General features: G+C 37.4%; 1 protein-coding gene across 1 annotated transcript; it reads left to right on the top strand.

The window, feature by feature from the left end:
* Positions 1–13687: 13687 nt before the first annotated feature.
* Positions 13688–46262, top strand: YIPF7 (Yip1 domain family member 7). Its single transcript, XM_059162373.1, has 6 exons — positions 13688–13799; positions 15270–15386; positions 25713–25871; positions 34425–34572; positions 39198–39379; positions 42362–46262. Exons 2-6 carry the CDS (start codon positions 15271–15273, stop codon positions 42522–42524), a joined length of 768 nt encoding a protein of 255 aa, XP_059018356.1. The 5' UTR covers positions 13688–13799; position 15270; the 3' UTR covers positions 42525–46262.
* Positions 46263–66770: the final 20508 nt, after the last annotated feature.

The raw sequence follows: 66770 nt of genomic DNA on the forward strand, positions 1-66770 counted from the left end.
GACAACAGTTTCCAGGATGCATCAAACCATAATTAGGAAGAACTTCCACACCCCCATCACACTGTGGCAACTCCCCTTCATATTTCCCAGCTCCAGCCCTCCTTCTTGCCAGAAGTGGTCTTCTCTAAAAACATGTCAGCATAGGGGCAGATGGCAGGTTTTCTACTGGCATTTTATTAATTTTATTGAGCTTCTATTCATTCATTTGAGAGAGAGAAAAAGAGGGAAAGTAAGAAGCAGACTTCCTGCTGAGCAAGCAGCCTGATGCAAGACTCAAACCCAGGACCCTGAGACCACAATATAACCTGAAGGCCATTGCTCAACCATGAACCACCCAGGTGCCCCTCTACAGGCACTTAATTTTTTAATTTATTATTTTTATTAACATATAATGTATTATTTGCCTGTAGGGTATAGGTCTGTGAATCCTCAGGCTTATACATCTCACAACATTCACAATATCAAACACCCTCCCCAATGTCCACAACTCAATAACCCTCTCCATAACCCCCCTTCCCCCAGCAACCCTCAGTTTGTTTTGTGAGATTAAGAGTGTTTTATGGTTTGTCTCCTTCCCAATCCCATCTTGTTTCATTTTTTTCCTTCCCTACCCCCTAAACCCCCCAGCCCAACTCTCAGATTCCTCATATCAGGGAGATAATATGATAATTGTCTTCCTCTGACTGACTTATTTCACTCAGGATAATACCCTCTAGTTCCATCCATGTTGTCACAAATGGCAAGATTTCTTTTGATGGCTGCACAGTATTTCATTGTGTGTGTGTGTGTGTGTGTGTGTGTGTGTGTGTTTATATATACAACATCTTCTTTATCCATTCATCTGTTGATGGACATCTAGGTTCTTTCCATAGTTTGCTCTTGTGGAAATTGTTGCTATAAACATTCAGGTGCATGTGCCCCTTCAGATCACTATGTTTGTATCTTTAGGGTAAATACCCAGTGGTGCAATTGCTGGGTCATAAGGTAGCTCTATTTTCAACTTTTTGAGGAGCCTCCATGCTGTTTTCCAGAGTGGCTACACCAGCTTGCATTGCCACCAACAGTGTAGGAGGGTTCCCCTTTCTCCACATCCTTGCTAGCATCTGTAATTTCCTGACTTGTTAATTTTAGCCATCCTGCTTGGTGTGAGGGGGTCTCTCATTGTGGTTTTGATTTGCATTTCCCTGATGCCTAGTGATGTTGAGCACTTTTTCATGCGTCTGTTGGCCATCTGGATAACTTCTTTGCAGAAGTATCTGTTCATGTTTTCTGCCCATTTTTTGATTGGATTATTTGTTCTTTGGGTATTGAGTTTGATAAGTTCTTTATAGATTTTGGATACTAGCCCTTTATCTGATATGTCATTTGAGAATATCTTCTCCCATTCTGTCAGTTGTCTTTTGGTTTTGTTAACTGTTTCCTTTGCTGCGCAGAAGCTTTTGATCTTGATGAAGTCCCAATAGTTCATTTTTCCCCTTGCTTCCCTTGCCTTTGGTGATGTTCCTGGGAAGAACTTGCTGCGGCTGAGGTTGAAGAGGTTGTTGCCTGTGTTCTCCTCAAGGATTTTGATGGATTCCTGCTCACATTGAGGTCCTTCATCCATTTTGAGTCTATTTTTGTGTGTGGTGTAAGGAAATGGTCCAGCTTCATTTTTCTGCATGTGGCTGTCCAATTTCCCCAACACAATTTGTTGAAGAGACCGTCTTTTTTCCATTGGTTATTCTTTACTGCTTTGTCAAAGATTAGTTGACTATAGAGTTGAGGGTCTATTTCTGGGCTCTGTATTCTGTTCCATTGATCTATGTGTCTGTTTTTGTGCCAGTACCTTACTGTCTTGATGATGACAGCATTGTAAGAGAGCTTGAAGTTTGGAATTTTGATATTACCAGCTTTGATTTTCTTTTTCCACGTTCCACTGGCTATTCAGGGTCTTTTCTGGTTCCATACAAATTTTAGGATTATTTGTTCCATTCCTTTGAAAAAATTGATGGTATTTTGATAGGGATCGCATTAAACATATAGATTGCTTTAGGTAGCATAGACATTTTCACAATATTTTTTCTTCTAATCCATGAGCATGGAATATTTTTCCATTTATTTATGTCTTCCTCAATGTCTTTCATGAGTACTTTATAGTTTTCTGAGTACGGATTCTTTGCCTCTTTGGTTAGGCTTATTCCTAGGTATCTTATGGTTTTGGATGCAATTGTAAATGGGATTGACTTCCTAATTTCTCTTTCTTCTGTCTTGCTGTTGGTGTATAGAAATGTAACTGATTTCTGTGTTTTGATTTTATATCCTGACACTTTACTGAATTCCTGTATGAGATTTAGCAGATTTGGAGTGGAGTCTCTTGGGTTTTTCACGTAAAGTATCATATCATCTGCAGAGAATGAGTTTGACTTCTTCTTTTCCAATTCAAATGACTTTTATTTCTTTTTGTTGTCTGATAGCTGAGGCTAGGACTTCTAGTAGTATTTTGAATAGTAGTGGTGATAGTGGACATCCCTGCCATGTTTCTGACCTTAGGGGAAAGCTCTCAGTTTTCCCCCATTGAAAATGATAATCACTGTGGGTTTTTCATAGATGGCTTTAATGATATTGAGGTATGTACCCTCTATCCCTACACTTTGAAGAGTTTTGATCAAGAAAGGATGCTGCACTTTGTCAAATGTTTTTTCTTCAACTGTTGAGAGGATCATAGGGTTCTTGCTCTTTCTGTTATTTATGTATTTTATCACACTGATTGATATGCAGATGGTGAACTAACCTTGCAGCCCAGGAACAAATCCCACTTAGTCATGGTGAATAATCCTTTTAATGTACTGTTGGATCCTACTGGCTAGTATTTTGGTGAGAATTTTTGTATCTGTGTTCATCAAGGATATTGGTCTGTAATTCTCCCTTTTGATGGGGTCTTTGTATGGTTTTGGGATCAAGATAATACTGGCCTCATAAAATGAGTTAGGAAGTTTTCCTTCCATTTTTATTTTTTGGAACAGTTTCAGGAGAATAGGTATTAATTCTTCATTAAATGTTTGGTAGAATTCCCCTTGGAAGCTGTCTGGCCCTGGGCTTTCGTTTTTTGGGAGATTTTTGATGACTGCTTCAATCTCCTTACTGTTTATGGGTCTGTTCAGGTTTTCTATTTCTTCCTGGTTCAGTTTTGACAGTTTATATGTCTCTAGGAATGCGCCCATTTCTTCCAGATTGTCAAATTTGCTGGCATATAAGTTGCTCATAATATGTTCTTATAATTGTATTTCTTTGGTGTAGGTTGTGATCTCTCCTCTTTCATTCATGATTTTATGTATTTGGGTACTTTCTCTTTCCTTTTTGATAAGTCTGCCCAGGGATTTATCAATCTTATCAATCCTTTCAAAGAACCAGCTCCTAGTTTCATTGATTTGCTCAACTATTCTTTTGGTTTCTATTTCATTGATTTTAGCTCTTATCTTTATTATTTTTCTTCTCCTCTGGATTTAGGCTTTCTTTGCTGTTCTTTTCCAGCTCCTTTAGGTATGGAGTTAGGTTGTGTACTTGAGACCTTTCTTGTCTCTTGAGAAAGGATTGTACCGCTATATACCCTCCTCTCAGGACTGCCTTTGCTGCGTCCCACAGATTTTGAAGAGTCTTGTTTTCATTTTCATTTGTTTCCATGAATTTTTTCAATTCTTCTTTAATTTCCTGGTTGACCCATTCATTCTTTAGTAGGATGCTCTTTAGCCTCCATGTATTTGAGTTCTTTCCAACTTTCCTCTTGTGATTGAGTTCTAGCTTTAGAGCATTGTGGTTTGAAAATATGTAGGGAACGATCCCAATCTTTTGGTACCATTTGAGACGTGATTTGTGACCTAGGATGTGATCTATTCTGGAGAATATTCCATGTACACTAGAGAAGAATGTGTATTCTGTTGCTTTGGGATGGAATGCTCTGAATATATCTGTGATGTCTATCTGGTCCAGTGTGTCATTTAAAGCCTTTATTTCCTTTTTGATCTTTTGCTTGGATGATCTGTCCATTTCAGTGAGGGGGGTGTTAAAATCCCCTACTATTATTGTATTATTGTTGATGTGTTTCTTGATTTTGTTATTATTTGGTTTATATAGTTGGCTGCTCCCATGTTAGGGGCATAAATATTTTAAATAGTTAAATCTTCTTTTTGGACAGATCCTTTAAGTATGGTATAATGTCCTTCCATATTTCTTACTATAGTCTTTGGCTTAAAATCTAATTTATCTGATATAAGGATTTCTACCTCAGCTTTGTTTTGTCCATTAGAATGGTAAATTGTTTTCCACCCCCTCACTTTAAATCTGGAGGTGTCTTTGGGTCTAAAATGAGTTTCTTATAGACAGCATATTGATGGGTCTTGTTTTTTTAATCCATTCTGATATACTGTGACATTTTTTTAATTTTCAATTTTTTAATAACATATAATGTATTATTAGCCTCAGGGGTACAGGTCTGTGAATTGCCAGGTTTACACACTTCACAGCACACACCATAGCACATACCCTTCCCAATATCCATAACCCAACCACCCCCCACTCCCCTCCCCCAAGCAATCCTCAGTTTGTTTTATGCAATTAAGAGTCTCTTATGGTTATCTCCCTCCCGATCCCACCTTGTTTCATTTTTTTCTTCCCTAGTCCCCAAACCCCCCACATTGCCTCTCAAATTCCTCACATCACCCTGTATCTTTGATTGGGGCATTTACCCCATTTACATTCGGGGTAACTTTTGAAAGTTGTGAATTTAGTGCCATTGTATTGCCTGTAAGGTGACTGTTACTGTGTATTGTCTCTGTTCTTTTCTGGTGTACTACTTTTAGGCTCTCTCTTTGCTTAGAGGACCCCTTTCAATATTTCCTGTAGGGCTGGTTTGGTGTTTGTAAATTCGTTTAATTTTTGTTTGTCCTGGAAACTTTTTATCCCTCTCTCTATTTTCAATGATAGCCTATCTGAATATAGTATTCTTTGCTGAATATTTTTTTTATTTAGTGCTCTGAATATATCATGCCAGTTATTTCTGGCTTGCCAGATCTCTGTGGATAAGTCTGTTGCCAATTTAATTTTTCTACCATTGTATGTTTTAGACTTCTTATCCTGAGCTGCTTTCAGGATTTTCTCTTTGTCACTAAGAATTGTAAGTTTTCCTATTAGATGATGGGGTGTGGACCTATATTTATTGATTTTGAAGGGGGTTCTCTGTGCCTCCTGGATTTTTGATACTTGTTCCTTTTGCCATATTAGGGAAATTCTCTACTATAATTGGCTCCAATATACCTTCTGACCCTCTCTCTCTTTCTTCTTTTTCTGGAGTCCCAATTATTCTAATATTGTTTCATCTTATGGTATCACTTATCTCTTGAATTCTCCCCTCATGGTCCAGTAGTTGTTTGTCTCTATTTTGCTCAGCTTCTTTATTCTCAGTCATTTGGTTTTCTATATCACCAATTCTCTCTTCTGCCTCATTTATCCTAGCAGTAAGAGCCTCCATTATTTATTGCACCTCATTAATAGCTTTTTTTATTTCAACTTGGTTAGATTTTAGTTCTTTTATTTCTCCAGAAAGGGATTTTGTTTCTCAAGAAAGGGATTCTCTAATATCTTCCATATCTTTTTCAAGCCCTTGAGAATCATCATTCTGAACTCTAGTTCTGACATATTACCAATGTCCATATTGATTAGGTCCCTAGTCATTGGTACTGCCTCTTGTTCTTTTTTTTTTTTTTTTGTGGTGAGTTTTTCCATCTTGTCATTTTATCCAGATAAAAATATATGAATGAGAGAATAAAATACTAGTTGGCAAAGACCACAGAAAAAATGTATGCTAACCAAATCAGAAAAGACCCAAAACTGGGGGGAGAAAAAAGGAGTAAAAAAGATATTAAAATAAAAAATAAAAATAAAAATAAATAAATAAATAAACAAAAATATTTATTTGTTTGTGTGTGTATGTATATATATATACATACACACACTAGACTGGTGAATAGAACAGAGCCACCCACTTGATTTGGGGTGTATTCTGGTCTCTTAGAAGAAACTACCTCCCAAAATTTTAAAGAAAGAAAAACTTACATATATACAAAAATAAGGGTAAACATGATGAAGGAATGGAATATGACTATAAAGATGAAACTTAAAAAAAATCTAGAAAAGGAATTGATAAAATAAGTTGGTTGGAAGAAGAAAAAAGAAGAGGAGAGAATGTGTTCAGGTTGGATACTAGAACAAAGCCATGTGCTAGATTTAGGGTATAATTTGATCTATTAAAAGAAATTAAATCCCAAAATTTTAAAGAACAACAAAAAATCTATATGTATACAAAAAATAAGGTTAAATATAATGAAGGGATAAAATATGACTGTAACAATGAAAGTTTAAAAAAGTTTCTTTTTTTAAAGAAAGGTATTGTTAAGATAAATTTGTTTTAAAATGTTAAAAGAAGAAAGAGGAAAAGTTAAAAAAAAAGAAAAAATTAAAAAAATTTAACTTTTTAAAAAAGATTTTAAAAAAATTTTTATTTTTTTTAAAGATTTTATTTATTTATTTGACAGAGATCACAAGCTGGCAGAGAGGCAGGCGGGGGGCGGGGAGATACAGGCTCCCCGCTGAGCAGAGAGCCTGATGTGGGGCTCAATCCCAGGACCCTGGGATCATGACCAGAGATGAAGGCAGAGGCTTAACCCACTGAGCCACCCAGGCACCCCTAACTTTGCAAGACGAAAGGATCATGGGGAGACTGCCATGAATTCTGTGTTGCTTTCCCCTAGCTCTGGAGTTCTGCAGTTTTGATTGATTAATGAACTTGGTCTTAGCAGGATGTTCTTGCTGATCATCTGGGGGAGGGGCCTGTTGTAGTGAGTATCAAATGTCTTTTCCAAAGGCAGAATTGTAGTGCCCTTGCCAGGGGCCAAGCTAAGTAATCTGCTCAGGTTTGCTCTTGGTAGCTTTTGTTCCCTGAACGCTTTCCATAGATCTCTGGAGGATGGAATGAAAATGGTGGCCTCCCAATCTCCAGCCTGGAGGAGTCAAGAGCTTGGGGCCCCACTCCTCAGTGTACCCCAGAGAAAAGCAGTCAATCACTCTTCTCTCCCTTTTCTCCAGCTGCACTCTGTGCTCACCTGGCCTGTGACCGAGCATTTCTATCTCTGGTCCACAGCCCCATTTGGAGTCTCCAAAGCCAGCAGATTCCTGCCATGTGTTCCTGCACTGCTCCTCCTAGAAGAGGAAGGAGGGGGTCTCTCCAGATCTGCCACTTGTGATGTCCCTACTTAAAGAGCAGTGGCCCCACTATGCCTTGGATCACAGTTTAAGGTAACCCTGATTTGAAACACTCCTCGGCTCTGTCTCTGAAGTTGGCTTCCCTGTTCTGATACCTGGGAGCTCTGACACACTCAGACACCCCCGGCCTTTCTGTTATCCCACAGGACCTGAGACCACATTGTCTCTGTGAGGGCTCCACCCCCACTTACCCTCTGGAGCAATGTCCTTCAGTGGAGCAGACTTCCAAAAGTTCTGATTTTGTGCCCTGCTGCTCCACTGCTTGCTGGGAGCCAGCCCCCACCGGTCTATCTTCCCATTATTTTGGATTCACTTCTCCACACATTCTATGGTTCAGAAAATGGTCAATTTTCTATTTCTAGAATTGCTGCTCTTCTTCTCTTCGATCTCCTGTTGAGTTTGTAGGTGTTCAGAATCGTTTGATAACTATCTAGCTGAAGTACTGGGACCTGAGGTCATCTCAGTCTGCTACTCCTCCGCCATCTTGGCCCCAGCCTCTATGGGCACTTTAAAAAGCTTCATACTTACAGTAACGGCACAGCTCCTTTTCCCTTTTATTTAGTTATAAAACCTAAGACTGCAAGGATCTCAGGAACCTACCTATTTCTTTTTGTATCAATGACTGTTCTTCGGTATGAAAGAAGGAATGTGATAGTCAAAAGTCATTTTTCTCACTGCAGACTCTTTAACTTTATCATAGAAATTCTGCCTAGATTCTGGCAGTAATCTGATTCCAAACATCAGTTTTTGAAATTGTGGAGTATTTCTCTTTTCCTAAACACCTGTGAGTATCCATCTGGGAATCGTGAGGCAACTTTCTAGCCTAGTGCCATTTTAAACCATTTATAAGTGCCCAAAACATCTTATAAACAGAAATGAGATTGTATTCAAAATATTGATTTGTTACTCTGTACACTACACTCCTACTTCATCTTTGTGAATAAAAATATAAATTCTTCATTGTGAAAAAGATGCCTCTATGTCAAGGCAATATTTGAATAAATGTCTGTTAAGTTAAAATTTTAAGCTGTAAGTAGTGAAGTCCTAGTGCCAAAAGGTGGAGATACTGTTTTCTGAAATAAAAGTTCTATGTTAACAATTATATTTAAATATATACATATATAATATCCAATCACTTTTTTTCCAAACTGCTGCAACTACTTTTACCTGCTCAATATAATAAAATATTCAAATTAAACTTGGAATATATTGAAAAATCCAATGCTATAATTGCAAAGGTTTAATTATAGTAGAACATGGGAAAGATTTTGTCTTTCATTGCTGAAAGAAATATAAACAACATATGTTTACATCATTTCTGCTTGGCATCTAAGAGAGTTTAATCAAAATAATGAGTGGTGTACTTATAAGAAAGTCCATTCTTAGCCTTTCCATATTTAAAATTTTTATTTTTTAAAAAATAAGAGATAAATGTTGAAGTAATGTTTTATGTCTAATCACTATGTATACATAACAGATACCCATCACCTTCTTTTGGTGAAATGGATTTGTTCATGTAGATTTATGTAATAGCAATATAGACTTCACTAAGAAATATTTATGTGGTGAGTGACTATAAATAGTGGACACAGAGTGAATGGAGACACCTGCTATTCTCCAAATTTATTTCCACCTGGAAGCATAATCATAACAGATTACATTTACTGAGAATATACTATTTGCTCTGTACTGTGTTAATTATTCCTGTTTTAAAAACCTGTTTAATCCTCCTATTTTACACACAAATTTACTTATACTTATATATTTACTTAAATTATTTATTAATTAATAATTTAGATATATTATAAAACATGGAAAAATTGGGAAAAACATGGAAAAAAATTAAGTTGATGACCTAAATGTAAAATAAATAGTCCCTAAAAGGTAGGTATACATTTTCTTCTTATTCTACAGATGAGAGAACTGAGGATCCATGTGGTTACAGAACTTATGGAGCGATTTATGTAATTCTTAGGAAAGATTTCCTATAAAAATTCTGTTAGTCTACTAAATGTATATAACTTGGACTTCGGTATTACATTTTCTAAAATGATTTTATAATAGTATGGTTACTAAGGATGTATAACTCAGCTACTACTCATATCAACTTTCATAATTTCAGATTCAAATTGTTTTTGCTAATGTTATTACCAAACCAAAAACTTCATGTGTTCCATAATAGTTCTGTTAGGTTCCATTTTTTCTCAGACAAAAGTGGAAGCTAACAAGAATTAGCTAAATTGGAACTCAATGATAAATTATGACAACATTAATGAGGGAAAACCCTGTAATTCTTGCCATTGAACACATTAAGCTCCTTAAAATTCATGTATTGAAACATAATTTTATGTCCATTTTCATGTGACTATGAAATACTCAGGGCTGAGGTTCAAGACTTATAAAATGGAAGCAGCATGGTCTTTAAAGGGCAGATGGTCAGGAACAGATCTTGCACTATATTAACAAGAGAAGCATGTATATAATACTGACCAAAATGTGCTTTTTAAAAAAGTAATAGAGGGGTGCCTTCAGCTCAGGTCATGATCCCAGGGTCCTGGGATGGAGCCCCACATCAGGCTTACTGCTCATTGGGGAGCCTGCTTCCCTCTCTCTCTCTGCCTGCCTCTCTGCCTACTTGTGATATCTCTCTCTGTCAAATAAATAAATAAAATCTTTAAAAAATGATAATAAAATTTAAAAAAGTAATAGAACACAGATTGTATTGTATTCTTTCTGCTGTAATAAGAGTAGCATTTTTTTCTATTTTTTAAAAAGGTTTATTTATTTGTTTGTTTGCTTATTTATTCAGAGACAGAGAGAAAGAGCACACAAGTAGGGGGAGCATCAGGCAAAGGGATAAGCAGGCTCCCCACTGAGCAGGGAGTCCCATGCAGGACTCTGTCCCATGCCTCTGTGGTCATGGCCTGAGCCAAAGGCAGCTGCTTAACCAACTGAGCCAATCAGGAGTCCCTTCAACACTATTTCTTGTAATGAACAACAGAGTATTGTATTGGGTAGTGTCGAGATTTTTACAAACCAGTTTGGATAAAATCAGTTATAGTTAGTAAGTTCAAAATGTCTGTGAAATATCAGATAGCCTGGAGCTGTGAAGAAAAGTGAATTCAGGAACTGTCTGTACATAGATGGTGTATAGAGCCAGGGGAATAGAGGAGGTCACCTAAGGAGAGAGTTTAGAGAGACAGAACAGAAGAAAGGGAGTAAAGGTGGGACATAGTACTCTTTGCATCAGGTGAGAATCCTTATTCATATCATCCAGTCCTTCTGATCATTCAGAACCCAGAAATAATTATTAAAGTAGTTGAACTAAAATAATCAATTGATGAAACTGTGACCTTTTATAATATTGATTTAACTTTCTATATTGGAGGAGCATCGAGTGGTTAAGCCTATCTTCTTTCTTTCTATATTGGAGGAGCAGCCTTAGTTGGTTAAGCCTATCTTCACCTCAGGTCATGATCCTGTGGTCCTGGGACAGAGCCCCCACATCTGGCTCTGTGCTCTGCAGGGAGCCTGCTTCTCCCTCTCCCTCTGCCTGCTGCTCCACTTGCTTGTGTCTCCATGCTGTCTCTCTCTGTCAAATAAGTAACTAAAATCTTTTTAAAAAATAAAATAAGCTTTCTGTATTGGAGATAAATATATATAATATATATCTTCACTATGTACAAACACTATGGATATATTAGATGATTCGTTAGTGGAAAAAATTTAAATGTATATTTTATTCACATACCATGTTACTTTTATAAAAGGAGCTTCAAAGAATTCTGATGTATGTATTAATGGTTTATTAATGCCCTTATCAACAGAATGAAGTCATTTGGTTTTCAATGTTTCATGGTTTATAGTTCCCTTGAGGCTTAGATTAATTTCATTTTTATATGCCATTTTCAATCCATGTATTTCTGCAGTTCATTTAATCAAGCTGGTTTTTCATGAAGGAAAATTAAGTTGAAAAGCACAAAATCACAAAATAAGTTTAAAATTTAAATGGACTAAACTTGAACATATTATCTTTGGTAAACTTTTCAGCGCATTTGTATATCAGAAAAAAGTGCACTCTGAGTCTTTGCTGTTAGAGGAAGAAACTTAAGTCTCACACAAAGGAATCTGAAAGAAGGAGTAGAAAGGAAATTTAAATGTACTTTCTAATTTTAATTTAAATTTACGATCTAGGGGTGCCTGGGTGTTTCCTTCCTATTCAGTAGAAGTTGAATCCAATCAATATTTTTTTCCATGTAGCTTTTTACCTGTTCAGTCCCGGCTCCATGGGACCTTACCCACTTAGAACAGCTTACTGTCCTTTCCCAAGAATGAACTTCTTGCTTAGACAACTGCCCCAGTCTTGACCCCTCCAATTCAACCTTCCCTCAGCTGCTAAGATCCTTCTACCAGTTCTCCCATTTCAACTGCTGTCTTCCTCTAAGCCACCTGTGTCTCGTGCCTGTGTACAGCTATGACATCCTACAAACCAATTGCTGCAAAAACTGGCCATATTGGCCCATTGCTCAAAATCCTGCAGAGGCATCTCATTTCAAGTATAATAAAATCTAGACTCCTTACCATGTCCTTTATGATGTGGCTTCTGCCTATGCCACTGATTTCCATCTCCTTCAACTTTTCCCTGATTCAAAATCACTACTGCATGATTTCTTTCTAAACCATAGCCTGCAAAATTCCTTGCCGTCTCAGAAAATTTGCTTTAAATCCTCTTTACATAGTCTTTCAAGTGGCTTCTTTCTCAAAAGTCAAGTCCCAAACCAAATGACCTTCTTTTTTCTTATAAATATTTTTTTAAAATTTTTATTTATTTGACAGACAGAGATCACAAGCAGGCAGAGAGAAAGGGGGAAGCAGGCTCCCTGCTGAGCAGAAAGCCTGATGTGGATCTCTATCCAGGACCCTGAGATGACCTGAGCCAAAGGCAGAGGCTTTAACCCAGTGAGCCACCCACACACTCCTCCAAATGACCTTCTTAAGAGATCTTCATTGAATACCTGATCTCCCTCCCCTTTGAGCTCTCCATTTAAATAGCATACGCTAACTTCTTGATAGATTTCAGTTGATTCCTGAAATTATCTGGGGTACTAATGTGGGCTCTGGACTTCTCCTACCAGGTTTCAAACACTGGCTCTTCCACCTACTACTAGCTTCTACCTGGGAAAGTTTCTAAATTTCTATTTCTTTCCCTCTAAAATGGGGTAATAATACTTCATAAGGTTGTTGCAAAAGTTAAAGGATTTAAACCTAAACTTCATAGTACAATGCCTTGTTAGTCATTATCATTTGCTGTAGATATAGAAGAATCAATAGTAAAATATAGCTCTTTATAAGTTTGTCCACTTCTGTAACTATGACATCTAGAACACAATCTGGCACTCCATAATAGATCCTCAATAAAAGCATAAGCCACTGTCACCTGACTGGTGACCTGGTGAAGGACAGCTCTGATCAGAGAAATACTGATGTGTTTTAAAGTAATGTGGGAAAGTTTATGTAATTTACCATTCTTGTCTTTGGCTCTAGTTGAAAATTTCTAACAGCCAAATATATTCACCCTTCAACAGCAAATTTCAGTTAATGAAGATCTGGATACATGGGAAATCACCATCTTACAAAGTTATCTGCATGAAGCAGATCACAAAGAAAATTGACTTTCAGCTATGAGGCTGATATTAGAAACAAACCCACCAGATCTGGATGGGACTGGGGAGTATTAGCCAGTTTCCCTGGATCAGAACTAGGGAGAAGACACCTGGAAATGACCCACAGATATAGAGGGAACGAACTTAGTGGGGCAAATAGGTCTTACGCTTCCAATGGTCAGGACTGGCTCAAAAATGGAACAGAACATGCCCTATAAATAAGCTCTATTAGATCACATTAGCATATCCATCTTGGGCTCTTCTGGAGAAGTAAGAAAGGAAAAGAAACCAGATACAGATTATAGGTAACTTTTCTAAATGTTGTTTATGTAAGTTGGTTCACATTTGGATAAAATTGACAACACCCTATTTTCAGACTGTTGATAAAATCGTTATGTTAAGGTCATGTATCATATATTGATTTTTACTGCGTATTATTAGGAAATCCTGTCTAGGTTGGATATATTCTTATAGGTTATGAAGCAAAAGGAATATTAAAGCCTCTTGCTTTCCTCAGATTGTCTCAGATGAATGATCTTAGTTTAATGGGACACACACACAGGAAAACTGAAATCTGCCGTTTCACCTTATCAAATTGTGTATCTCTGGACCATTCACTGTGTTTGTAACTTTAACAGGTCCTATTAGATACTGGATATTCTGTTTGGCTTTTTTTTTTTTTTTTTTTTTTTTTGGCTGTAGCATCTGTTCCGAGTGTCAGAGTACAAATTTAGAAACTTTTATGGAGAGCTAGCAGGTCATCATTTCACGAACCGATCTGTTATAAATTTCTCAAGTAAAGCTCCATTGCTTGGAAGATCTTTTGGCATAAAAAATACAAAGGTATGTATCTAATCCTTCTAATAAACTTGGCATTTAAACAAAACATGAAACTGAGTTATGTAAGGACTCTCTTACCCATAGTCGTGTTACATAAAGTATTGAATGTTATGAAACCTTACTGTATTATGTGACATTACTCTTCATGCTTTATAATAACATGTTTTCATGGACTGAGAAAGTTATGCTATTAAATTTTAAATTCTTTAAATTATAACTTATTAAAAGACTTAACACTCTCCAGGTCTTGATTTTAGTTTACATGATTCATCATAATTCATAGCTACTTTCACACATATTACTAATGAAAAATCCTGATTTATGAAGTCAAATAAATGAACTGCTGCATCTAATTTTAGAAAAGCTTTCTGTATTTCCACAGAACTGTAGAAATATGAAGTATTTGACAGTTGCTCAAATATTTCTGATTAATGAAGCTCTTAGAGCTAAGGCTGTTTATGCAATTTCATTTGAAACTTATTATCAGTATTCCATAAATTATTAGATTATGTGGATTGCTCCTCATCATTTTTAAATTCACTCCTTTGAAATAGAATCCTTTTTAAAAAAAATAAAGATTAACATGTTGAGTTGAATAACCATATTTCTGCACTTGAAAAGATTCTCCATTCTGTAATTTTCATCCAAAAAGCCACTATACCTTTACTTTCTTCCCCACATTTTTCTCCTCTCAAGTCCTTTTTCCTTCTTCTGGTATTTCTGGGCACTAGGTGTAAATCCAGATCACACACTCTTCTTTGCTCCCTGAGTGAGTACAAACTAGGTAGAGAGTGTGTATAGAAAGATAAGGCTCCCTTAGCAGAACTGAGCCTTCCTCCCTCTGACTCCGCCAGAAACCTAGGAGTAGCCGGCAAGGTATGAGAAAAAGGAAAATGTTCCAAATACACTTAAGGAATTGGAAAGTAAAACTAGGAAATTGATTTGTAGGATTTTTTTGTTTTGTTTTGTTTGTTTGTTTGTTTGTTTTGTGGAGGCATGGGGGAGGCTGTTAGCACATGTTAAAGCTCTAGGAAAAATGAAACTCAAATAGAATTATCATCAACCATTTGTCTTCTGGCTTGCAACATGTGTGCACACATTTAAAGTGAGGAATTAACATTGTTTAAGCGAAAACTTTCTAGATGTATACTAATTTAAAAATCTTTTTTTCTTAAAATGCTGGGAATAAGGAATTTGGTGAAAATATTAGTTCTTTCTTGTCAGTTAATTTAGTCAAAGTCAAAGTGCTCATGAATGAAAATTTCAGAAAAGTTTGTTGAAGAAACGCATTTTATAAATGACTTTCTAAATTCATTTCCATACCTTTTCCTAATACTTAATTGAACCCATCCAAAGAATACCTTGTTCTCTAACAGGAATCCATCCATAATCACATTATCAGTTAATCCTTGTAAATATCTCGAGTTCTATTGACTCATTAAGTTCACAGTAAAAAACATTCTTATTTTTCAGGATGTCAAACTTGGGACAATTTGACTACGATTTTTACCAATCTAATTATACTATTGATAATCAGGAGCAGAGTTCTGAAGATTCTAATACGTATGCATATGTTTATGGATCTAGAAAGTAAGTATTTTATATTGAAAAAATATGCTTTTGTTTTAAGAAGGTGTGATATTTTAGTAAGGGATTTCCACACTGGGAGGGCTTCCTTGGGGAAAGCAAAAGTTCTCTCCAGCATATCTTGGTAAAATACCCAAGAAGAAATGCCAGGAAAGGTCAGAGAAATTAATTCAGTTCACCTCAGGCCCATTTATAGGTGGGTGGCTGGGCTCTTCTTTTCAAAATACCACTTAACAGGGAGCCTGAATATAGGCCCTGGACAGAACAGAAAACATTTTCATTTCACATGATATTTTTTGAGACACTGCTCAAAAAACAGATTTTATTTGACTAGTAAACATTTATCAAGTGCCTGCTGTCTGTTAGGAATCCCAATGATAAAAAAGAAGTCTATAATCTTTCCTTCATAAAATTTAAGAATTTATGTTGACAGTGGCAATTAAATATGTAATTATAATACAGTGTGAAAACTCTTAAATAGAATTGAAATAAACATATTTTAGAATGTGTTAGGTTTTTTTAAAATTTTTTTAATTAACATATAATGTATAATTAGCCCTAGGGGTACAGGTCTGTGAATCACCAGGTTTACACACTTCACAGCACTCACCATAGCACATACCTTCCCCAATGTCCATAACACAACCACCATCTCCCTCCCCCCCTCCCCCCAGCAACCCTCAGTGTGTTCTGTGAGATTAAGAGTCTCTTATGGTTTCTCTCCCTCCCAATCCCATCTCGTTTCATTTATTCTTTTCCTACCTCCCAAAACCCCATGTTGCCTCTCAACTTCTTCATATCAGGGTATATCATATGATAATTGTCTTTCTGATTGACTTATTTCGCTAAGCATAATACCCTCTAGTTCCATCCACGTCATTGCAAATGACAAGATTTCATTTCTTTTGATGGCTGCATAGTATTCTGTTGTATATATATATACACCACATCTTCCTTATCTGTTCATGTTGATGGACATCTAGGTTCTTTCCATAGTTTGGCTATTGTAGACATTGCTGCTATAAACATTCGGGGACACGTGCCCCTTCGGATCACTACATTTGTATCTTTAGGGTAAATACTCAGTAGTGCAATTGCTGAGTCATAGGGTAGCTCTATTTTCAACTTTTTGAGGAACCTCCATGATGTTTTCCAGAGTAGTTTCACCAGCTTGCATTCCCACCAGCAGTGTAGGAGGCTTTCCCTTTCTCCGCATCTTTGCCAGCACCTGTCATTTCCTGACTTGTTAATTTTTGCCATTCTGACTGGTGTGATGTGGTATCTCATTGTGGTTTTGATTTGTATCTTCTTGATACCGAGTGATGTGGAGCACTGTGTTAGTTATTTTGAGTTGACAATTCAACTTGAGTTGAAAATAAAAATGATGAAGATTTTAGTAATTTAGCCTTTACTAGGGTAAATAGGGCATTTATGGTAGGAAGAATCGGTTCAAGTTCTGGCTCTAGCCTTTGTAATATTGGGAAAGATTTTTAACTTCACTTCCTGAGTACATTACACTGAGAAATAAGGACATTAGTAGTACCTACTTCCTGAAATTATCATGAAAAACAGTTGTGCTAACGTGTAGGATTAGCGCACTTAAGACTAGTGAACCGTGAGAAGAGTCTTCCTATGAATTAGGTACTATTGTGAACTGCATGTAAGTTAACTCATTGGATCCTCAGACAATCCTGAGATGAGAGCTAGTATTTTTCCCCATTTTACTTATGAGAAAACAGGAACCAAGAGAAATTAAGGAACTTTTTCAAGGACACACAACTAAAAAGAAATGGGGTTTGGATTTTAGTTCGAGGTTGTTTGATTAGACCCAATACTAGGGTAGGCATATAATTTATTATAAAATCAAGACATCTGAAAGAGTAAAATGTATGCTAGGAATAATGATGTTGGTAAAACAGGACTACAACTAGGTCATCTTAGGTAAAGATGGGATGTGTAGTCACTGCTTCATTTCAACAAGTTTAAGCCAAATAACCACATAACAAATATTTCAAATTTATTAATTCTTGAAGTTTCATTTTCTAAACACAGACAAGTGCCTTGAAAGCTCCAGATAAAGGAGGAAAAGATAAAATAAATACATCAAGCAATGGGAACTCTTCAGTTCCAACTATGAACAGGACAGTTCGGAAATTGTTTCCACTAGCTGATCACTCCTGAAGACACAAGAGATAGGTGTTGTTTTCTAGCTACTCCTGCTGAACCATTACTCTACGGTGATAGGGAAAGGATTGGTATAGAATGTTTTTAAAACTATCAAAGTTAAACCTCTGGAGTTTTATCCCATCAATGAACCTAGTCTATGTTGTCCAGTTTCAGTCAGGTACCATAAAAATTTCCTAAAATGAAAAACAATTTATACTGCCTCCTTCCTCCTTCACTCTCTTTCTATGAATATTATCATTATTTTTATCATTAGATTTTTTAAAAATTTATTTTTTAAATTAAAAAATATATTAAAAATATATTTATAAGAAAAATAGGATAGAAGAGTAAGGCTGTAGAGATTTGACTCAATCATTGCAGAATCTAACTACAGAAAAAGAACTTGATTGTATTTCATTTATTATTTATACTTTGAAGATCAAGAAAAAGTGGTGCCAGAAAAGTGTTAATCAGCTTGGACAATAAAGTGTTACAGGATGGTAACTCAAAATATATAATCCAAAATCTAATAGGATTTTTCTGCTCTCTTCTCCTATTTTAGTGAAAGAAACTAGTCACCTTCTGTTTCTTTTCTTCAGATGGAGAAACACATGGGTAGCATCTATGATCTACATTTTCAAACTAAACGAAACTAAAAAATCTAATAAGAGAGAAACAAAGCTTTCTCTTTATGCAGGGACTCATGGACCACAGCTTTCTTCCCCCACGCCCCAGCACCAAACCACCACTCAATTTTATTTCTCTATTTGATTATACATATCAACATTGCCCAGAAACCAAGATGAAAATGAGATGGAAATGAACATAACCAAACGGGGAAAACTCAAGATTATATTATTTTACATTGATGGCCTAATCTGCTTCAGTTCCTTAGCATTTAAATCCAAGTTGTGATTTGAAGACAGTAACATTTAAATTCCAATCCACACTGCAAGTCTCAGGAATTAGAAAAGGGCATATTAGCTGTGGTAGTTTTATGAGGTACATAAAATATGGAGTCAAGTCAGTGACTTACTAGGGTACATCAAACTCCAGAGATTTGATCTTTTATTCATACAGTGAATAGTTCAATTAAAATACACCCCAAAACAGAAAAAGATGCTAACCATCCTGGCAAAAGACACAGGAATCCAGAGGATAGTTTTAATCAGTCTGTCCATCCCCACTCTCATATATGGGAGTGAGCTTTAAAGGTTTTATGCACGTATGTATATGTAAGTACATATTTATTTGAGTGAACTAGTGAGCACGCATGCGTACACATACACACACTTGCCTGAAGGACCAGGGGAGGGGGGAGGGGAAGAGAGACAGAGGAAGAGAATCTTAAGCAGTCTCCACTAGGTGTCCCTGTTGGAGATTGCTTAAAAAACTTGCTCAGTGGCATACTGATCTGAAAGCTGGTTGACTGTAATTACTAAGACCATAAAAATATTTATATTAAAAACCAAGTTTTCTTGGGGCGCCTGGGTGGCTCAGTGGGTTAAGCCGCTGCCTTCGGCTCAGGTCATGATCTCAGGGTCCTGGGATTGAGTCCCACATCGGGCTCTCTGCTCAGCAGGGAGCCTGCTTCCTTCTCTCTCTCTGCCTGCCTCTCAGTGTACTTGTAATTTCTCTCTGTCAAATAAATAAATAAAATCTTTAAAAAAAAAAAAAAACCAAGTTTTCTTATTTTAGGGTAAACAAGAAGGAGTTTCCTTATTTTAAGCAACTATTCAGTCATTCAGATAGACACTATTTCCAACACCTGTAACCTGTCACCTGGGCTATATTTTCCCATACTTTAAAATGGGAAATCTATTCCAATTATTTAGAGAAAGAATAAGATATTTCCACAGAAAAGGAGACAACAACTGGAAAACTCTCTTTGAATGTCTTCATAGGACTTTAACAGACTGATACTGAATCCCCAGCTTTTCTGAATCCCCTGAGCTGATCTTCCTCTAGTGTGTCAAGCATAGTTTTGACTCTGCCAATGGTATGTTGTCACCGTGCACCTGCTGGCTCGGCCAGAATCTGGGAATGATGTAAATGTCAGGTCCCCTGCTACCATTCCCTAAAACACACCACCCTTCAACTGATCCTGTACGTTTTGTTCTTACTGGGGATATTTAAAATACCAGATTTTACTGGCTCACCTGGAGACTGACATAGACAAACTGTTTCTGGGAGTACCGACTGTATTTTTTTAATCAACAGGGTATTTTGAGGGGTACCTGGGTGGCTCAGTGGGTTGAGCCTCTGCCTTTGGCTCACGTCATGATCTCTGGGTCCTGGGATGGAGTCCCGCATCGGGCTCTCTGCTCAGCAGGGAACCTGCCTCCCCTTCTCTCTGCTTGCCTGTCTGTCTGCTTGTGATCTTTCTCTCTGTCAAATAAATAAAACCTTAAAAAAAAAAAAAGACCAAACCAGGGTATTTTTGTTGTTGATCAGTCATATTGTTGTCTCAGGCTGTTTCAGGGGATGATGCTTCAAATTCTGAAACCCTTCCTAGTCTCAGGTTCCAGGAGGCATGCTATGTCATCTGGCTATATGAAATACACCCATACTTTAATATTAGTTAAAATGTGCAGCTAGACTTTCCATGACTTGTACTTATCTGCTGGTGCATTTTTTACAACCTGATTTACACTCTAGCCCTCCATGTGACACTGGGACAGCTCATCACCCCATGCCTTCTGGATCAGCTTGACAAAGGAAAGCAGCATCAGGTGACCATCATGAAGGAAGTCCAAACAGATAGTTTTAGAACAACAAAACTTCCAATAAAATACATACCTAGTGACTGTGTGATAAGACACAGAAAGCACATTTCTGTAATCATAAAAATTGCTACTGAGTCTGTTAACAATGATCTTTTCTTTAATTATTATTTTTTACTATGTCATGTTAGTTGCCTTACAATACATCCTTAGTTTTCGATGTACTGTTCTGAGATTAATTACAATGATCTCCTATATTTGCTTTGGGCAATGAATGTTAAGTCCTACTGCCTCAGAGCAAGGGAAAATCTTTTCCCCAGCTGGAGACTATGTCTTATCTTAACACAACATCATCCATCTGAAGACTTGTTGGAACTTTATAAACCCAGGTATGGATAGTGAAAAGGGAAATACTGAAGAATTGGGTGAATGTGCAGAGAGTTTTTATATAGAGCAGGTGTGTGGCCATTGTTTTATTGCTTAGAGACAGAAGTCCTGGCATGTGTATAGGGAAGATTCTCCCGGTAGGAAAACACAAGACTGGTGGGATGTTGTCAAAGTCAGTTTGGGTGTTCCAAGGAGACCAAAATGATGAAAAGTGAAAGATGACCAGCACAGAAGGCGTATAAACTCCTGGCCTCCTATTTATGTTGTTTTCTTTGAGGAAAAGACAACTATTTACAAATACAGAAGATGCTGTTCAGACTTTGCAGAAGATGTCTAGAATGCTTTGTGTAAGTCTCAGGGAGAAAAAAGCATACTAAGACATAGCTCATGCTTATTGATCATTTTTTGCATGCCCAACGCTGCTCTGAGCGCTTTACTTATTTCAGCTAATTTAATTTACAAAAACCTTATGAGATCATCATCATCATCATCATCATTATTGTTATTATATAGCAGACTTTTTAGTGGCTTGGGTACATTGGTAGAAGAACTGCAAGACCTGTTCAAATTTAGTATCAACAAATACTTTTTTTTTTTTTTTTATTTGACAGAGAGAAATCACAAGTAGATGGAGAGGCAGGCAGAGAGAGAGAGAGAGAGAAGCAGGCTCCCTGCTGAGCAGAGAGCCCGATGCGGGACTCGATTCCAGGACCCTGAGATCATGACCTGAGCCGAAGGCAGCGGCTTAACCCACCTTAACCCACTGAGCCACCCAGGCGCCCCAACAAATACTTTTTTTTATTTGGTTCTTACTCATTCATATTTTTTTAATGACTTTATTTATTTATTTGACACACAGAGATCACAAGCAGGCAGAGAGGCAGGCAGAGAGAGAGAGAGAGGAAGAAGCAGGCTCCCCGCGGAGCAGAGGCTTGATGTGGTTGGGACTGGATCCCAGGACCCTGAGACCATGACCTAAGCCAAAGGCAGAGGCTTTAACCCACTGAGCCACCCAGGTCCCCCTCATTCATATTTTTTGCGGTATAGTTGATACACAATATTATATTAGTTTCAGGTGTACAACATATTGATTAGACAGTTCTATGCATTAATTAATGTTTATCATGATAAACGTAGTTTCCATCTATCAGCATGCATTATTACAGGGTTATTGACTATATTTCCTATGCTGTACTTGTCGTCCTCATGACTTTTATATTTTATAACCAGAAGTTTGTACTTTTTAACGTCTTTCACCTATTTTGCCCATCCCCCAAACTTCCTTGCCTCTAGTAACCACTAGTTTCCTTTGTGAGTTCTTTTTTTTAATTTTTTCAATTTATTTATTTTCAGAAAAACAGTATTCATTATTTTTTCACCACACCCAGTGCTCCATGCAATCCGTGCCCTCTATAATGTGAGTTCTATTATTATCCTCATTTTACAGATGAGAAAATCAATGCACCGATGTAAGATAATTTGCCTGAGAGTATAAAAGTGGGATTTGAACACAGACAGTATAATTCCAGAAGCAGCACGTTTGCTAACCACGGCACTCGACTTAGGATACATTTTCTCATTAAACTGGTTTTTTTTTTTTTTAGATTTTATTTATTTATTTGACAGACAGAGATCACAAGTAGGCAGAGAGGCAGGCAGAGAGAGAGGAAGAAGCAGGCTCCCTGCTGCTGAGCAGAGAGCCTGATGCGGGGCTTGATTCCAGGACCCTGAGATCATGACCTGAGCCGAAGGCAGAGGCTTTAACCCACTGAGCCACCCAGGCACCCCTCATTGAACTGTTTTTAAAGCAGAAGTGTAACCCCCACAGAATCAGGAAGCGAAAGAAGAGTAGTAGTATGACCAAGAATGTTGCCAGTTGTCCTAAAGGAATCTTTTGCAGTCATCACATAGTTGTTTTAAATAATATTTATAGGAAGAGGAGATGCCCACTAACAAGGTTAATGTTTAAACTCTACCAGCCAGAGTTCCGTGTTTATTTTGGTCAAATTCAGTTGACATTTGTTTTATCTGGAATAATGTGTTAAGTTAAATATCATCAAAATTTCAATATGCCTCTTCTCATAAAGTTAAGATGTTGCATAAACTAGAAGAAGAGGAATATTTTGTTGATATACTCTGCAAAACTCCCATTACTATATGAAATATAGATATGATATAACCTTACCATCTTAAGTATTGGGTACACTAATCTAACTCATGCAATTGCCTTTAGTAAGTTAATAATTCAGGGCTATGTGGTTAACAAAGCAATTAGTAAAGTGTCCAAGATATATGGCTAAGAGCACATATCATACTGAGGACTGAGTAATGCACAGGATTAGTGCATCACTATATGGTACACCTGAAATTAATATAATCCTGTATGTTAACTATAATGGAATTAAAATTAAACACCTAATAAAAAAAGAAATACATGGTTAAATAAAATTATGGTTATTCATTGCAATTTCCAGAAAAAAGCCTAAAACTTGAGAATTGGGTTATTTACAGAGTTTGTTGAGTGGACATGTGGACTAATCATATGACTATATTGGTATTGCTTTGATTTCATTTATTGAGATGTAATGTCAATTGTTAAGGTCAACACGTACAAAGTTAAAAGATAAAAGGAAAGAATTTTCCTTTTATCTTTTAACTTTGTACGTCAAAATAAAACCATAAATATCTAGAAGCTAAGTCCTGAAATAAATTAGATGGGCCCCCGAGGCCATCATGCTTCTACAAAAAAAAAAAAAAAAAAAAAAAAAAAAAAAAAAAAAAAAAAGGAAAGAATTTTAATTCAGACAGTGGTAGTGGGTGACCATGGTAATTTATGGGGTGCCTGGGTGGCTCAGTGGGTTAAAGCCTCTGCCTTCGGCTCAAGGCATGATCTCAGGGTTCTGGGATCGAGCCCCGCAGCTGGCTCTTTGCTCAGCAGGGAGCCTGCTGAGCAACCACCCCGCCTGCTTCTTTGCCTACTTGTAATCTCTGTCTGCCAAATAAACAAATAAAATCATTTTGTTTTTTTTTTTTTTAAGATTTTATTTATTTATTTGACAGAGAGGGATCACAAACAGGCAGAGAGGCAAGCAGAGAGCCCAATGCGGGGCTCCATCCCAGGACCCTGAGATCATGACCTGAGCCAAAGGCAACAGCTTAACCCACTGAGCCACCCAGGCGCCCCAACAATTAAAATCTTAAAAAGAAAAAAAAAAAAAGCTTTTGAGGTTTCCTTTGTTGGATGGAGTGTGAAATTATACTGTCTTAAATAAATGGTGGGAGAATTTTAATATTATGCCTCTATTATAATAGGACAACAGAGACCAAGCTCCTGATAAAGAAGTTTTGCTGGATGAAGGAGCAGAGAGGAAGGAAAGAAAGAGAAAGGGGTGGGATCTAGCTGGTAATGGACACTTTTTTTTTTAATGTGTTTTTCTCTTTGCTGGGGTTGGGTCAGTCACCTCTGCTAAATTCCCTCCTTCACGGAAATTGCTTTTCAGGGAATAATTGTAAAAGTTACCTTTCCTCAAGCCTGGTTAGTCACACCTAGGCCTGAGTTATGGTGATGCTAGGACAGTTTGTCAGTGAAATAGTCCTGGTTAGATGCTGGCCCATTGAGTCAAATTTATTTCCCCCTTCTATTCTTCTAGAAATGCTTCCATTAAAAAAAAGTATAGATCAAGGGGGGCTTTTCATCAACCAACAAACCATTCAGGTTCTTATTTATAATTCATTTCTACCAGTACTTTTGATAGTGGCTCTATTTTGCTGACAAAAAGAAAAAAAAAAAAAGGTTAGGAATATGCCTCAGTAATCAACATATGCTGTGGGGGATTCAAGAAGTATTACACCAGGTCCTTGCCCTTAATGAGCTTATCGTTGAGTTGGTGAATGATTAAACGCATATATCTCTAGTTTGGTAGCTCTGTTTTCCAGAGAAGTTTATTTTCTGTCAGGCTTACTCATATAACGGAAGTTGAACATGTTATTCTTAGACTTCATATTAAGCGTAATGTGGGAAGGAAAGTATGAAAAGCCATTTCGTAAATATTTTAATGCAGAGAGATCACAGGGAGCTGCAAAGTTCAGAATCCTGAGCTGTATTTTTAGCTTAGCCCTTAGTGGCTCTGATGAAAGAAACTTAAACATGTTCATAAGGACAACTCCTTATGTGTCTCCCCCTTACTTCAGGTAAAAACAATTTAAAACGATCAAATAACCTCATATACTTCTTTTTTCCCCTTCCTTCTTTTCTCTAGCTCTAAAAAATTATGTACTGAGTGTTGTTTTCCAACTTTCTAACACAAATGGTGAAATAAAATCCAATAATAACGTGGTTAAGGAAGTATCAAAATATCATGCTTCCCATGATATTCCCAACAAAACTAAATTGCGTATTTCAAAAGAGGGTCTTTAAGCCAGCCATAGAATCCTTTTAGGTACTCAAAGATGATTCAGTTTTCAGTAATTATCTGGGAATGGCCCGAGCTAGAAGGTCAGTTTATGTATTTGGTTTTTTTCTTATGAGTTGACTCCTATTAAAACTGTGATTTTTTACTTACTTTTGTTTCCACAGATTTATAGGGAATGTCTTTGGTGATTGCCCCTCAAAAAAATCAGTAAAAAAGCAACATTGTATCATCTGAGCAGTGATCAGGCAGCTTCATTTAGGAGTCCAATCCCTGAGGAATTATTTTGCTACATTGGCCAAGTCTTTCAAGTCTCCATGAAACTCTGCTTCTTTACCTGTAAAATGGGATTAAAACTACAGTTTTTACCTTACAGAGTATTCATTATGTGAGAAAATGTGAGGCAAAGTGGCCAGCACATTGTCCATAATAGGTATTAGTATAGATCTTTCTTCTAGAAACTTCTCATGACCAGTGCCTCATTTTTTAAATTAAAGGTAAATTTTAAGCAAGTTATTTCTTTCATGGGTAAATACTCACAAAAACTAGGAGAACTCATAGAAGGAACATTGTACTTTCCTTCCACCATTTGTCATGATATCCCATTCTGAGATGTATAAAATTCAATATTTTCCTTTCTCTAGACCACCAGCCAGCGAGCAGCCTCCGCCTGCCTTTGTCCCAGCAGAGATGCTCACGTCATCAGGTTACGAGGGACAATATTTTCAGCCAGCATCCAACCCGGATTATTATTCACAATCATCTTACACTGACAGTTTTGAGGAAGAGCCTCCTTTGCTAGAAGATAAGTTAAGGAAGTGCTATTAACGTGTGTACAGCTAGAAGAATCAGAGCAATAATCAGCACGTCATGTGCGGTCAGCATGCTGTGTGTTTTATGTGTGATTGTCCCACGTATAAACAAGTCTGCCAGACGGAGGTGCAGAAACCGTTGGACATTTGATTCATGCTTGCGTGGGGAAAACTCAAAGCAGATGTGTTGCCATTGCTGTGCTATTAACTGCAGTTATTAAGTGTTTCTTCGATTTGTTGAAGTGTGGACTCCCTGATGGAGGCTACACAAAAGTGAACACATCTTTGAGCAGAGCGGTTGCATCAAAGTAATGGCCCTTCCCACCCCAGTGAATGAAGCTGCTTCATAATAGCACATTGTATCTTCTGCTAGGATGCCTGGGGCCAGGGGGGTAGTTTCTCAATATTTCTTAATTGTCATAGAGACAAGCCAGTCTTTTTTTTTTTTTTTCTTCCCTGGCTCAGAAGAGCCCCCTCATCCCAGCTGGGTATGGCTAAGTGGGGAGGAATATACGATTCCAGGGAATAGCACTCCTGGTGGTGAGGAAACCAGTGGACTTTTAGGATTGTCCTTTAGGAATTTCAGGGGGGGTTCCATGCACTGATTTTTGTCTTCTTTTTAAAATCTGACCATGCTACATCTGCTGCTTTTGCCCTTATAGCAAATCAACATTGATGCCAGAAGTATAGGGGCTGGAAAACCCAAACTCAAGTAGATTTAAATTTAAGAGCCAAGGTTGGGGCACCTGGGTGGCTCAGTGGGTTAAAGCCTCTGCCTTCCGCTCAGATCGTGATCCCAGGGTCCTGGGATCGAGCCCCGCATCAGGCTCTCTGCTCAGCAGGGAGCCTGCTTCCTCCTCTCTCTCTGCCTCCTCCCTGCCTACCTTGTGATCTCTCTGTCAAATAAACAAACAAAATCTTTGAAAAAAATTTAAGAGCCAAGGAGAAGAATGAATATATGAATAGTCAACAATTATGCTCTCACCCCTTTATATGTGATCAGTGAAAAGGGAGAGATTAAAATTCCCAATATTTTACATCAAAAGGTCAGTGTTTGCCTCATATGAACAGAGGTAACCACCTGGCATTAAGACATTCTTTCTTTGAGATCAAAATTTAAAAAAAGGTGAACGATTTTAACTACTCAGAAAAGCACAGGAAATGATATCATAGGTTTGTTGGCTGTCCAGAAGCCAGTTAGATTTGGGGGATCAGTTATGTTTAACTAATTCATTCCAGTTTGCCTCTGCAATAATAATCAGAACCTGAAAATTGTAAGTTATCCTTATTAAATATTCTCCTTGATTCCACCAACATCTCTACTTAAAAAAAAAATCAGTTGTTATAAAATAACCTATGTTCAATATAGAAATTTGGCAAATAGAGAAACATATGAGTAAAAATATCAAGACCACCTAAAATTTTGTCTCTGTGACATGACTTCCATTAATGACTGATGTATTTTCTTCCAACTTTATGCTATTTTTATGAGTGTGTATGTGTGAAATACATATATGTAAATATTTTTCATAAGAATATATGAATTTAAGTATATATGCTTAAAAGTGAAATACCATATTTTTGAATCCGTGTGTATTTATGAATACTTAAAAATGAAAGTTGGATCATACGATGGCTATGAAGTTCTATAGCTTTTAAAGTTACCTAATATCAAAATTATTTCTATGCATGCATTCTTTAAAGTCATTAAATATTATTAGAAAGTATATAGAATGGCTTCATAATATTTTTCATATAAAAGTACCATAATTTAAACTCACCTTAAAGGTTAATCCTTATAATAAGTAATGCTTTGGTGAAGTAAGTAGCTTTCATCTCTACAGAGTCTGTCTTTAGGTTGGATCCATAACATTGGGATTACTGGGTCAAAAGATACTTACACTGTCGAACTGATCTAGAAAAGGATGACCCCTACACCATCATAGTAGAATATGAGATATTTTTGTTAATTGATGGGTAAAAAGCAATACTTTGTAGTTCTTGATTACTAGAAAAGTTACATATTTTTTTCACATTTATTGACTATTCTTTTGTTTTTCATATCCTTTGTCAGATTTCTTATTTGAACCTCAAAATTTTTCCTTTTCTTTTTTGATTTTTGAAGATATTTATTTGGTAAGGATATTTAACGATTACCTGGAATATGTATTGCAAACATTTTTTTTCCCCAGGTGGTGTTTGCCATCTAATTCGTTAATAGGATGCTAAATTATATAGAAATTTTAATATTTATTTTTTTAACTCCACAATATTTTTCTTGGTAAATTTTATTCAGAATATATTTCTCCAGCTCTAGGTACTGTTTATATCCTCTTGTATATTCTTTTTTTTTTAAATATTTTATTTATTTATTTGACAGAGAGAGATCACAAGTAGGCAGAGAGAGAGAGGAGGAAGCAGGCTCCCTGCTGAGCAGAGAGCCCCATGTGGGACTCGATCCCAGGACCCCGAGATCATGACCTGAGCCGAAGGCAGCGGCTTAACCCACTGAGCCACCCAGGTGCCCTCCTCTTATATATTCTTAAATTTTTAAATTATCTTTTTGTTTTGCACTTAAATTTTTGATTCATTAAAAATTACTTTAAGTTAGTATGTAAAGTAGGATTTAACATTTTTTTCTTTATGAGTATCAAATTTTTCCTGTAACATTTATTGAAAATAATATTTTCTTTTCTGCTTGTATAAATGTCTCTATTGTGATATTCTAAACTTGAAGGCATCCTCCCTAATATCTTATTAATTTCAAATAGAAAATATACTTGATTTCTTCTCCTACTTTATGTAACTTAGAGAAAATTCTTAGATTTTATTTTCTCTTTGTGATTGTCCCTACCAAAGTGCTAATGCATTAGAGATGCAAGCAATTGCACCTAATATAATTTTGCATCTTGAATCTATGACATTTCTAGATGCTGATTCAATACATTCCTGAGGCTGGGTGACTTTGTGAAAGTCTGGAGCCTCATCTGTTTCAAAGATACGAAAAAGCCACAGGCAGGGTTTCTAGGATAAGGTGATAAATGTCATTTGCTAGTTTTTATTGAGTATACACCAAACAGGGTATCACATTATGAAGCTATAATAATTAACATCCCTTATACAAAAATATGTTATTTGAAAGTGTGCTTCTTTATTCCTTAAATACTTTGTTGTCTAAAAGACTTGTTTGGTGATTTTATGTAAGAATGATAACTTTTACTATTTGATTATGTACAATCAATATGTTAACAAATGTATCTTGAAGAATAATAGCCAATTCAAGTCTGTCAAACCAGAAAAATTACTGTGCTATTCAGTACTTATATTTGTAGCACAGCCCGATGTTTATATTTAAAAGGCCAGTGCCACTATTTGCATAGAAAACAAAGATATTAATTCATTTTTATAGCATATATATCATATACTTTACTACCACTAGATGACAGCAAAACAATAAATTTTACATTCAAATTTCACAGCAGTTTCATCTTTTATCTTGTATAATAAGGTATTATATTAGGATATCTACAATTAATAAATACTTATAATCTCATTTGCATACCCTGTAATAAATTTGAAAACAAAATATTATGGAGATGTATTTTGGTAGACAGAAATTCTTTTTTGGTGTGACAATATTTAGTAAGTCTTATGTTCACTCACCGTTTCATGACTTGATGTTGAAACATGTGCAGAAGTTAATGATGCCATTAAATAAATGTCTGAAATCAGTAATAATTTCTCACAAGGCATTTTACATCTGAGTTTCTTCAGGAATAATTATTATGCATTTTGAGGAAAAAAGGTATTTTGAACTAAAGGCCACTGTGTTGTGGCAAATGCTGAAAACATATTACTAACATAAATATCTTAATCGCAAAAAAAGTTTGAAACAACATAAGGCTTAGGTGAAATTAATTTAACTACAATATTTCTCAGTTTTAAATCTGCTTTTTAAAAATCACATGAGACATTCTTTTTTTTTTTTTTTCAAAGATTTCATTTATTTACCCGACAGAGAGAAATCACAAGTAGACGGAGAGGCAGGCAGAGAGAGAAAGGAAGGGAAGCAGGCTCCCTGCTGAGCAGAGAGCCCAATGCGGGACTCGATCCCAGGACCCTGAGACCATAATCCGAGCCGAAGGCAGCGGCCCAACCCAATGAGCCACCCAGGCGGCCCACATGAGACATTCTAACTTCATTTTAAGCTCGGTGAATTTCTCATCTCCTCCAAAGTGTATGTTTGTTAAGAAATATATAACTATATGGGACGCCTGGGTGGCTCAGTGGGTTAAAGCCTCTGCGTTCGGCTCAGGTCCTGATCCCAGGGTCCTGGGATCAAGCCCCGCATCATACCGGGCTCTCTGCTCAGCAGGGAGCCTGCTTCCTCCTCTCTCTCTGTCTACTTGTGATCTCTGTATGTCAAATAAATGAATAAAATGTTAAAAAAAAAGAAATATATAACTACATGGTGATAATAGAAAGGATGCAGCACAAAAGTTGAAATGGACATGATTTATTCACTATTAACCAGTCAAATTCTTTCTTTTTAAGCTAAGGATAGCAATGGTCAGCCTGGATATGAAATAAGTGAAAAAAAAAAAAAAAAAGATCCTTACTACTGCAGTGTAGACCAATGTCTATCCAACCTTTTGAAAATGTCTAGGTCCCTGTGAGAGTAAGACCCCTCTTTGTCATGGCAGGCATTAAAGTCCATCTGGTATTTTGTGTATGGAAAGTCAGATATGCAAATGTCAGGTGATATGTGCAGGTATAAAAGCAGTTGAACTATATACTCTGTATCTGACCAAAGACTGTCACTATTCTGGGAAGGGAAGTTGAATGCCTTGTACAAATGATTTAGGGAAAAAAATCCTTCATATGGGAAAACTGAGCTCAATTAAAAAAAAAAAAAACGTGAGATTAGATACACATTGACATCCATAGCTATATGACTAAAAGCAAGATTTTTGGTTTTTGCTATTTTGTTTTGTGTGTGGGGGATGTGTGTGTGTACCTTTATACTCACCCGTTCCTGTGTCTCCCACCCTCAGCTAACCAATTTTCTACACTGTTTCTATGAAGTTGACTCTTTTTTCTCCTTGATTTTAGATTCCACAAATGACACTACACAGTATTTGTCTTTCTCTATTTTTTTTAAATTAATATAATGTCCTCAAGGTCCATCCATGTCGTTGCAAACGGCAGGATTTCCTTCTTTCTCACGAATGAATATTCCATCGTATGTATATCCCACATCTTTTTTATCTGTTCACCCACTGACAGACATTTAGGCTGTTCCCATGTCTTGACTAGTGTGAAAAATGCTACCTTGAACATGGGAGACCATATATCTTTTTGATGTCCTGTTTCCATTGCCTTTGGATATATATCCAGAAGTGGGATTGCTGGATTATATAGAAGTTCTTTATTTTTTTTTCCCCCTTTTTTCTTTTTTTAAATTGGCCAGGTTCAGTGCTCAGGTCAAATGGTTGGCTGCCAACCATTGCTGCCCTGGAGACTGACCCGCAGTGTTCTCTGCTAGAGCCACCATCTCTAAATGCCCATGTCCTCTAGCAGTAAGTGGACATGTTGTCAGCCTGGCCTGGGCAGAGGCCACAGTGGGGTAATGGGAACACTTATTATTATTATTTTTTTAATTTTTGAGGAATGTCTGTACTATTTTCCACAGTGGCTGCATGAATTTACATTCCCACCTATAGTTCACAAGCGTTCCCCTTTTTCCACATCCTAACCAGTACTTACTTCTCATCTTTTTGATAATAGCATTCTTTTTTTTTTTTTTTTTAAATTTTTTATTTTTTATAAACATATATTTTTATCCCCAGGGGTACAGGTCTGTGAATCACCAGGTTTACACACTTCACAGCACTCCCCAAATCACATACCCTCCCCAATGTCCATAATCCCACCCCCTTCTTCCAAACCCCCTCCCCCCGGCAACCCTCAGTTTGTTTTGTGAGATTAAGAGTCACTTATGGTTTGTCTCCCTCCCAATCCCATCTTGTTTCATTTATTCTTCTACCCACTTAAGCCTCCATGTTGCATCACCACTTCCTCATATCAGGGAGATCATATGATAGTTGTCTTTCTCTGCTTGACTTATTTCGCTAAGCATGATACGCTCTAGTTCCATCCATGTTGTTGCAAATGGCAAGATTTCATTTCTTTTGATGGCTGCATAGTATTCCATTGTGTATATATACCACATCTTCTTGATCCATTCATCTGTTGATGGACATCTAGGTTCTTTCCATAGTTTGGCTATTGTGGACATTGCTGCTATAAACATTCGGGTGCATGTGTCCCTTTGGATCACTACATTTGTATCTTTAGGGTAAATACCCAATAGTGATAATAGCATTCTAATGAGGAGTGTGAGACCATACCTCATTGTGGTTTTGACTGCCTTGCCCTGAGAATTAGTGATCTTGAGAACTTTTTCGCATACCTGTTGGACATGTTGCATGTCCTCTTTGGGAAAATGTCTATTCAGGTCCTCTGCCGCTTTTGTAATTGTATTGTTTGTCTTGGGGAGGAAAGACATTGTTTGTCTTGGGGAGCAAGGGTTCTTGAATGAGATTCTCCAGCATTGAAACCTGTATTTTCTGTTACTAGTTCAGTGACTTTGGACAAATTCTTCATATCTCAAAACCTCAGCCATCTGATGCACAAAAAAGGAATAAAATAACAGTTCTAGCTGCATTACATGTCTGTAAAACCAATGCATCCAAATCTTGTAGAGCTCATAGCAAAATTCAGTGAAAACAGTAATAACAATAACAACAACAAACAAACAAACAAACAAACAAAAAACCCATTCAGTTCTTTTTAGCTGAAATGCATTGTTCTTTACAGTAGTTTATCTCTAATTATTCTGGGTCTCTGGCTTACTCTTATTCAAATTTTAAATGATAGCAGTAGTCAGCATGATTATTGGGTCCTAAATAGTAAAGTCCTTTTCTTCTCCTTTTTGAATGTTCTTTTTTCCTACTCAAGATACATTTTAACGTTTATCTTTATAGAACTCATGAAAAAAGAAACCGATGTGGTGTTACTATTTATTTCTGTATTCAGTGGATGTCAGGTAGCTGGGTTTTTAAAAAAAAAAATTAAATAAAAATGTAAGAGGGGCAGGATCTAGCAGAAGGGTCTGTGATGTGGCAGTCAGAATTACTTAAAAACAAGGTATTGGGGAAAAAAGATATTTCTAAATGAATTTGGACTCATGAACAATAAGCTCCATTGATTTTGAATATTTTATTCTACCACCACCACTCACAAAAGGAAAAGCTTAACTTGTCTCAAGAATTTCACTTTGGGTACATAGATTGAACCACACTAGCACAGACCTTTTTAAAATATGGGTATAAGAAAGAGACATCCTCTTTTCTCCTCTGTGGAGATTAAGGCAATTAGCATACAACTACTTTTCTCATCAGGCAAGGTGGAAATAAAATCCCAGATCTGGACTAAATATCTTTACTTTAGGTAACACTTCTAATTGAGCAATTATACCATGTTTGATATAAGTATGATATGATTTCAGAAGATTGCTCCAAGATTTTCTGCCTTTTGTGCCCACAGTTCTTGGTCACGGTGGTTTGAAGAATGAAGAGGTAGGCCAGATGAAGAGTGGAGGGCAGCCAAAGCAGAGTTTATTGAGTGGTAGTATAAAGCTCCTAGAGAGGGTGGGGGCCCAAGAGGGCTTGCCCTTGGAGTTTCTAAGAGGGGTTTTTATGAGCTCTTTTGCGAAACTATCTTAAGCAATCAGAGTGTGCTGAGTCATGCCAATCAGGGCTTTGGTCACTTATCTGTCTTCCTATTAGGTGCATGTCAGCGTACTGATGGTCTTTTTTGCTGACAACTGGTGCTTATGTCTTAACTGCCCATTGCCTATGATAGTGACATATGCTTTGTGGTTAATTGTCTTATTTTAGGATGTGTTGCTGAAGTCATCTCTGCAAAGGCTGCAAGCAGAATGCTAGTGTGGTCTTGTCTAAGCTGCAAAACAGGTTGTCAGTGCTGTTTTATTGTAGCTATCCTGATTCCATATATTGTTGTTGGGGACACTGGCCCTGACTCCCTAACTATCTAACTCCTAACAGTGTTATCAAGGGAAAATGGGGGGAGGGGGAGGAAATATCTATTATCTAATATTTATTAAGCAATAGGATGGGACTTTGGGTCTTTTAGTTACCATTTTATTTTTTATTGTAGAACATCTATTTCCTAATTTTCAGCTAGATTTTAAGCTTATATTTGCTGCATAAGGCATGGAAATTTTCCCTTGATGTAATTATTTCTCTAAAATTTTTTTAGTTCCTTGTTTGGGAACAACAAATCTTTTGTTGTTGTTGTTGCTGTTAAATCACTGTTTATTGCATAGAACTTTAGATTTTGGAGGTGTAACAATATGATGAAAGTGCTAAGTAAATTAATGAGATATGTTAAATTTAAGTAAACATTATCCATGATTATTTTTTATATTTATATTATTCCTTTTTGTTTGTTTGTTTTTGCAGAACTTGGAATTAATTTTGATCACATATGGCAAAAAACCTTGACCGTGTTAAACCCGCTGAAGCCAGCAGATGGCAGCATTATGAACGAAACGGACCTCACTGGGCCTATCCTGTTTTGTATCGCTCTGGGAGCCACCTTGCTTCTGGTAACAGAATGCAGCAAGCACCAGATTTTAATGTGTGTCAAGTGTCATGTTTGAAGAAGTCTTTGTTAATACAGAAGAATATATGTTACTTGATAAAGTGTAGATTATTTAATTTATAACTACCTTTTTTTTTTGTGAGGCATAGTTAATTGAACCACAGTGATAAAGAGAAACAACCCTCAAGTATTAGGACAGAAAAAATATAAATTTAAACAGAATATCAAAAATCAAATCACCAAGCAAGTTTTTAACAAAGTGGGCAATCCCTTATGTCTTTCTTGTTATTCAGAAAAGATTGTCAATTTGAAAAAGTTGAAGGAACACATGGATTTGGGAAATACTGGCCCAAATTTTCTTTCTTGTTTTCTGTGACACTTCAGTTGTGACACCAGAGAAATCCTTTCTCTTTGCTCGTCATTTTCTCTGCTGGGGTGTGCCTATAGAATATTTCAAATACTATGTGAGGTATGAGTATGAGATGAGTCTCCTTGTTTCCGGCTAGGTTATTATGAGTACATTAATTTGCAATGTGTAATCAGTGATTTGTATATTTAACCTATATATTTCTCTATTATTTGAGTTTTCTGCTTTTTATATAGACATTTTCCCCCTTGACTTTGCCATTCGTCTTGTGTGTGGGCCTCTTTCATTCTTTAAATCTGGACTAATGTGGTGAGTCTCCAAAGAAGTAAAGAAAAACACATTTCCACCCACGTTAAGTTTAGAAGACATTTAGCTCATACTTTAGAAAAATGTTTCATTTAAAGGAAAAGGGAGAAAAAGAGAAAATGTCTATGATTTTAAACCAAGGAAGTAATGACCATATGTGAAAAACAGAGGATGAAAAAGATGGTCAGGCCAGTCTGAGAAGTATAGTTTCATTAAGGGACAAAGAGATAAGCTTGACAGGAGAAAGAATACAGGAAATTAAAAATTCTAGGAAAAGCCCTTAAAATCACTCTTGGGTCCACCTCTCTGTCTCTTGGCTATCCACTTTCCATAAATTTTTTTTTTCTCCACTATAGTTATAGTTTTCAAAAGTAGATGTAAAATGTATTTGCAACTAAATAAATTTTCACTTTTTATTTATTAATTTATTTTATACCAGTCAAAATATTTAGAGCAATCAAGTTTCTGCATGGTGATATGATTAATAATCACATCATATTTATCTAATACAATAGTATTTAATGATAGCATCTTATCTTTTCCTTTGAACTACTGTAATGAAAATACTCTGTAAATCAAACACTGTCTCAACTAGAGTTTTAGTCTTTAACTTCCCTTCTTTCTTTGTCACAGTAATATGATAATCTTAGCTACACTAAGACCATGTCATTTAATCAAATAGAAATAATCAATTTAATATATTAAACCATATTTCTTTTTCAAGTGATTTCTAATATAACAGCTGTTTGTTTTATTATAGAAAATGTTATTATCATCCCTTAAAGGAAAGCATTAATCCCATTAAGCTCTCTTTGGGGTGTATAATGTTAGTTGGAATTATTTAAATATCCTCTTTTTTGTTTGAAGTACAAAACAATATAGGCTAAGAACTCATGGAAGTGAGAAATTGAACATACCCCTAACTTTGCCTCTAGGTATGATCTTGAGATTTTTGTTTCTTATTTCTTCATTTTGAAGACAAAAAAAACACTTATGTAAGTGGTTCTTAAGGTTCCTTTCAGCTCTAAAATTTGGAGGAATATGTGAAAGTGCGTATTTTCTGAAATATTTTATAAGCAGACATTATCAGTTTTATTTTCCCACTAGATGTCATTACTTCAGAATTGATTCTAACACATGTAGAGCAATAAAGACCAAAAACAACAAAAAATCACCTAGGTATATACTAATGAAGTCAGATTTCACTCAGAGCCCATTTGAAACTAAACTAACCATGCCCTGGGTATCTAGAATTGAAATGTAAAAGAAAAGTTTATGGGCTGATATAAGCATTGTACTAGAGAAAGCAAAATTGAATCCAAAACAACAATCGATTTATTCATTTTCTCCAGAGGCATAAAACTCATGATCACATTCTTATCATTTTTATAATTTATGTTGACATAAGGCATGACATAGTATCTTTTAGTGACTTTCTTCATGTTGAAGGAGGCAAACCTAAGAGGACAGCTTCAAACAGTTAGCATAAATTTAGTGTTATTTTTGCTGTCAACATTATGTCATCCCCAAAACAAGGAAGATAAGAGGTTTAAAAGTATGGCTCCCTTTCGTTTTTCCGGTAGCTCTAAGAGTGTGATCTGGAAAAGGAACATGCATGACCAATGTCAAAGCATAATCAGAAGAATAGTGAGTATTTCAAATTCAGATTTAGTAAGGAGAGTGGTACAAGGTGGACACGTAAGGTTTTCAGGTTAAGAAGAAATGTGTCGCCCTCGGCCAGCAAGAACGACAATCAGCCTGGTATGGTGTTAATGCTTCATCCCATTTATTTCGTAAACTTCCTTAGCTTATATGCAGCAGGGTGACCAATAAGGGGCCAAGCAATGGGGAGAGCCAATGAGAGTCTTGTTACTGTGCTGATTAAATTTGAAACAGTCAATGACTATGTCCTCCTTTAGGCGGGCTTCACCAGAACGTTCCTTGTTTACTTGCAGCATGTTTTGCTGGCAGTGAGCCAAGCGCCATCTTGTAATGGCGGGGACTTTCCCGGCTGGAGGCGGTCCCCGACAGAAATGGAACATTGGTTTTCCATTTTAGTTACAAGCCCTTTTTTAGAATTTGAAACAAATTAAAAATGGCGATGGCCTCTGCCAAACAAAATCACCACTTAGAATGGGTAAACCGACCAGAGAAGCGATGAGGGGGCCAGTCACTAACTGATACCCCAAAGGGACAGTTTTACGCTCAAATTCATTTTGTCCACCCTCTATATACCCCGCCCTTTTTATAAAAGCTCTTGGGATCAGAAAGTTCTAGCTCTGTGTGTTTTGCTTGTGGGGAAGTGGCCCTTCACCATTACAGCTTTCGCTACCTCAGAATTATCCCGTCCAATTAAAACATGGAGTAGGAGGTTTCTCTAATATAAGTGATTTTAAATGGTCACTATTTTCCAAGTGGAAAAAACTCACCCAATAGAGCAATAACTAAGAGGGTTCTTAAGCATGTCCATTAGCATTATTAGTATTATTTCACAGGATAGCCATGAGAATACAGAAGTTACTCAGTAAGAACTCATTATGGCTACTGCAGGAGAGAATTCTGCAAGCACAGCTCAGGGACATTTTGTGAAAGGACTTGGTAGTGACCAATGTTCCCATCTCTACAGAGGAAGAAGAACTCAAAATAGCTAGACAATTTTGAACATTAAAATGGTCATAATATTCTCCATTAATTAATTGCAAAGTAAATATCTCTTTACTCTGTAATACATAAAGACTGTATAGATAACAGCCATGGAGAAGAGAACATGACAGCTAAAAAGCTCACTCTCTGCATTTACCAGATCCTTCCTTGTTTTGCATGATTCCCATGAAAAACAAAGTCAGCCTATTCAATATTTACCCAGAATTTCTAATCAGCGTAATGTAAATAGAAAAACTAAGTGCGTTCTTTACTGGAGCTTTGGCATCCTCAGGTAGCAAACATTAAAATATCCCCTGTTGAATCAATAGTAGTTTGTGACTTTCTCTGGGTGAGTTTAATGGGACTATTTCAGCTCCCAATCCCTAGTGCCTGTGGGAGATGGCTATTTTTAGGAGTCCTCAGAAAATCAGTGTTGTATCCTGAACACTACTGATTTCCCTTTAACAGTACTTCTTTTATGATTCAGTACCAGTTGGTTTATATAAATCAGATTTTCATAAAGTCTGTTCAGTTAAACTGGTAATAGGAATTAGGAAAACAAAGGATTCTGTGGTCAAATAAGTTTAGGATATGCTAAAAGGTCAAGTTAAAAAAGGTTTAAAAAGGTCAAGTAAGTCCCGTTATTTTAAGACTTGGGAGAGTTCCTATAGGTGTCCAACATCTAATTTTAGGACCAGACTGGCTAGGTTCCACGCCAAGTTGCACTGCTTAACGTTTTATTTTCAGCAAGTTGTATATTCTCTTCACCTTAGTTTCCTCATGGGTAAAATGAGTATAATAATGGTACCTACCTCATAAAGTTGTGTGGATTAAATAATTTAATACATGTGAAATGCTTAGGATAGGATCTAACAGTAAATCCTGTAGGTATTGGTTAACATTACTCATTTGCCGTGTAAAATCTGCAAGATGAAATTAGATTATTTTTCATCCATTAATTCATTCATTTAATTATTTAACAAATAGGGAGAGTAAGTATATTCTTACTTATGTCTTGTACTTCTAATAGGTGATACATGATTTAAAAAAAAAAAAAAACTTGAAATTTTTTTCATCTTTTCAGTGGCATGCACGGGCCACCCTGAATATAACCAGGAGGATTTGTTTTCAGGACCTGAAGTCATAGGATAGTCAGTGTTTTCTCCAGAACTCCCAGTTTCCTGATGACTGTGCCCAAAAGACATGAGACAGTGTTGAGCTGATTGATTCTAAAATGCTCTCTGCTCTGTTGACATTCCAGTTTCCTCTTGATCTTTGTTGTGTGTTCACCTGTGTCCTTCCCATTGTTTCAGGCAGGAAAAGTTCAGTTCGGTTATGTGTATGGCATGAGTGCCATAGGTTGCCTGGGGATTCACACCTTACTAAACTTGATGAGCTCTTCCGGGGCGTCCTACGGCTGCGTGGCCAGCGTCCTGGGCTACTGCCTGCTCCCCATGGTCATCCTGTCCAGCTGCGCCATCTTCTTTTCACTGCAGTAAGTGCCTGCGTGCCTTAATGGACCCCACGTGCACAGTCCTCTCTCAGGCTTGCCACACCGGGGTGACAGTTAACCTCTTTTCTGATCTTTTTGGGAATGGAATCGGGGAAACTTTGGCTATTAAGACTGACACACAGATTCAGGTAAGTGGGTCAGTTTGGGCTCAGGTACTCTTCCTATTTAGATGATGTAAACAATAAATTCAACCAAGTTATCTGTGAAAGTGGCACTTTGGAGGTGGTTGCAGTCTTCAGTACAACCATTGTCTGGGGTAATAGAACAACTGCATGAATTCACTTGTTTGATTTTGGAAGAGGAGCTGCCTGGTGAACACTGACGAATTGCTTCAGCTCCCAGGCATTCTGCCTTTGAGGCGACAAGCAACTGCGATTTCTCAGCTGGGCTCCTTGCAGTGAAGAATTCCCAGGAACCCTGATGAGGATATTAATACTGGAGAACTTTATAGCGTACATGCTCAGCCAATAGATTTTTTTTTTCTTTTTTACTTCCTGGGAAGTTAGGATTTGCAATTCAAAACTATTAATGAGGATCCAGTAGATATATTTCTGTTGGGCAATTTCCGAGGGGATGTGAACGAACATCACTACCACAGTTTGGGGAGAGCAAGTAATTACATAGTCTTTTGTCCCCTACGTGCTCGGAACTCAATAAACATTTGCCATCAGTGCCCGTTCTTCCACATCCAAAGAAGACACAATTTGAAATTTTTTGGATGATCCACATTTTGGGTTATTAACACTACACTGGATAGTGTATTATATAAAAAACTTACCAATGCCAAAGGTAGACATTGTAGGAGAGCCTTTACAAATTTTGTTTAGATGTCTCATTTAGTTTTTTAATAACATTGTTGAGAGTGACTTAGTTGGAAATGCTTCTCTGTTTTAACATGGTCTCACATATATAAATATATTTATTTACTTATTTAGCTCGAATGGGAGGGGCAGAAGGAGAGGGAGAGAATCCCAAGTGGGTTCTTTAGCAAGCTTTTCCATTTACTGTGTTGTTTGGGACAGACATTTGACATGTTAATACAGAGTTTAGTTCTATTTAGTTGAAAGCTTTTGCCAAAGAATGCTGTAATCATTTACGATTTAAGAATTTAAAATTTAAAACATTATATCCAGCAAAGTTAAGATGCTCTATTTGAGCATCTCAAATGACTTCAGATTATTAGGGGAAGAAAATAACAACTAAAATGAGATTTTGAGAATCATCAGAAGTTTGGACCCTGTTTCATTAGAGATTCATTCTGAAATGATAAAGGATGATTTAGAAATCTTTTAAATTGTATTAAAGGAGAGTAAATTATCCAACCCCCTAAGACTATTACACTGAAATTTCCTTTTTGGGCATAATACTATATCACTCAAATCAATCACATATAATTTTACATTTTCGTTCATAAAAACATATATTAGGTTGACCTATAAATTTTTCCTAATATATATTTATTAAACCAATGCGTATCATATTTATTAGAGGACACTCTAAATACTTTTGGTTTATTTATAATCCACAGCATCAGAAGCCATATATTGTATAGTTTTTCTCTGGTTCAGTTATTAAAAGTAAATATCTTTGTCATTCTCACAAATAATAAACATAATTCTCAACTTCAGACAGTGTAGTTTGATGGTGAAAGGATCAATGTGGCATTGGGAAGTAGGAGATCTTGACCTCATGCCATTCCACTGTGTAATTTTCATCATGTCACTTCATCGATCTAAAGCTGGGGACTAGCTATCTCGTGATCTTTTGTAGATCTTACAGCTTATTTTTCTAAATAACACATTCTGTTATGCACATAAAAAATGAAATTCACTCTTTCCTCCCATACCTCCTCTTTTATCCCCATGATGGCTAGACTTAACTACCTTATTTACCCATTCATTCTTTTTTTTTTTAAATATATTTTTAAAATTTATTTATTTGACAGAGATCACAAGCAGGAAGAGAGGCAGGCAGAGAGAGAGAGAGAGAGGAGGAAGCAGGCTTCCTGCTGAGCAGAGAGCTTGTTGAGGGGCTCGATCCCAGAACCCTAGAATCATGACCTGAGCTGAAAGCAGAGGCTTTAACCCACGGAGCCACCCAGGCATCCCTACCCATTCATTCTTTCAGAACCTATTGCCTCCAAAGTTATTTTTGAAGATAACAATTTGAACAAATCCATCCCAATATTCTAAAAAATCCACAATACACCTACAAAAGGAATCCTCAGCAATGAGGTGGGAAGCCACACACAAAATTGTGTTCCCTACTTGAAGTGTGTCAGGCTTTGCTATTTCAGATAGAAACCTGAAAAGCAGACGTGAGAGCAGTGGGGATAAGGCCCCCTGCTGCATTACAAGTCCAGTTTTCTTTCTGTTCATACCATGCATCAATTTGGAAAGAGAGTGTGGGAAAAAGAATGTGTAATTATAAAAGAAAGCCCTAAGCATAGTTTTTTTTTTAACATTTTTTCAAAAAATATTTTATTTATTTATTTGAGAGAGAGAGAAAGCATGAGAGGAGAGGTTCAGAGAGAGAAGCAGAGCCCCTGCTGAGCAGGGAGCCTGATGCTGGATTCAATCTCAGGACTCTGACATCATGACCTGAGCTGAAGGCAGTTCCTTCACCAACTGCGCCACCCAGGCTCCCCTAAGCATAGTTTTTATAAAAGATTTTCAGGAATAGGGATTTGAATATTGACAGATGACGGTAACTGTAGGTGAGTTTTTGTACTCCTATGAGTTCAAGTTTTACTGAAGTATAAAATGTTTACCTCTGATGGTGAGTTTGACTCACAAATTTTCAAGCTGGCCAAGGCCTTTGACTTCATACAGTTCCTCACCCTTATTTTGCAAATGGAGAAAGTAGTTATAAATATTGTACCAAGGACGTATCAGAGGCAGCTTTGACTCAATAATCTCCTTTTCTCATGATATAGGGTAATCATCTCTTTTGTCTTTGCTATAGGGGCACCTTCGGAACTGTGTTGGCACTGGTCATTATCAGCTGGTGTAGTCTCTCGGCTTCCAAAATCTTCAGTTCAGCCTTGGGCATGGAGGGACAACAGCTTCTCATTGCCTACCCTTGTGGCTTACTTTACGGACTTTTTGCCCTCCTAACAGTTTTCTGAAGAGTATTTGAGATGGCGTTTCAAGATTCTATTTGTTTCCTGTTCATATTATTCTGGAAATGTGTTAGCATTCAAATTCGGTAATATGATTTCTGCTTTATTGCTGTTGAGAGAATAATAAGCAAAGAGACAAAACAGCACTTAAGGCTGGTACTTTAATAACTTGTTTGGTTTGAATGATGTTTTGCTTTTTGGTTTGGTGCATTAAAACATTTTAAAATGCTTTAAAATCAAAGGGGATATAGTCGTTGTACTGATGCTGTACCCTGCTTTTCTCAATGGATCTATTTTTAAGAAATTGTAAGTAAATAAAATCATATGATGACTGTGTAAAGTAAAGCAATGTAGAGCCTTTTGAGAAATCTTCATGACAATTCAAACTACGTTACTGGTTAAGGTCACCCTGTCTAGCACCTTTGAAGAATTGCAGGGGAGGGTTATATAGGGTTTAATTTACCTGAGAGCTCAAAGAACCTCCTGTTTTTCAGTTCATTTACTATAACATCTGTTCTTTTGTCCTGTTTGAACAATGCATTAACTCATCACTTTTCAAGGCTTCTTTCTAGGTTTAGATGCCATGGTTCATTATTAAAATTTCTTTCTTTCCTATGTCCTCAGTAACCTTACCGTTTGCTTTCTAAACAATCACATGTGATGAGAGGGAAGCCCACTTGTTTCATTTTAATATTACTATATCTTAAATGGCTCCACAGTTCTGCCTTTTGAATCCTACGACATTATCCTACTGAACTTGTTTTCACAACTTGCGAGATGATTATATCACACCACTCCTTCACTGCTCAAGTCTCTAATACTCTTCCCATATTTCTCACTGTTGGTTGATGATCTCTCTTTAAATTTTATTGAAAAGAAGAAAAGTACTGCATCTTCCCACCAACAGAATACATATATGCATGTATGTGTGTGCGTGCACACACACACACTCACACACGCGTGCGCGAGTATTCTGCATTCCCTCCTGACACTGTCTCTTCTCTTCACAGCCGGACTGTCCACCTATATAAATAATATTTTCCTCTTGATCTGTGTAAATTCTGATTCCAGTTCCAAAGTGTAGGGTTTTTTTCCCCCACACCACCAAGCAATGCTCCAATACCAGCTGGACACCTTCCAATTTGATTCAGTTCTGATACTGTCTACCTGGTTATAGTTCAGACCTCACCGGTTAAGGACTGAGTCCACAAGGCTGCTCCTGGCCCCCATTTCAGATGCCAGTTGCAAGTCCAGGCTGTTACCTGTACTTCTGACCAACCAGTTATAGACTGAAAGTTCCTACGACCTCTTCCTTGGCTTTAGTTAATTTGTTAGGAAAGCTCATAGAACCCAGAGAAACATTTTACTTAACTAGATTGCCAGTTTATTATAAAAGGATATAACTGAAGGACAGCCAGAAGGAAGATATACAAATTATGGGAAAAGGACACACAGCTCCCTTGCCCTTTCTAGGTACGTCTTTCTCCTGGTAACTCCCTATGCTCACCAATCCAGAAGCTTCCTGGTCCTTTTGAGTTTTTATGGAGGGTTACATAAGCATTATTGATTAAATCATTGGCCACTGCTGCCTGAATTCAACCCCCAGCCTCTCTTTCCTTCCAGGAAGTTGGGGAGTGGGACTGGAAGTTCAACTTTTGGTTCCCTTGGCATCCAGCCCCCAGCCTTAAGGGTTTTCCCAAAGTCACCTCATTAACATCATACAAAAGAAAACGTCAGGAAATGTCAAGGGTTTTAGGAGTTTTGAACCAGAAACAGGAGTGAAGACCGAATGAATGTATATTTCATCTTATAAATCAGAGTATCACACCTGTCACTCATAATCAAATCATAAACATATTTCATTATCTCTTATCTTAAAATAAAAATCCTTTGATTCATCGTCACTCTCCAGTGAGGGCCCATTTCTGTCCCAAAAATCTTTGAAACAGGTGTATCTTGTCTCTGCCTCCACTTTATCACTACTTATTCTCTTTCTGTTACTGTCCAGCCAAGATTCATTACCCTGTAATGAATTGAGGCCTCCTTTGTCAAATCAGCAATAGCCCACATCTGGCTAAGTCCAACGGTCAAGTCTCAACCATGCATTTTATTTGAACATTTTGTTTGAATTATTGATCACCCTCCTCACCAACCCCTGTGCTGAAGCCCTTCACTAGACTTCTGGGACATCACCCTTTTTTTTTTCTTTCCAGTTTCACTGAAAGTCTCAATTCTTTGAGTGGGCTTTCTTCCTTTTCTCAATCTTAAATCTCTTCTGTATATACCCACTTACTCGATGAGCTCATTTAATTGCATAGCTTTAAAATCTAATGGCTCCTAAATTTCCATCCATCCAGCAATCTCCCCTAAGCTCTGAACATGAGCCACAAGCCATCCAAGTGCTCAGTCTAAAAACTAGTAGTCTGTTTTCATCACTGTTACTTCCAACGTCTAATTCATCAGAACATCCTGTTGACTCTGTAATCAAAATGTATCTGAAATTTGACTATGTCTCATGAGCTCATTCCCTGCCAAAGTTACTTCAAGCCATTATCATCTGATATCTAACTGAAGCAATCTTCTTACTGGTTTCCAGCTTCCACTTTCTCCCCAGTACGCTTTTCTACACACAGAATCTTCATGATCCTTTAAAAGTGTAAATCAGTTGTGTTATCTCGAGTCCAGGGCCCTTCAATGGCTTTTATTCATATTTACAATAGAATTCGACTATCTCTTCATAGTTCAGAAGCTTATTATTTAAAGACTGGTCCTCAGAACAACAGCAATAAAATCCTCTGGAAGATTGTTAGAAATTCAGAATCCCAGCCCTGCCCCAGACCAACTGAGCCAGAGTCTGTGTTTTAACAAGATCCTAGATGATTTGTATGCGTAACAAATCTCGAAAAGCACTAGTGGAGAGAAGAAGGCCTTGACTCAATGATCTGACCATGATTTGCCTTCCTGACCTCATCCATCGCCTGCCACTCTCTCCCCTGTTCCCTGGTTTTATTGTTACTTCTTAGACCACCAAGTTTATCCACCTCAAGATCTTTATAACCGTTCAGTCCACCCACAATATTCTCCCTTCACATCTTTCATATAGTTCAGGTCTCTCTTCATATTTTACCTCCTTAAAGAGACCTTTACTGGTTATTCTTTCTGAAACCGTACCCAGTACCCCTCCTTGCTTTGCTCAGTCTATCGTCTTACCTTCCCAGAGGTCTTATAATTACCTGAATTTATGTTATTTGTTTCTTTGTTTTCTTTCTTTAAACACTTCAAGGCCAGAGGCCTTGTCTATCCACAACAGTTCCTGACAAAAAATAGCAGATTAATACATATTTATTGAATGAATGCATGAATAAGACTGTGATTTGAGACTGATTATTGTAGTAAACAAGACAACCAAGGTGACAGCCTAATAGAAATGGCTGTAGCAGTGGCGGGGCAGTAGACAATAAACAAGTAAACAGTAAATAAACTAGACAATCACAAATGAATGAGAAGAACTCTAAGGTAGGAATGTTAGAAAAGAAGGCAGGACTTGAGTAAATGCTGGACTTCTGTAGTTTATAACCCATTAATGGGGCTCTTAGTGAAGCATGGAATTCTCTTAAAATCTTATTCTATTTGGACTGAGATAGTCCTACTGACTCTTTGTTTAAGAGACATGAAGCACCAATGTTGTTTGTTTAAGTGATTTATTTATAAAATCATCCTATTGCTTAGCTATGCATTTACATGATAGACTTAAAATTTTTACCTTTCGAAAGTGCTTTTACTGAAATAAATTATAGGTAAAAATTGCTCTAAATTCAGGATATAAGTTGACATTTTCTATGCATAGAAATAGTCATAACAGAAAAGGTTTGATGTTTTTACTATGAAAAATTATAACCTCCATATAAATATCCACATAAACAAAGTACTAAATATTTCATAAGAGCAACACATAAGAATAAATTCCATTTAATAGTTCCTAATGGCAAAATCATGAAATACATAAGAATTAATGTAAAAATAAATATAGATGATCTCTATGAAAATAATTACAAAATACTAGATTCACTTTTTAGGAAGGCTAGAATATGCAGATGGGTATACTATACCCCAGGATAAGAAATTGAATTTTATAGAAGGATATACCCAACATAAATGTATAGGTTTAATATAATTCCAATTAAAATTCCAAAAGTATTTTTCTTGGAAGTTGATGAAGTGATTTTAAGGTTAATCTGAAAAGAATAAATAAATACATAGCCATGAAAAATCAGAAGTAATCTAAAATTTTGTTACAATAGGCAGTGAGTCAATTATTTTTCATCTCTATGGTCAAATGTTCAGTAATGATAGAAAAATAATTTTGAAGAATCATGAAAAAATACATGTATTAAATTCTCATAAGTTTGATACTTAGGGAGGACTTACTATGGGTTGACCTGGATGGTTTATATTATTAACTCACTTAATTTCCACAGTAACTTTATGAGGTATTCTTATCATTACCTCCATTTTACAGATGAGGCTACTGGGTTACTAAAAGGCAAAATTACTTGCTCAAGGTTATTTAATCCACAACCAGGATTTGAATCAGGGAAGCCTGACTCCAAAGTCCATAACCACAACCATAAGCACAATATAACACTGTCTTTTACTGAGAAAAACCCCTCATTACATCTTCAGGGCCACCAACATGTCTAGTATTTATTCTACTCAGATTTATCCTTTCCCCTCAACCTTGGCCATTGTTGGATAGAACTGAAAAGCCTTACCTGAGAGAGAATAACAATATAGAAGAAGAAATCTAGAATGTCTAAAAGGACTAAAATGTTACGTTCATGACTCCTGGGCCCATTTCTTAACTCTAGTAGGAAGAAGCTATGCATATTCAGATCTAGTTAGCATTTAGATAGGAAAATCTCACAAAATATAGGCCTCTTCTCAACTCCAAGTTATAATGAGTCTATTATATGGAATTGTATGGAATGGAGATACTTTTCTTTTTTAATAAGTGGTGAAATTTATTTATGTTCAGTAAAGTATATTATAGAAGAAGTGATAAAGTAAAAGGAACCATAATCAGGGTACTCAACAAGAAATACATGTTTTTGGTTTAATAGGCTCAGACAACACTTTTCCCTTTCCTCAAATGTTTTCAGCTTTTTTTTTTTTTTTTTTTTAATTCTGAGAATGTGACATTTTTCCACTTTTCTGTCTTTACTGGTTGGATAAAAGTTACAGATTGTGTACTAAGGGTAAATGGCACATTTGAAGTCAAGAAATGGCCTTCATTTCTGCAGGAATGATTGGGGACATGTGCTGAAAATAAAAGTCCTGAATTACTTAGATTCAAGTGCCCCAGTTCACAACAGTTTAACTAGGGCAGTGGCCTTTGCAACATTCGAGGACAGATGTTTTGCCACTCTGCTCTGGTTCCCAGTGAAGAATGCCAACTGTGAGACCACATTGATGAGCTCCTGCTCCTCTTCCTCTCAGAGCGCTGTAGGTTCCGTACCATGTCTCAATGATACAGTCAAGGATCCATAGCTTTTCAAATCCGTTTTCATTTCTAAATGGAAGTTTGGAATGATTTTTTTTTTTTTTTAAGTTTAAAAACAAATCAGTCTACGTCAGAGAATCTATGATGATGGTGACTAAGTACATATTTTCAGAAAAAAAAGTAGATTTCTTCATGAAATTTCTTCATGGGCTTTTACACTACTAATTAGCCATGCGAAGTGGTGAGGAAATAATTTTATGTATAAGGACTTTGCTGTCAAAGAAAGAAGAAGAAAGGAAGAAGGAAAGAAGGAAGGAAGGAAGGGGGTTAGGAAATCCTAGATTCGGATCCTGGGTTCGGTATGTAGACAGTTTGGGGACTTTTTTCACACAGAAAATGAAGTCATTGATGTAGTTTGCAAGGTCCTTGTGAGATCTAAATAAGATACAGCTTATAAATTACATAGCCAAGAGTCAGCCAGGAACATAGTAATTACTCAGTAAATGAAAACTTGCCCCAGCTCTAATAGGTCCTCTAGGATGAGCTTTTAAGAAAGACTATTTGCTTTTCCATTAAATCATGAATAAAATTATGAGTAAAGGATAATGACCTTGACTGATATACATACTTAGCAGAAAACAATTGTTTTGACATGGTAACGCCGTTGGTGAAGGATCATAAGGCTAGCTAAACTTGTTTTTAAGTGTTACTAGAAATATTAACACAATTTTATGAATTTGAAATAAAAGTCTTCACTGAAGTTTAATTATGTGTCTACTAAACATATAAACCTCTTTCTTATTTTCAGGGTATCCCCCCCCCCCACCACGTCCCCAGGCTGCCGGAGCAGAAACCAAAGCAGGCAATTCTAGCTTCTCTCTCTGACTCCTTCCTGGCAGTCAGGGGCAAGTGAACCAGGATCAGCCAGTTAGATCCTGATGGTTAGCGCCTGGAATCCTGATAAACTGGTAACAAAGAGAGAGGGACAATTAAAAGGGCGCCTGGGTGGCTCAGTGGGTTAAGCTGCTGCCTTCGGCTCAGGTCATGATCTCAGGGTCCTGGGATCGAGTCCTGCATCGGGCTCTCTGCTCAGCAGGGAGCCTGCTTCCCTCTCTCTCTCTCTCTCTCTCTCTCTCTCTCTGCCTGCCTCTCCATCTACTTGTGATCTCGCTCTGTCAAATAAATAATAAATAAAATCTTAAAAAAAAAAAAAAAAAAGTGCTCTTGAGAACAGATAGCAGATTCAGGCCAGGGCAGAAGGAGTGCTGAAGAACAGCAGGCAAGGGCAAGGAGGCCTAGGGCCTTCCCAGGACCTAGTGAAAAGCATGCACAACCTTGGTCGCTGCCTATACCCAGCAGCAGTGAGCTTACCCCCAAAATAGGCACCGCAGTCGGTGTTGCTTTTTAAAATGTGGAAACTATGGAATTTATCCTTATTTAATAAAAAGTGTGGGCCATGTAGATAAGCAGCCATCTGGAACTTCCCTCTGAGGGTCACTTGTTGGACAGGCAGGCGGGGATGGGAGAGAAGCCAGCACAACCACAAGCAAGACTGTGCTTGTGTCAAAAGCGTATGAGCGGAACTTTTACAGAATCTTTCCCTATTTCTTGGATTCTCTCAGAATGATTATTTGCAGCGGCCCCAAAATGCTGTTTAGTGTTTTTATGTTTGATGTTCTTCATTTTCCCAGAGAGACTGCTGGAGAGAGTCCAAAAATATATATAGAATGTGCAAAGATATTTTTATTCCTAGCATTATTTCTGGAAACACTGACCACAAAAGCATTTATTTTATAGCTATTTGGGTACGACCCTTGGTCTGTCTCTCTGCAAGGAACCATAGAGCCGGGTGGAGTATTTCGCACACCTATAACTTTAACTTGCCTTATTTTCTGCCCTGAGTCATGAGTGCTATTAAAAAACAATGCTTAATTAAAATGATAAATCAGAAATATAAATAACTCCTCCCTGATACGCATTAATGCTTCCTCATCCTATTAGAAATACCACTTCCAGGAAGATTTCCCATGTGAAATTCCCTTTATCATCAACTATTCAATAAACCCTGTATCATGTATAAGCTTTGATAATACAATAACGTCCTTAAACAGCCATTAGTATTTGCTGAAACATATTTTCATAGATTATTATTTTAGAATAATGAAAAATTCTATTTGCTGATCTTTGCTCTCAATTGTAGTTTCATCTTGAGAAGATTCTTCTTGAGCAGAATGAATTAATCCAGAATATTTTAAAATAATCACCAGAAATGTCTCAGATCATGTGCACGACTTCACAGAGCTCCAGAACCAGCAGCCACTGGTGGTGAGAGGTTTCTCTCTTAAAGGACCTAGAGCAGCCAATGCCAGGCCTACCCCCCTCCCCCAGCCCCATGTGTGCAGCCTAAAGGAATAGGCTGGTGGAGTTGTTTGGGTTTGTTGTTGCTGTTGTTGTTTCTGATCCTTCCACTCTGGTTTTCTACTTTTATTTCCCTTCCCTGGGGTAGAAAAAGAAAAATAAAAAAATTATGTACGTATACAATTGGCTGGAAGAGAGTACCTAAAGAACCAATACATGGTGGGCATCTACTGTATTTCAGTGTTTTATATAGAATGTCTCAGAGAAAGCAATGAAGGGGCACCTGGGTGGCTCATTTGGTTAAGGGTTTGCCTTTGGCTCTGGTCAGGATCTCAGGGACCTGGGATTTAAGGCCTGAGTTGGGTTCCTCACTCAGCAGGGAGTCTGCTTGCCCTTCTCCTACGCTCCTCCTCCCAACTGGTATGCTGTCTCACTCACAAACAAATAAATAAAATCTTTACAAAAAAGAAAAAGCAATGAAAATTTATGCCAGTGAAACATACAAAGAAAGAGAATACATTGCCTTTTTTATGTATTCCCCTGGCATCCTGTGTCCACTCCTGTGGTGGGTATTAGAAATGTCTCATTTATGAGTAATGGTGAAAAGCCAGAGATTGTAGTGGTTCATGGGGACCAAACAGCTACTGTGTTGTTACTAAACGAAGATTTACCACATTTATTTCCTTTAAAACATTTGTCTTTGGGTGCCTGGATGGCTCAGTGGGTTAAGCCTCTGCCTTTGGCTCAAGTCATGATCTCAGGGTCTTGGGATTGAGCCTGCCTGGGGCTGTCTGCTCAGCAAGGAGCCTGCTTCTCCCAATCTCTCTGCTGCTCTGCTTGTGATCTCTCTCTGTGTCAGATAAATAAATAAAATCTTTAAAAAATATATTTTAAAAAATGCCTCTTTATTTGTCTACATCTCCACTGGAGCTAAGTGTCTTGAAGATGCTGATTGCGTTGCTCTGTTAGGATTGTTATCACAAAGTGCCACAGACTGGGTATCTTAAGTCCAAGATCACGGTGATTGCAAGTTCAGTTTCTTCTGGGACCTCTCTAATGAGTTTGCAAGTGGCTGCCTCCTCCTGTGTCCTCATGTATTTTTTCCTTAGTCAGTTTTTTAAGTCTTAATATCCACTCTTCTAAGGACACCCATCTTACTGGATTAGGGCCCACCCAAATGACCTCATTTTACCTTACTTATCCATTTAAAGGTGCTATCCACAACTACAGTCATATCCTTAAGTACTAGAGCTTAGCACTACAATATCTAAACTGGGGGGAGCAGGCGCACAATTCAGTCTACAACACTCTCCATGTCTCATCATTTTCATATCTTTTGTTATTTTATACACCATGAGATTAGTGCTTATTTCTATCATACCATCCGTTTATCCAAGTAATTTTCTAATCTCTTCCTCAACTGCTAAGAACAACAATTTTCCATACTCATTATGGCACACCCCCTCCTCCTACATCCCTCCACACCATGTAGGCTCTAACAAGAAATATGGCCGCTGCCAAAAATTCCTTCCTTCTCTGTGCACATGTGCTACTGACCTTCTTGAATCTGGGCTGCTTGCGACTTACAGTGGAAACGGCCATCGTGGTTTTGAGCCCAAGCTTTAGGAGCGCTGGCTGCTTCTGCTTCCTGGCTCTGAAAGCCTTGCACCACCATTCAAGAAGTTCAGGCTTCTTTGTTGTGATAAGACACTACACAGAGGAGTTCTGAAGTCCAGAAATCTTAGTGATGAAGAGGTCTTGGACATAGAGCTCCCACCTTGAGAATATGTTGATGAGAGCTCAAAGGAAAAGGACTGTCTTTCCCTGACCACTGTCCTTTGAGGCCACAACCACCTCTGGGTTCATTTGCCTTTATGAAACCCCCACCCCCATTTTACCACTTTCAGAATGGATGGATTACCATCACAATAGAGAATTACTTTGGACCAGCTCAGTACATGGAGGAGGCAATGAAGGCACTCTTGGCTCTGTCCAGAGGGAACTCCAAAGCTCTAAACAATCTAATAAAATTAATGTATTTTTAGGACAAACTCTTGCACTTTTCACATAAAACCAATTTCACATAATTTGAAATCTATTCACTGGAGCAACCATCCACAGAATAGTTCTCAAATATTCTTGAACCTGAAATGCCTGTTAAGGTACAATTGGTACTGTCAACATTCCTTGCACAATTTTAATGAGAAAAAAAATTAAAAGCACACTCTTCTGTATGGGCAGTCATTAATCATTGTAATGATAGCTGGGAAGTAAATTAACTGATACTATAACCTCTTCCCCTTCAGAAGCTAAGTAATCACAAAGGTACCCTAGGAAAATTGGTTACATCTGAACAAATTTTTAAAAGAGGGATGATAATTAAAAATGTTAAAAATCAAAGTGTTGGGTTTTTATATTTGTTCTGGTTTTTAAAATTTTATTTATTTTTTATTTTTTTAGTTAAAAATGGAATTCTGAGAACTCCAAACATGGAAGCAGTACTGCAGTTTTCATCTTTTTCCCACTGTCACTTCCTATATGCCTCTCAGGCCATGCCTTTACCCTCTGTCTTGTGACACCTCCTCCCCCTCCTCTAGGGGATCCTGTTATAACCACTGAGGATTTGGGATCCTTATTGTGTCTTGCTCTTATCTCAAGGGACCTGCATATCCTGCAGATGGACTGTCCTGTACACCATCTGCTGAGGTCCTTGATCACTGTCCTTGCTTTTATTTTTCCTCTGTCAACTGTCTCCTTAGTACTACAGTCACACTCCAGACTTTGCCCTTAACTTGAATTGTTTCATCGCCAAAGAAAAATTTCCTTAGCATCATCTGCTCTTCAATTCTTTCCTTTTTATATTCCAGTATTCTTTTCCCATCCCAAAACACTTCACTTTTGTGTCTAGCCAGGCCAGGTATCATGGTGTCTCACACTCAACTCCCACCAGCCCTCTGCAACTTCTGCCAACTTGCTTTGCTTGGCTTCAAACAACAACCTTGGATTATTATAAACTTCTGGTTTCCTAATTTCCTACTTGGTCTTGTGGGAGTGGCTTGAAAACTGGAGAATCACACATACTACATTGATTAGTTTGATTTCAAATTTATGAACTCAAATATCAAATGGGTTCTCAAAGCAACTCAATTTTTATAAAAGTAAAATGTGTTTATTATACAACTCATAAAAACAAGCAACAAACTTTGAAGAGAAAAAAAGACCTATAATATCACATAGAAAAACTGCCATTAAGATTTTGGTGCTTTTCTTCATTGCTATGTATGCAAAAGGCAAAAGGTACACATTATTTTTACAAAATAATATTTATTTTATAAAATGTTTTATAATTTGTATAAATATATAGATATATTTATAAATATTTATAAATAGAAATACTTTATAAGATAAAAATGCCCCTTAACATTAAAAATGTACTCAGTTCATAATCCATGACATTTATTTCCAATATCTAATTTTTAATGATTTCATAACGTTCTCCTTTTGAGATATGTTACAATTTATGTTTAACTTTCCCTTACTGGTGGATATTTAGGTTGTTGGTGACGAGCAACTCAAACTTTTTTCTCTAAAATGAATTCCTAAAAATAGTACCTAGGAGCTAAAGAAAAAAGAAAAACAACAAAAAAACTACAAAACAGTTCTGAAGTTCTTAATGTACTTTATACTTTGTACTTTGACAAACTATCTTGGAGAAAATTGAGACCAGTAGATACCAGTAACAGTGAAAGTAACAACTGTTTTGTCCTACATTTGGAACACTGAGTAACATGTATAGAAGTCACACTGAGAGTATCTAAAACGTTTTATTAATTTAAGTGAACAAAATTCAGTAGTAAAACTCAAATTTTTCACTTTGTGAAATTCTTGATATCTACGAATTAGCTCTTTCCATTTTCTAGGTCATCACTGGGACAGTTCCTGACCATCCCACTGTCCCATTTCTTTTAGTCTCTCTCAGTGGTCATTGTTGTGGCCATTGTTGTGGTCCGGTCATTGTTGTAGTCACCCATTCCAATTCCACACGTTCCTAATTTTGCTTCTGATATTTTAAATTACACGGAGTCTGTCTGGCAAGAATATTCTCTCCCTACCATCCCCATACTCTCTGGCTAGTGTACTGTGTAGGTTTGTTGATTGACAACTCAGGATCATTATTCCCTTTGCATATGTTACTGAGAATCACATGGGTTAGAAACCTTGGGATTAGATTTACCGAATTTCCGTCAAGAATATTCCAGGTAAGATTGTAGTAACTCTTTTATGCAAGATGTAGCTAGCTAAAAAGAAGCAGAAATCATCATTTATCCTAGGTGTGGTGGGCAAACAAGAGCTTTGGTAGAAGGCAAATACAGTTGGTTCCCCAGTTAGGATGGTTCAACTTACAGTTCTTCGACTTTAGGAGAGTGTGAGAGTGATACTCATTTAGTAGGAACTGTCCTTCACATTTTGAATTTTTATCTTCCCAGGCAAGCAATACTCGCGCAATCTGGTACTCTCTCAGGACGCGCGATGGCATCAGGATGCAGCCCCCAGTCAGCCGTGTGATTACGAGAGTAAACAACTATATGCTACAATCATCTGTACCCGTATCGCCATTCTGGTTTTCTCTTTCAGAGAAAAGACTTATGTGAGATATAGAGCACTGTTGCATGAATTTGCCCAGCTGAAGGCTGATACAAGTGTTCTGAGCACATGTAAGGTATGCTAGTCTAAACTATGATGTCAGATGGGTTAGGTATATTAAGTATATTTTCAACTGACAATATTTTCATTTTACAAAGGGTTTATCGGGACATAACTCCATTTTAAGTTGAAGAAGATCTGTATGAGGTTTTCCCACCTCAAGGATATTCTCTAATTGGTCATCCAATTTGCTTCTACAGGCCGTGGTGCTTGTCACTGGCATTTTCCCACAGTTCCTACATAAATTGAACTCGAATTCTAGACTGCCAGACCAAAATCCTACATGACTGCTCAGCCCAGACCACAGGCAATAACATAAGGCTTTGCCAAGAAGACTTCTAAGGGAGAAGCTGCCCTCATCTTAGCAGACTTGTTGCATAACCAGGGCACTGAAGTTCTCTGGTGGGAGGGATAGTCAAGGAGTTAGGCTCTCTAGGCCAACCATGTTCATGTGCATATTGAAGACTACTTCATCAGGAGGCCTAGGGGGTCTCTGTACTTCCCAGACATTTCCACTGCTAGCTCTTCCCTGAGTCCTGCCTGCCAACTAATGGATCCATAAAGAGGTAGAGCCTTTTGGTCAGGACTTCTCAGTCCTGGATCTGTGATTTCTGCCATCCTGACCACACATCCACCTGATCCCTGGCTAGTGCCACTCTATGGGGAGAAATAGAACACTGGGAAGTCAATGTCTCCTTTTGTCCCTTGCTTGCACTGTGGCAGCAAGTAAATAAAAACTTGTTACCCTAATTGATCACATCATACTTCACCAGATTCCTTAATCTTTGCTCTCCTGGTTATAATACCATCTGTCATATCCCTTCCAACATCAAATACCTGGAGTTGTTTCTTTTGTTGACAGAACCCTTACTGATAAATGCAACTAGGTTTCTTCTTTCCCTCCCATTTCCCAGGAAGAAATGTTACATTTCCTGCTCAGGGTTAATAATTCATTTTCTCAGTCATTTATTCACCTATTCATTTTTTTTTTTAATTTTTATTTATTTATATGACAGACAGAGAACACAAGTAGGCAGAGAGAGAGAGAGAGAAGCGGGCTCTGCACTGAGCAGAGAGCCCGATGAGGGGCTCGATCCCAGGACCCTGGGATCATGACCTGAGGCGAAGGCAGAGGCTTTAACCCACTGAGCCACCCAGGTGCCCCGTATTCACCTATTCATTTAAACAGATTTGTTAAAGACCTTTACTCTGTTATTATCACTGGCACTGTGTTAGTTCCTAAGAATATAAAATGAAGATGGTCTACATCTTCGAGGAGTTCGTTGTCTGGACTCTAAGACACAAATGGGCAGATGATTACAATTCAGAAATAATTGGGAGCTACAGGGAAACAGAGAGTCACTCAATAGAGTCAGTAGGTATGTATTTACACAGGAAGTGATATCTTGGTCCAGAAAAATCACACAATAAAAATTTGTTGAATAATGCTGAATAGAAATGGGCATTTGTCAGAGGGTATGAAGCTGAGGAAACTAGGAAGGGGAAAATCAGGGAAAGGTACCATGGCCAGAGAACAAGGGAGATCTTTAGACAAGAAATGGAAAGGAGAAGTACTGTGCATGTAGAAAACTATAGGCAGCCCTGTTGCTTGATCATGAAGTGTGAAGGAGAGAGCGGGAGAGATTACCCTGGAAATCGGGTAGTGGCCAGCAAATATAATGATTTATACATTATAAGGAGTTTGTGCTTAATCTTGAAGGTAATCAAGAGTTATTAAAGAATTCTATGCAGAGAAGTTTTTAACTAAAATTGAACAATTTTATACAACCATCACAGTAAGATCTTTCTGTTACATGGTGCTGAAAACTTAGGAATTCTTGGAGGTTTCTAGGCAACATCCTATGAAGAATCAGGGGCACGTGGAGGCGTGTAAGAAAAGATATGTGTAGAGTAGACAGCCAAGGATCTTGCTTTCAGATTCATTGGTAACCAAATAAATTAAATTTAATAAACTAAAATTGCAACTCTATACCACATTCACCACTAAAAGTAGCTAGTATAAAAATGAATGTTAACACTTACGTTAAAAATATAAAAATGAATGGTGTGGTAATGTGGGCACTCAGCTCTAGTTATCTAAATTATTACAGATTTTTCTGGAACTCAGTTGAACAATATTTGCCAAAAGCCTAAAAATGTTTATTATATTTTGACCCATTAATTTTACTCTTGTGTATAATAAATGCAGGCATGGAGTATCATTACCACTAGAAAGTAAAATGGCATCAACTTATGAATATGAAGAATAAATGAAATAATGCTTGTGAAACATCTGTAACACTGCCAGGACACAGAGGAGTTCAGTAAATGTTAGGAGTCATTCTTCTTTTGCATCTTGATGTAAAATATGCTTATGCAATAAATAAATGAGTGAATGAAGGATAGGATGTGTTGACTGCCCACTACGTGCCAGGCTTTATGCTTATTACTGAACGTATGGTTGTGGATATTGTGACCCTGTATCTTATCTTCAGGCTATTATCTGTATCATGATGGTGAAAATAGGCTCTAAATAAATAAACAGTATAAAAATGAATAAAATAAATAAATAGTATACACATAGAAGGAAATGAACATGGTACAGTTCTGGAAAAACAGAAGAGGTTAAATTTAGAGAGGATGGGTCAGGACAATACTTGTTGATCAAGTGAACTTTAACCAGGGACATTATATGGTCTGAACTGTGTCCTTTAACGGGGACAGTATATGGTCTGACTTCCCCACTCCCCCCTACTCCACCATTTGTATGTTGAAGCCATAACCCCTAGTGTGATTGTATTTGAAGACAGGGCCTTTAAGGTAATTAAAACTAAATGAGGTTATAAATGTGCGGCGCTAAGCTCATAGGACTTTTGCTCTTACAAAAAGAGGAAGAGACAACGGAATTTTCCACATGCACACAGAGAAAAGGCTGTGGGGGACCCAGAAAGAAGCCATCTTCAAGATGAGGAGGGTGGCCTCCTCAGAAACTAACTGCTGTTACCTCAGTCTTGGACTTCAAGCCTGCAGAAATGGGGGTAAATTAATTTGTTTTTTAAGTCTTCCCGTCTATGGCCCTTTGTTATTGTGGCCTGAGCAGACTCACACAAATCTAAAGGATGGGAGGAGATGGCATGTGCACAGTAAGGACATGAGTGTTTCTGGCAAGAGGGGACAATAGACACAAAACCCAGGAGGCTGAAAGGAGCCTGATGAGCTTGGACAACCGAAGGAAGAACAGCATGCATGGAGTCCCATGGATCCCTCGTGACTATTTCTAAGATACCTTTGGGACATGAGGTGGAGATGGCATGAGGACTAGTTATGGAAATAACAAATGGATTTTGAATCTGGTAGACCCGAGTTTCAGTTCTAAGGAGTGAAATGTGACCGATGTGGGAGAAGACACCACAGTTCTATGTGCTGACAGTGCCTGAGGCACTGGTGACTACCGGGTAAGTTCAGCCTTTACATGTTACAGATGTCGGAACCCAAACTCGGAGGATAAAGGGTATTAATAGAGATGAAATAGACATACAAGGGGCACCTGGGTGGCTCAGTTGGTTAAGCATCTGCTTTCGGCTCAGGTCACGATCTTGGGGTCCTGGGATTCAGCCCTGCATTGGGCTCCCTGCCTGCTTGTGGAAAGCCTGCTTTTCCCTCTGCCCCTCACCCCTTTCATGCTCTTTCAGTCTGTTGCTCTCTCAAATAAATAAATAAAGTCTTAAAAAAGAAAAAAAAATAACCCAGACATTGGGGAGGGTATGTGCTATGGTGAGTTCGACGAATTGTTTAAGACTGATGAATCACAGACCTATACCTCTGAAACAAATAATACATTATATGTTAATTAAAAAATTAAAAAACAATTTAAAAGATTCAAAAAAATAACAGACACACAAGATGCTAGCTAATGTCAGGCACATTTAAGAACGTCTAGGTCTCCTATATCCATTTCATATGTTTTAAAACAACCTCATTAAACTAAACTAGATTTCTCACCCCAAACTGATGTCTCATAAATGACAATGGCACCAAACCTAGATTTCTAGAAAAGCAGTCTCCATAATATCTGAATAATTTTTTTTTTTTAAGATTTATTTTTTCAGAGAGAGTAGGGGAAGGGGCAGAGGGAGAGGGAGAGAAAGAATCCTCAAGCAGACTCCCTGCTGAGCACAGAGTTTGCTGTGGGGCTTGACCTCAGGACCCCCAGACCATGACCTGAGCTGAAATCAAGAGTCAGCCACTTAACGCCACTGAGCCATCCAGGGCCCAGGTATTTGAATAATTTTAAGGAACACAGAAACTACCACCTAAATGCATTAACTATTAATGCTCCTGTCAAATGTATTTGCATCTGTATTTTTAATACTGACCAGGCTCTGTTGGAAGGTTTAGGGTTTGCAGGTCCTGGATCTGTTGCATATGTTACTTATTCACATGGCACTACAACCTCTAGAAGAATCACTTCCATGATTGTACCACTAATAATATAATGTATATTTATTGACTATGATATATCTAACGGGTGGCTAGATGTTCTATAAAACATATTTTGTCCACGAGGTAGTTACTTTTAGCTCCAGTGTAGGAAGAAAATAAGGGCATAGGTGGAAAAATTACCCAAGGTTATCCAGCTAAAAAAAGTAAAGGAGCTGAAAATGAAGTGGTTTGCTGATAAATGCTTAGCAATCAGCTCTCTGCTCAGAGAAGGAATCCTTGCTCTGTAGCATTTGAGAATATCTGTGGTGTTAATGCACTCACCACAGTGGATTTCATGCTACAATGTGACACCACCGAGCTGGGGAAAGACACACAGTAGCACACCATTATATAGCCATTGTTCTAACCATATCCATCCATTCTCAGGAGCCTGGGTGAGCCAGTCCCCGTACAGTGCCGTACAGCAGAAGTGTGACTCTAGACTTTGCACATGGAAAAATGATGTCCTGGTTGCTCTCTTTGACACCAGGCTTAAAAACTGGTCCAGTAGGTACAATTTGTCAGGTATATGTAAGAGACTGGTTTACGATTATTCTGCTTTTTTTGATGTTCCATCTCTTCCACTTTACAGCAGGGGGTCTGTTGGGGTTAATGTAGAGCAGGAAATCAGCCATAATACCTGGCTTGCTAAAATGTAACATGGAGGCCACTGGAGGCAGTGAGGGTTTCAGAGAAGGACAGAGGCATTTGGAATCCAGCTGGGTGACTGCTTTGCCAATGGAATGCCAATGGGAGTTGCCTTCCTGAAGCTTTCTTAACTCAAACAGCCGCCATCTGATCTAAGAGCTGCATGCATTGTCCCTTTGGCTATATTCAGCTGTGCTCGTGGAACACACAGATTAGCATATGTATCTTTCCTGTAAACAGATTCCCCTAGTTCCTGTAAGGCCCCTTGTCACTTACCACTGGCTTGAAAAACAGTGATTTGTGATTATCCCCGAACGACCAATAAAAGCACGAGCAACAAGCAAAGGGTCTTCATCTCTGAGTGTGGACGCCCCCTTGCCTTCTCCTCTCTTTCACAGCAAAGTTTAGAGTAAGCTTTCATCCTCAGGACAGGGATTGCTGGCCATTACCGGCGGGGGTCTAAGTTTCTTTCTGCCGGGTTGGTCAAAAATTAGATCCATTTGGAAAAACACTGACTTTCTTTGAAATTTCCTTTGTCTTCAGAGAGTTAGACTGGGCAGTGGACTGACAAATTCTAAGAATTGTATTTTTAGAAACGTATGAGGTATAGAACAGTACCTATTTAGAGAGGATGTAGGTAAAACTGATACTTGCTCACCCAACATTTATTGCCAATCTTTTCTCTGAGGGCAGAGCCTAAATTTCATTCTGGTTTTATGTCTTTCCCCACATACTACTTTGGTAAATCCTCATGGGTCTAAGCCAATTATCAAGTCCTGTAACTTTTGCCAGTGATGGATTTTGGGCTGGGCCCATCACCCATTTATGGCCTATGAGATATGAAGCGGTATCTGAGAGCTTCAGAGGAGAGTTTTTAAGTTCTTAAATACAAAGACAAAAGATAGTCCCCTTTTCTGCCTCCCTTCAGTGGTATAGAGTTATTTGATGCTGGGCGACATAGCTGTATTACAATGACTTGCTGATTACTATTGAGTAGGAAAATGGCAAAATCTGATTGTTGCTGCTAATGAATTAATAACCCTGGAGTTTTTCTTCTTCAGGGGTTCATATTCTATGACCTAAGAAATCCCCTTATTTGTCATTCGAATGGAGCTTCTGTTTCTTGGACCCTTACATCTAGCTCTGTACTATCTTTTCAACCCATTTCTTTTTTCAGTCTTTGGAATAGTTGTTATTTCCCATTTTAAATATTTGTAATGGTGTACCTGCCTGAAATCTGACTGAAGATTTGTAAAACTTTGAATAATAACTAAGAAAAAAACATAAGCCACAAATATTTTCCTTCTGAAGAGCTGGAAGCACCAAAAATCTTTTGAAATAAATTATCCTTAATTTTAAAAAGGTAAAGAATTGGTATGAGTATTTTATTTATATAAAAGTAGAGGCATAGCTACCTACTATACTTGTAAAAAGCTAAAGAAACAAGTCATTTCTATGTAGCTTTTTTAAACTGAAAATTCCTTCTGTAATGTAAATTGATATTTTGGAGGAGTCAGTGCTGTGCCTAGCAGCTTTGTATGTTTGCTAGTTTTGGCTTAATTTGGAAGTGGGAGGATTTTCTCCTTATTTTGTTCCCTGTGTGGGTATTGGATGCACTTGCTTGTTCTTATGGAGACGTAGGGGTGTGTGTGTGTGTGTGTCTGAAAGAGAGAGAGAGAGAGAGAGAGAGAGTCATAACCAGGTACTTATGAAGAGATAAAAGTTCTGATGCAGAGAAGCACTGGAGGACCATGTGAACCTGAACTTCACTTTATTCTGGAGGAAGGAGTATAAAAAAAAAATGTCTGACAAGACAATTTCTGTGGAATATTCTCAAATGCCAATGTCCAGAAAGACACAAACACACAAAAAGGAGAGGACCTGTTTTATATTAATGGAGACAATGAGATATGACTATAAAATGCAATGTGGGATCACCAATCCAATTTCTAAAATTCATGAAGAACACTATTGAGACAGTTGGCAACATTGACTATGGACTGTCAGGCTTCCCAAATGCAGTAAGTGCATTGTGATTATGTCAGGAAATGCTTTTGTTCTTAGCAGACATATGCCCAAATGTTTAGAGATGAAGTGTTGTTTCCTGCTTGCAATCAATTCTCAAATTATTTGAAGAATAAAAAGCATACAGAGATAAAGACAATGTGTCAAAATGTTAACAGTGTAAATCTAGGTACAGGGTCTATTGATCATCGTACTATTTTCCTTCAGCAATTTTTTGGTAAGTTCTGAAGTTTTTTTTTTAAATAGAAAAGTTGGCTAAAATAAACATGTAATAAAGAAAATTGAGTTTGTGTTTCTTCAACCTGGATTAACTACAGATGTTTTACATATGGTGAATGACTCTGCGTTGGGAAAACAGAGGATCTTGAGCCACTGTGTCGTGAATTCATTATCTAGTTGTGTATAGAGAATAAGGACACCAAACTGATAGTTCTAGGGGTGGTATTTTCTCGGAATAGGGAAAATGGGTCCTCTGCAAGTTTTCCCAGAAAAAAAGTATAGGGTAGGAGAAGAAATGAGCACTTGGAAGATAGGTCTTCAAGTGGGAAGGATAAATGTGTGATGAAGAATCTGACATTTTATAAAAGGTGCTAATGTCTGCAGGTGTGTGGAGGGTGGCATTCCACTGGCTCCTGCCGCAGGGCATCAGCCTTTATTGCCACGCCAGGAGGTGCTGCAGGTGTCCTGAGTTTATGGCCTTGAGAATGTTTGGTTCTAGTATTACGAAAATACTAAAGTTTCCTTAAAGTTTCATGAAAAGTCTAACTGAGCTCTGCTATGGAAATAAACACACAGCTAGACCCTTCACACCTCTCCTAAGCTGGGTGGTCACAATAGAAGGTCCCAAGGAAGATCCTGTGCTCTCAGAACACTGGAGGCCATCAATAAAGGACTTAATGCTGGGTGCTTGGTTTCTGCAAGAACTGATAAAGAAGAGAAGAAGGGACCATCTCCACTGGAGATTCGCACAAGCTGATGGGGAAGGAAACTTTGAAAAGTCATGCTAAAGTCTACTATTCAGCCTAGTAGGGTTTTAGGACTTTTGTGATTTAGCCCATTCATAGCAATATGATTTTAATGGTAGTCTTAGTCTTGGTTCATGTCTAATGTTTATATTTAAGGAAATGTCGTATCTCCCTTACTTCACTACAAGACTCTTTAGGACAGCAATCACCACTTATTTTTCTTCTTATCTCTTACTGCTGTTTACTATATTCTAGCAGATAGGCATTGACAATGATCTCCATGACCAAACTCTACAGAATCTCTACCTATATCCTCTGAACCATCTTCTCAACTAGGGCCTCACCTTTGGGCTTCTTTGTTCCTCTTTGCATTGCCAAGTTTTAGCAGAAGTCCTGCTAAGTTAGTTTAGCCAGCTCCCACACTCCATATCCGATTGCCTTCAATATCTAATCAAATTCTTCATGGACCTCAACTCCTCAGGTCACATCTGGCCACCCTAGCCTGCCTTCAGCAAGAATCCTGTCAAGTCGGTTAGCCAGAATCCCTCTTAACCTGTGATTTTCATAGTAGTAATTTTCCATCCACTCATCACCACCCTGATCTTTGGCTGTAAATCCCTACTTGTTCTTGTGTTTGAAATTGACCCCAGTTCTATATTGAGGTCTCTTTTCCCCTATTGCAATAGTTCCTGAGTAAAATATATTACCACATCAATTACTGTCAGGCTCTGGTTTTTCTTGTTCGATGAGCACAGGGTGACTTATGGAAGTGTTGAATCACTATAATGTATACCTGAAACTAATATTACTCTGTATGTTAACTAACTGGAATTTAAATAAAAGCTTTATAAAATTATGAAATAAATATGTTTTCAGCGGAACTGCATCCACATTTATATCTCACAGTAATACCGCTGTGGTTATTGCAATTTTAAAGGAAGTTTGTTCCCAAAACTCTGACAAAATTGTAAAAATTAATAGAAAACACTTTTTAAAAACTTAACTGTTAACCTCCACTTTGCATTTATTACTACTTATAAACACTATTTTAAATACCGTAATATTCTAAGCTATCTTCCCTTCTCTGAAAACAATTCCTGGGCCCCACTGCCATGCAAACAATCATGTTATCTGATTTTTTAGTCTTTATTGATGTTTTCTGCATAGCACACTATAAAGGTGTTTTTCTTTCATGCAGAATCTCTACCTATATCCCTGAGTTTGCAAACTGAATGTTGATGGAACCTTCTGAAGCCTGAATGAGAACTGAAATGTCTGCATCGATCAGCATGCCTTTTAGAGTGCATTTCCTGTGTCCTGATGACTCTGTTGGCAAGGTATTTCTGTTTTTGAATTATGAATAGTACTTATACGAGAAGCTGTTCCCTTTATTTGTGAGCTGTCTTTCAGTAAGGGTATTATGAATGTAGGATTTGGCTTGGTCACACATGGTGTTTCATTGACAGTGATGCAGACAGACATCTTTTTCCAAATTTGGGGTTGGTGTCAATACTGCTCCACCGCCAAAGGATTCTCTTATCTTATGCAGACTCTTGATACCAGATAATGCAAGTAAGAATTATACTTTCAATAAGCCACATATCTGTCAAAGTTTTAATTGTAGATGAAGCAGAGATAGTAGCAGAGCCTAATCCCAACATACAGTTGGACCTTATAACTACAAACCCTAAGACAGTTTCTTTCTGTTCAATACTTTCTAGTCTGCCTTAAGATGCACTGAGAGACCCTTAGCCCACAAATTTTAGGAAATGGGTCAATTGATATTAAACTCGTCAATATTCCCAAAAGCTCTAAGTATAGATTCTGCTCAAATTCCAGCGTGGAGACAATATTCAGTTTTATCTCATTCTATAATCTAGCTTTTGTTTTAATAGGATTTTATACTCTTTGCTAAGAGATTGTGTTTGTGTGAATTAATGGTGAAACTTAACAAAACCATGCTTATTTTCAGAAAAAGATAATCTGGATCAATCCCACCCTATAAACCTCAACAGTAAACCTCAACAACCAAGTGATTTTAATGCAGACAAGATTACACTAGGCATTTAACTTGTAATGCTTGGTAAACATACTTATAAACTTCCTTATAGTGATTCTGAAAGGAGCATTCATTCGACAGACACTGCAATCCTGATCTGCTTTTGTGTGAGGAGAGAGTTACAGCTTGGGTATGACTAGTTTTCAGTTTCCTTGTTTTTGTTAGGTGAACACTTCCTCCAGAAAGATTCTTTCAAATGGCTTCTGATTTAATTCATGGAGATGAGCTCAATTGTTTCAATACCAGGTAAACAAAGTATATGTGTGTGTATGCATCTCTGTCTATTTATCTATCTTCCATCATTTCCAAGATCATATACTGAATTCAAGTGTTATAAAGCATCATGATATGAAAGCTACATAATGTACTATGAATGACCAATAACAATTTGTACATGTAAAATATAAATGTGTATATTATAAACTTCTTTAAGAAAATCTGTGCACTAGAAAGTTTTCCAATTGTTTTTTATCGAGCAGAATGTCACTGTTATGATAGAACCAAGTTACTTTTTGATTGTGTCATTAAAAAGCATACTTCAAAAATGAGGTTATTGATTTGAAGTAATGGTACTGTTAATTTAAGAAAAAAGGTAAATATGCAAATCTTAAATCTCAATTTCATATGTGTGTTTCTGACTCCTGAGAAGCTAGGACAAGGGAGAATATGGAAAGATCACAGTAAATCCAGGGATATATACTATCAACCTCATAGTACAATGCACGTGTTTGGGTGCTTAAAAGAAGAAAGACATAGCTCCACCCCATAAAAGGCTTACAAGCTATGTAATGGATCTTGCCTATAAATACAGAACAAGATTATTTAGCTTGTTGTATGAAATGTAACTATACAAATTATTTAGCTGGTTGTATGGAATCTAGCAGTATATCATGACCTTGTTGCTACCATCCCTAGGTAAAAATGAGGGTGACTCTACTGACTTTCAAGGCCAAATATATATATTAGTTGATTCACAGAGATAGATGCATTAGACAGAACTCTATAGATGTTGTAGTTAGGATCTTTTAGTGGAAGGAAACAGAGATTCACTCAAGTTGTTTCATTTTTATTTTTTTTAAAGATGTTTATTTATTTATTTGACAGACAGAGATCACAAGTTAGCAGAGAGGAAGGCAGAGAGAGAGGGGGAAGCAGGTTCCCTGCTGAGCAGAGAGCCTGATGTGGGGCTCAATCCCAGGACCCTGGAATCATGACCTGAGCCGAAGGCAGAAGCTTTAATCCACTGAGCCACCCAGATGCCCCTCAAGTGGCTTTAATAATGAGAAATTTATAGTAAGGAAACATTTAGTGCAATTAGAGAGACAGAGATGAACTAAGATTCCAAGAATGGAAACCGTACCTCAGTTGGTCCCTTGTACAAATGGAACTTGATCCAAGGCAGCATGAATATGTTCAGCAGCAGAAGTTCATGAATTGCCAGGAGCTTGACAGCCGTGCTCTGTTCTTTGTACTGACTTGTGTATTCTTTCCACTACTCTGTGTTCTGCTTC

This window comes from Mustela lutreola, chromosome 1 (genome assembly GCF_030435805.1).
Source record: "Mustela lutreola isolate mMusLut2 chromosome 1, mMusLut2.pri, whole genome shotgun sequence".
NCBI lineage: Eukaryota > Metazoa > Chordata > Mammalia > Carnivora > Mustelidae > Mustela > Mustela lutreola.

Coding starts and splice junctions, on each gene's coding strand:
- YIPF7 (XM_059162373.1), top strand. CDS start 15,271: ATGTCAAACTTGGGACAATTTGACTACGATTTTTACCAATCTAATTAT. Junction 15,387..25,712: donor TATGTTTATGGATCTAGAAA/GTAAGTATTTTA, acceptor TCCTTTCTCTAG/ACCACCAGCCAGCGAGCAGC. Junction 25,872..34,424: donor GAAGAGCCTCCTTTGCTAGA/AGATAAGTTAAG, acceptor GTTTGTTTTTGC/AGAACTTGGAATTAATTTTG.